Source organism: Bidens hawaiensis, unplaced genomic scaffold (assembly GCF_021521415.1).
Source record: "Bidens hawaiensis isolate Kalapana, Puna unplaced genomic scaffold, B.hawaiensis_p1.1 tig00048137_1, whole genome shotgun sequence".
NCBI classification, from domain to species: Eukaryota; Viridiplantae; Streptophyta; class Magnoliopsida; order Asterales; family Asteraceae; genus Bidens; species Bidens hawaiensis.
Window position 1 is genome coordinate 23,066 of NW_027498610.1, and position 72,089 is coordinate 95,154.

The window sequence follows — 72,089 nt, forward strand, 5'->3', positions numbered from 1 at the left end:
GACCCATTTCCGATCGGAAATTGATAAGGGGTGGGGTGGGACCCACTTCTTCATTCTTGGCCACTCATTTGGATTCTCGAAATCCGGATAATGTTTTGGATAATCTGGTTCAGTTCGTTTTTCGGTTAAATGTTTAATTCGGCTTAAAACGAGGCTAAAACGGTCGTTTTCGGCTTAAAAAATGAAATTTATATAAAACCGATTTAAAAACTTTAAAAACTTAAACCATGACATTTATTGACTTAAAACATCATATTATTAATTATTGCGCATCTTTTTCGGCTTGATCGATCGTCTCTTGCTCGGTTTGGTATTAAATGTTTCGTTTAACGTACCGACGTACATTAAATCGAAATTCTTTTTCTGTGCCGTACTTTACTTATCCCGAAGCATTAATGCTTCGTAAAATCACTAAATATTATAGATATCGTCTATAATTGAATCCTCGATTCGTTCGGGTTTCAATAACTATCGATCGATTAATCTCATATTCAATGCGATGAATTATATATTCACGTACAATCAATACAGTGAACCATGTATTCTCGTATAATTACTATGGTAATTCATGTACCCGACATTAAATACGACGTAACTATTGTCTACCGGTTAGGGTATACCGGGTTTCGTCGAATCGTTACAGTAAGCCTAACTTAGAATAATATAACTAGGCCTTGTTTGGGCATGAAATTATTTTACCATGGAATATATTGTTATACACGTTTGTATATATATTAGTAATCACATAGCATTTAATAAATACATATAATTTATAATAATAAAAAATACATATAATCAGTTCGGTTCGAGTTTTGACTGGTATAGAAACTTTGCGAACCATAACCGACTAATTGGTTTTTGGTGTGGTTTGGTTATATCGATCCGGTTTCATGGTTAATTTGATTACGAATCGGTTAATTCGGTTTTCTACACTATCCTTATACCCTTATACGTATATCCCTTAAAAAGAAATTCTACTATGTATACACTTGCCCCACCATCACATCATTTAGTCAATCAACTTTAGTGCATTGTATAGAAATTTAGACAACCGTATATACAAATGTATAAACGGGCTTTGCTGAGAAGCCTGTACACGGGCATATACATGTCCTTGACTGTTTATATGTTGACATATGCATGGTTTATAACTTATACTAGCGTATACCATCAAATTGATTGTCCACATATATACGATTATATAGCATTGGATTAATAAGGAATTAAGGATGTTGATTTGTAATTCAAGTGGGGTCTCTATAACCTTTCCTAAGTTAAAATATTAAATAGTTAGCAATAAATATAAGGTATAATTGGTATTTTAATTTATGTAGATACTGGTTTTTATCTCCCGTATTACGGGGGTTGTTTTATATTATTTGTTCTAACATTTATTTATTTTTGAATTTATATTTTTCTATTGTATGAAAGTTAATAATATATTTATGGTTTGATGATAAATTGTTTCACAAATAAATGAGATGTTATAACCTGGTTTAAAAGCTATATAGTGTTGATGAGACCCAATACCCGTTTATTTTTTTTACTTATCAAATTGGTTTTTTAATTTAAATAATATATATATATATTTTTTAAAACAAATAAGATATTAATTTTTATTATATCCTATTTTATAGGATTTTTATATTAATAATTTGGTGAGACTAATTTTTTATTTAATGAGATGTTATAACCCGTTTAATGAATATCTGGGTTTGGTAAGACCCATACCCATGAATTCGGGTCAAATGCATGAGAAGCCTCCATTTAAAAATCAAGCAAATCTGATGACTCCAAAAAAAGGGGGAGCGACCACATTGCGACACATAGATAAAGAAAATAAATGTTTCAAATGTCATAAAAATTAATAAGCGTTAAAAAACGTTTTTAGTTATTTACTACATGAGGTTTCATCCCATCACCAGACCTCTAATATTTAGTTTCATGAAAGGTTTAGATTCCTACCGAACATGTTAGAAAAAAACTGATGGCTTAATGATCATTACTTGCTTCCTTTATTGGTTGTTTAACAAGGGTTGCTACCTTAACCAAGTATCTAACATAAAGAACATCATCAATACATGTGCAAGATAGCAAACAGTAAATATGAATAAGTAACGGAACTAACTAATCAAGTTTCAATTCTTCTCACGGACATGAGGACTTGAATAACCTGCAAGTCTGCAAACAACTAATGTATATTAAAATATTAAACATAATAAGAATTCCCAGCAGAGCTATTTCTAAACACCAAATGAACACAACTTGAATATAACACCGGGAAGAACAGAAAATCAGAAAACCATCCGTTCATGATGATGATTCTTTATGTGACCCGTCTTTATGTATTATGTATTTTTTGGTATTATTAAAGATATGGTGTATATATGGAAAAACAAATAAATATATGGAATTTTGGTATTAAGAAAAATTTAAAGATTTTAATGTCCAACAAAGCTTTTGGAGGATATTAAAAGCTTGTCCATTTTACGGGTGATGAATAGTGAAGCATAATTGGTACTTTTTACGGGTGATGAATAGAGCGAAGCATAACTTGTTGGATTGGTCTTCATGGTGTAAATTTGTTTACGGACTCTAGCTTCTTATTACTACTGAGCTTTTATATTGAATAAAGTTTTGCCTTTTGATAACAAAAAAAAAACATACTATGTAGAGATCGATAAAGGATAATTGTACTAATTAATTTAATATTTATGCTGGCAATTCAATTTTGTAAAAGTAGGTTTATAAGACCGGGTACTCGCTACAAGGTATGTCGCCGAGACAAGTTTCTTTAACTCCGCCTAGTTACTAAGAATCGATCAAATATGGTCAACCTCAGCTAAAATCATATCTAATACAAGAATTTGGGTCGATTTTGACTTAAAAAATACAACATAATTCGTATTTGTATCATATTAAAGAACAAATATCATTTTTTTTAATTAATAATTAGCAATTTTTAGAATAATTTTATTTAACAATATTTTTCTCTTGTTTATATTAATATTCACATATTTTGTTATAAATATTAGTAAACTTATTATATTTGACATATAATATCCAAAATTTAATGTTCTTTATATATACCATGTCCGAGTATTCTCTAAATACTCTGAGTTCACCCAGCCCTAAACCTTGGCTGACATGTGAGTTATCAGTTATGTACAATGCCACGTAATAAAATGTAGCTAAGTCCTTTCAGGTGGTTTGCGCATCCTTATTGCCTTCGCCCTTTTATAAGTGCTAACTCTGCACGCACCAACCAGAAGCCCTCTTATTCTCTGTAGACACTATAACATATAATAGCACAACTAATACTGCTAAACATAGAGCTTCTTTTATTAGAAGCTCAAAGTGCTCATCCAAGTGTATACTTACTCTTCTACAAGTCATGATCTCCCTATGTGGAAGGAAGAAGGGGGGAACAGGTACACTTGGAGAGCGCAGTACAACGGAAGTAACGCCCTATATGAAGTATCAAGGTTTGGATCATGGAGATAAAGGCACGTTAAATACCCTATACGTACTATTGCTATAGTAACATTCCTCTCTAGTGGACTACTAGGGTATAGCTCGTGTTACACACGGGTGAAAAAACATGTCAACAAACATAATAAATTTAAACAACAAATTCATGCATAACTAAGTTATTTAATAAGTGTTACCTTAAATTTAATCTTCAGATTCCAAAGAGTTTAAAAGATCATCAAAATTTGACTCATAGTTCTCACACTCTAACAACCATTTTACATTCTCGTTAACTTCTATTCCAAATCCAAATGTGCCCTTTCTTTTACAACATTAGCAAGATTCAAGTGACTCAAATCTCTTAAAAGTAACATAGATTCTAATATTGATTTAGGATAGTGTCCGTGTTACACGCGGTGGAACATATTTAAAACATAATATATATGTAACATAAATAAATTTAATCGAATGCAAATGTTGTACTTATAAATAAATGATATATTTCAATATTGTTCTAAATGATAGTATTTGAACTAACAATATATTTAAAACCCGGGTAATATTTAAAACGAAAATACGAAATAGTTCGTAGTAGTTGTAGAGATTATAATATTGGATTTAAAATTGAAATAGATTGGAAGATAATTTTGAATTTCAATTTGTTAATATTAAAGTCTATAACTTATTTTTATAAAGTTCATATAAAGTTGAAAATTATAGTCAAATCATTATTCATTATCATTATTATAAAATAAAGTCTAAATCATATACCAAAGATGCATACAATTACCGGAAAGTTAATTTAAATTTGTAATTTATATATATACAATATTGTATATTGTATATATTGTATATGGTCCTTAAGTTATTAACCTTTATAAACACAATTATATTAAGTTGTTTAAATGTAACAATATAGTCAAAATTTAAATGTATATAAAATAATATATTTTATTCAAATCATTATTATTAATATGGACCATTAATTATAAATTAATGATTAATCATATACCAAAAATGTTTACAGTTATCATATTCAAAGCATTAACTTCCACTAACCTTAAATATGTAAGGTGAAATTTGAGTGTGTGATCAGTTTTATAACTATCCATTACATATACTTATTTATGTAAGATATAATATAAATGAAAACGATAATAAAATTTTGAAATTAGAATCTTAAAACTAACAATATATATCAAACCCGGGTAATATATAAAACGAAAGTACAAAATAATTCGTAGTAGTTGTAGAGATTATAATATTGGATTTAAAATTGAAATAGATTGGAAGATAATTTTGAATTTCGATTTGTTAATATTAAAGTTTATAACTTATTTTTGTAAAGTTCATATAAAGGTTGAAAATTATAGTCAAATCAATATCATTATTATAAAATAAAGTCTAAATTATATACCAAAGATGCATACAATTACCGGAAAGTTAATTTGAATTTGTAATTTATATATATACAATATTGTATATTGTATACAAGGGTTGAGTTATAATAAGAAGATTAGTTTTCCTAAGAAGGATAGAAATAATCTTGTCCATTCATTTTAAAATTGAATGGTTGATATTAGATAAGGGTAAGGGAATAATAGGGATAACATATTTATTGACTTTCTCTCTCCACATGCAAGACACATGTCAAATACCCCCATCATTTTAAAACGCCCATAACTTTTTCATACGACATTTTTTTTCAAAACAATTTCACCATAGTAACGAGTGTTTTTTTATCTTTTATATAAGTACCATATTGCTATATAAAAATAAATAAATAATTCGTGAGTTTTTTACAAAGTGTGTTTTACTAAAATTGTGTTATACAAGTGTGTTTTATTTTTTCATAGTGTTTTTTGCATTGTATTTTTTACATTGTGTAATTTAATTGTGTTTTTCATTTTGTTTTTGTCATTATGTTTTTATTTTCATAGTGTTTATTCCATTGTGTTTTTTACATTGTGTCTTTTTCATTGTGTTTTTCATAGTGTTTTATTTTTCGACGAAATTTCCGAATACTTTTCCAGCAAGGTGGTGGTGGTGGGCGGTGGTGGTTGTAGGAGATAAGTGAAAATTTAAGTGGGTTTTCAATATTAAGGTATTAGACAAAAATACCATCATTCCTAACCTTCTTAGGATAATCAAACTTCTTATTTGATATTTTCTCTTGTATACAATTACCAAAGATGTTTCTTATAGATATACAATATTGTATATTGTATATATTGTATATGGTCCTTAAGTTATTAACCTTTATAAACACAATTAAATTAAGTTGTTTAAACGTAACAATATAGTCAAAATTTAAATGTATATAAAAAAATATATTTTAGTCAAATCATTATTATTACTATGGACCATTAATTATAAATTAATGGTTAATCATATACCAAAAATGTTTAAAATTACCATATTCAAAGCATTAACCTCCACTAACCTTAAATATGTAAGGTGAAATTTGAGTGCGTAATCAATTTTATAACTATCCATTACATATACTTATTTATGTAAGATACAATATAAATAGAAACGATAATAAAATTTTGAAATTAGAATCTTAAAACTAACAATATATTTCAAACCCGGGTAATATTTAAAATGAAAGTACAAAATAATTCGTAGTAGTTGTAGAGATTATAATATTGGATTTAAAATTGAAATAGATTGGAAGATAATTTTGAATTTCGATTTGTTCATATTAAAGTCTATAACTTATTTTTGTAAAATTCATATAAAAGCTGAAAAGTATAGTCAAATCAATATCATTATTATAAAATAAAGTCTAAATTATATACCAAAGATGCATACAATTACCGGAAAGTTAATTTGAATTTGTAATTTATATATATACAATATTGTATATTGTATACAATTATCAAAGATATTTTTTATAGATATACAATATTGTATATTGTATATATTGTATATGGTCATGAAGTTATTAACTTTTATAAACACAATTAAATTAAGTTATTTAAACGTAACAATATAGTCAAAATTTAAATGTATATAAAAAATATATTTTAGTCAAATAATTATTATTAATATGGACCATTAATTATAAATTAATGGTTAATCATATACCAAAAATGTTTAGAATTACCATATTCAAAGCGTTAACCTCCACTGACCTTAAATATGTAAGGTAAAATTTGAGTGCGTGATCAATTTTATAACTATCCATTACATATACTTATTTATGTAAGATATAATATAAATAGAAACGATAATAAAATTCTAAAATTAGAATATAAATAGTAATCAGATAGTTTTATAAATTATCAAAATACGGTAATATAACTTATCTTTGAAAATTTTAGTCAACTTATTATTTAAATTATTGATCATTAATTCTAAAATTAAGTTGTTTAAAAGTAACAATATAGTCAAAATTTAAATGTATATAAAAAAATATATTTTAGTCAAATCATTATTATTATTATTGACCATTAATTATAAATTAATGGTTAATCATATACCAAAATTGTTTAGAATTACCATATTCAAAGCATTGACCTTAAATATGTAAGGTGAAATTTGAGTGCGTGATCAATTTTATAACGATAATAATTTTTTTAAAATAGAATATAAATAGAAATTAAATATTTTTGTAAATTATAAAAATACGGTAATATAATTTATGTTTTAAAATATAGTCAAAATTTAAATCTATATAAAATAATATATTGTAGTCAAATCATTATTGTTATTATGAACCATTGTTTATAAGGAAAGTCAATATTCAATATTGATGTTAATTAAAGTGTGATTGGGATAATTAAAGTATTTAAATTACCATATTCATGTTAATTCGGTTATTTAAACAAATAAGGAAAGTCAAACTAAATCAATTGTATTAATGGGATAATAAAATATGTACATGAATATACATGATTATTCAAAAAATAAATATACATCAATATAAAAAATACATCTTACAAAGTCATCCTCAATCATTGAAATTAGATAATATGAGTGGGACAATAACTTGAAATAATAAAATCAAATATTAATATTGATATTATGGATTATTTTAATTATAATTAATAACCGGAAAATTTTAAAGATGTTACTGGAAAAACGAAATTGTGAGAATGACCATGGTATCTCGGATTTTTTTCGTAGAATTTAAATTGAAATTAGATTGTATGACTCGTGACATTCACCTGAAATTATAAAGTAGAATATTAATGTTTATATTATGGAACATTTGATATTTAATTTATAACCGAAAAATTTAAATGTCTTACCGAAAAATAAGAAATAATGATAATAACCATGGCATCTCCGTTTTTTATTAAGAAACTAAAATCAAATTTTCCTTAAATCAATCGGGTAAATTACCTGAAATAATAAAGTTTTGTTATAACATTGATATTATGGAATATTAGAATTATAATTTATAACCGGATAATTTAAATGTGTTTTACCGGAAAAACAAAATAATGATACTGAATATGGATGAAGCTGATTTATATTTAGAACCTAGAAGAAAAACATATATAACAAAAAACCATGAAAAAAATTAAACTTCAAATAAATATAAAACACCCATTGTTATAGGTATAACACATAAACAGAAAACTTACTGGAAAAACTTACCGGAATAACGTAAATACGTAGAAATATTAGCTTCATTGTCGTTTTTGATTTAGAACCTAAACTGATTTTAAAAAAATCAGTTAACAATGAAAATAAAGATAAAAATGTTAGATTTACAATAACCGGAAGAAAATATGATGTTGCCGGAAAAAGATATAACCTTGCCGGAAAATCATATAATATTGTTAGCCATTAAAGTATAATATATAACTTTACCGGAAAACGATTAATCTCGATCTACATTACCGGAATATAGAAGATGGTGGATAGTAGAGCTAGTAATCCGAGAGAGAGAGAGAGAGAGAGAGAGATTAAAATGATTATGGTGAAAAATTGTAAGGTTTAAATAGTGTGTGATATGACACGTGGCAGAATATTAGAGCTCATGAGAATGAAAACATGCTGACTAGATTGCACATGTGGACAGCCTAAAAGAAGGCCGTGTGCATATTATATTGTTTTAATAGTATTTAAAGATGATATGACATTATAAAAATAATTGAAACCACAAAAATACTGCTAGACGTACTCCTAATTACCATATAAACATGCCACTAGAACAGTCTAAACGAATTAAATTTTAAATAATATAATGTATGTAAATATCATAGATTTATGTGAGTTAATTAACAAATGAATATTCTTGGGATGCTAGTGGTAAGCAGTTTAAAGAAAAGCGAAGTTAATTTTATTCAAAAGCAAATTTTAAAAGAATGACAGGGATTGTTCATTAGTATAATATATATACATAACTTTGCATTTGTAAGATGAAAAAAAAATCAATTATTTAACACTAAACGACCGGTTTAATATACCATATACTACTTTGTACTAATAAAATCTAATACATGTAAACACATCTGCCTTCAAAAAATATGTAACAATACTTAGTCACTAGAACATTTTGGTCGTCAGATAAAATAGAAGAGGGATAGCACAATAGCTATAGAATTAAATATGTATAGTTAAACAATAGATAATTTATAAGTTTTTTTAAGAACATGTTTAGTGGATGTTGCTTATATGAAGACGTTTTAAATGATATGACATCACGTTATCATAGGGGCGTTTTACAACAAAATTGTGTAGTAGATCGAGCTCATTTCATTCATTTCCTCATTAATATTATTTATGTTTTAAGTAAAAATAAAACAATTAAAGTCAACCCACCAATCAATGGCCAAGCTTCTTCCCCAGCCCAGCGCTACCTGGAGGGTAGCTGGAAGAGAGACAAGAGGGATAGCCGGATAGAGAGGGAAAAGAGAAGTGCGGGTTTGATGAGGTGGCTTTTCCGGCACCTCTCTAAACCTTTACTTAAGATAGAAATTCGTAATGCTAGAAAGGTTTCAGCACTCACATCTATAGTTTTAACACAATTACATCACCACCTTACAAACATCATCCCGAAAGTATAGTTCTCGATACTGTAAAACAACATCGCTTTTATCTGTCAAAACATTTATAAACTCATATAGTAACAGCCATAAATTTCTTCCTACACAACCAAATCTTTCCTACACAAGAATGTAAAACTTAGACCATGTGTAGTCATAAAGTTCCACATTCAGGGGTTATGCGACACGTGACGCCCAGTCAGAGTTATGGTTTTGTACAAAAACAGGCTGTAGTCATAACTCTCCACATCCAGGGGTTATGCGCCACGTGGCGCCCAGTCACTTTTACAGTTTTTTTTTTAATTTTTAATAAGAATAATCAAATAACAATAATATTTTATTAAATAAATATTACAAGAAAATAAAAAAAAACTATTCGTCGTCTTCGCCTTCTTCGTCATCGTCCTCGTCGTCGTTTTCATCGTCTTCGCCATCGTCATCGTTGTCTTCATCATCGTCTTCATTGTTACCCTCGTTTTGATCATCGTTTTCACCAGGCAGAGGCCGATACATCCAAAGATGTTGGACCAAATCCTCCTTTAGTGCGTTATGTATCTCTCTTGACCGCACGGAATCCGAGTTTTCGAGTCGTTGCTCCATACTTGCCGGAGTCCGTGGTGGATCCGGGTCCGGTATGAAAGTTGGACATACTGCTCTTCCCTCGTCCTCGATGATCATGTTATGCATTATGATACACGCATACATAGCACATCTCATTTTTTCTAAAGACCACAGACGACAAGGATTTTTAACATAATGCCATCGTTGTTGAAGAACACCAAAACACCTCTCGATATCCTTTCTCGCAGACTCTTGCACTTTCTTAAAATACTGTCTTTTTTCATCCATCGGGTCTCTGAATGTTTTAACAATTATCGCGAACTCTGGATATATTCCATCACCCAGATAGTACCCATGATCGTAGAAGTTATCGTTAGCCCAAAACGAAGCGACGGGAACGGTCCCAGATATGTAACTCTCCATCACAAGAGACTGCTCTAAGACGGTTATGTCATTGTTGGAACCGGGAACACCAAAGAATGCCGACCAAATCCAAAGGTCGTATGAAGCGATCGCTTGAAGGCTGACCGTTGGTCCCTTTTGGTCACCTCGTGTGAATTGACCTCGCCATGCAGTTGGACAATTAGCCCATTCCCAATGCATGCAATCTACAGTTCCTATCATGCCGGGGAAACCATGCACCCTTGTATGTGCCTCGTAAAAACGTTGTAGATCGTTAACGTTGGGCTCTCTCAGATAATGTGGTCCATATAGTTTAAATATTCCTATATTTTACAAAATTTTTATAAAATAAATGATCACAGTAAACAAGTGATAAACTATTTAAAAAAAAACAAAACGTACCGTAACAAAAATACTCCAAGGTGTCCCGGGTTGTTTTTTCGGCCATCTTTAAATAATCGTCGTTGATGTCAGTCGTGTTCCCGTAGGCGAGCACGCGCACGGCTGACGTAACCTTCTGAATAGCCGTGAATCCTAGCATCCCTCGAGCGCCAGGCTTTTGCTTAAAGTAATCAAACTCACGCTCCAAATCATTGGTGATGCGCATAAATAAATTTTTAGACATCCGAAAACGGCACCTAAAGGTCTTCGGGTTCTTGTATCTCGGCGTGTCGCAGAAGTAATCCGCCATCAACCGGTTGTTGGCTTCGGCACGATCTCGTTCGATATATGCTCTTGTTGAAACGGGGGGTGGAGAGCTAATCGCACCCGTAACGGAACTCATATACTGTGTCGCGAGCATAATCGCACTCGTAACCGCCTGTTCCTCCTCCACGTCCTCGGCTTGTTGGTCGGGCCCGAAAAACTGTTTATATATAGATGGAGGATCCATATATAGTGAATTTGGTGTAAAGGAATTTTTATAGAGTTGAAAGAAAATTTTTATAAATTTGATAAGGTTTGATTGGGGATGAAATGGTTTAATATATAGGAAATAAAATTTTTTTTTTAATTATCCAACGGTCAAAAAAAACGGTCAAATTTTGATTAACATGCCATTCTCAGCGGTTTGTATACAACGCACACAAAATGGAAATCAACATAACGCAGGGGGGCGGTGTGCCCCCCGCGTTTTGCTTCATAACGCTACGGGCAAAGCTATCACTACGGGTGGTCTTATCAACTAACTCAAACCAAATTCGAGGTTCATCACCAGAACACATTCTATGCCTATCTGGAGACGATTATAAGTTATACTACCCAATATTTTTAATATTATCATCCATCATTCCAGAAATCTATCACCATATAATTTTTTCGTCCCGTCTTACACGGCCATGCCCCCATGAATATTCCAGAAAAGCAATATGTGAATATACGTCTAGTTGTATTGGCGATAATAACCCGGATATAAACCGTACTTTATGGAGCTGTAGCTATAGTGAATTTCAATCCAACGAAAATGCTCCATTGCAGTACCTACATGATATTAGAAAAACTAATCAACAAGATCTCAAGGATTATTGTCAACTTAAATCAACTGAGAGAAACAAGAGGTGCAAACGAACCGAGTCAAGCCCAAGCTCGACTCATTTAACCGAAGATGGCTCGGGCTTGTTTAAAGCTCTATATCTAAAGCTTCAGCTTGGCTCGTGAGCAATTTTTCAAACCACAACTCATTTGTTATTTATCAAAGACAAATGTTATTTTATTTAAATAAATAGTTTTATATATATGTTTATAACTTTAGCACAGTTATATATATAACATTATTTATTATGTAATTATATAATTATTATATTAAATACAACGTCTATAAATTATATGCTAGTTTAGGCTCGTGAGCCTAGCCAAGCCCAGTATATGAAGCTCGGGCTCGGGCTCGGGCTCGGGCTCGAGCTTGTTTATTTAATAAGCTCGAACTTAGGCTCGAGTTGGTTTAAGTTTGGCTTGATTCAAACTTTTAATGAGCTGATCTCATCACGAGTGGCTCGGCTCATTAACCGCATTAGATGAAACATATCAACATAAATGCATACTACTTGAAGTCAGGATCAATATTCAAATCCCAATTTTAAAATCTAAAACTAGTATTATGAACCCAACGATATTTGTCTTGGTAATGAGAGAATATGATATTAAAATAATAAAGAGTCTTGAATGAAAATAGTCAACCGTTTTACCTGTCACTAAACTTCTCAACGGCTTCTGAGGCATAAAGAAGAGTCTCATTGGCCTTTTCAAGAACTATATAAAGTTGTTTCCCTCTTGCAGCCCGAGCAATCACCCACGAATTGTTTTTCGCTCTAATGCATATTTCTAAATCCTCCCCTTTTGTTCGGCTTCTTTCCAAATCAACATCTTCCCGAACCTTATTTAATGCGAGTAACGATTCCTGAAAATGAATTAAATCAGGATGATATAAACTAATAAAGTAATAGAAATTGGATAAATTAGGTATGTATGAACAAAGTTACAACAAGGGAATAGATAAAAGACGATTTTGACCTTTGTTAGGGTAGTTACTTTTCCAGAAGGGGAAGCTCGGGATATGTTCCGGTCACCATCTACCAGTAAATAACGGTAACCTTTGACATGATAAGCATTTTCACCACCCCATCCCTTTGCAAGCTTCTCCTCCACTTTATGTATCTTTGAAGATGCCTGATTGAAAAAGAAAAACAGTAAAAAGAATATATAATTTATATCAATAATACGTGTTTGGCTTACTTGCAAACATGCATATCACACAAGTTTATCTCTCAAAGTCTATAATCATAACATACTCGGAATTAATTCGAGTGAATCTGACGATACACAAAACTAAAGTAGATACATGAAATTTGTTTGTGTAATGGGCATAAAGATAACGTGTTTAACATAATAACGTGTAAATAAGTTTAAAAACTTAACTATTTTCGTGACTTATTCAACAACTTATTATGTTTTAAACTATGTGATAAAAATCTAGAGATTTGACTAAAACAAATTATTCAAATGCAGAAACAAAATACCACAGTGAGAAGGAATAATCTCTGATTACAAAGATAACTAAGATAATTAACACATCGCCCGTGACCGTAACATCTACGATATTATTTACGAAAACATAGAAGATAAATAGCCGCCCGCACATTAACCTCCTCCACTAGAACCACTACATGTATCTGATGAAAGCATATGTGGGTATTTTAAACTACTCCAACGAGTCAGATGGGTTGACCCAAATTGACCCAACCAGGCCCAAACTGTCTGAAATAGTAAAACTTATATTTAACTATTAATCCATTTATCCCTTGTTTTAACTTAGGCTGAGAAGCTTTTACAGTCATTTCTCAAAACATCTCTTCTTTCTTCCATAAAGATGTCCTTTTTGGTCATTACACACACAGATCTATATGCCTATACCTAATAAATAACTATCCACTGCCACGTATCACAAATTCACAATTCTGTGAGCCCAACCAACCAGTTTCCGGTTTCTCTTATTTCACCCTTCACCCCTTCGTAATATATAAATTTACAACTTGCAAAACTAAAGAAAATTGAATTTAGTTTGAACAACAAATTGGATTTAAACAGAAATACTTTCCATATCACCGGCCCACTTTCAATCACATCTTTTCTCAAAAATTCGTTTTATAATTCTTAAATCTTTATTACTAACTATTCAATATTTCATTTATTCAACCCGTATAATACACGGGTCTCTAACCTATTGTACACACACACAAGTTACCTAACAATCACAATTTGTGAAGTATCAGCTATATATTGCAACTTTATAGAACAGAATATCTTCTACGACATTGATTAATATTTGATTTATCTTATTCTAACCGTTTAATATCACATACTCACTTTCAAAACACATCCAAATACGTGTGTATAGATCAAAGTTAAATAAACTTACATTTTCAAGAAGTTGTTGCTTCAACATGGTGATCCCTTCTTCCCCATTAAGCATCGATGTAACAGGTATAAGCATAATTATAGTCAAGCTTTTATACTGATAAGCACAAAGATACATTTTATGCTCTATTTCCTGAAGCCATATTGTCGGGGTGGTGGGGACCAAATTACCAACTTCTACACACCAAATATCAGTAACTAAAAACCCGTCTTTCCCTTTGGACCACTTGCCATGCTGTAATGGCCTTACTATTTGAAAATTATCACCTCTTGCAGAAGCACCATCCTGGTTGCCATGTAAGCGGTCCAATGCTGACTCAGCATGAGCAGAAGTGTTTCCTTTTCGCAAGTAAGACCAGGTACTTCCTCCCGATGATAGTATATGTGGGGTCAACCTTGAGATACCGTATGAAAATAAATTCACGGTGTCATCCTGAAATATGTCAAAAAGATTATTAACAAATGTATATATGTGTCATCCCTGCTTGCGGTGCGCGCATATAATGTATATGTGTGTGAACCCTCGGGTGGGCAAAAGTGAAATTGCACTAATTTTGACGTTATTTTACTAATCTCATGAAAATAACGTTAAAAATGGCGGAAGGTTAATCAGGCATCATGTAGTGGTGTTGATAGCCGAAAGACAAGGGTGCATGCACCAATGTATATGTGTGTGAACCCTCGGGTGGGCAAAAGTGAAATTGCACTAATTTTGACGTTATTTTACTAATCTCATGAAAATAACGTTAAAAATGGCGGAAGGTTAATCAGGCATCATGTAGTGGTGTTGATAGCCGAAAGACAAGGGTGCATGCACCAATCAACCGATGTCTTGATGATTGAGTGTTGTGTGCCTTATGTCCAAGGCTTGATGCAAAACTACTATCGAGCCGGGGGTATCACCGGAAGCAGCCTCTCTATCCCTATGGGGTAGAGGTAAGGCTGTCTACATCTTACCCTCCTCAGACCCTACCATAGCTTTGCTATTGGTGGGATATACTGAGTATGATGATAATGATGATGATGATTATTAACAAATTAACAAAAAAAAATTGTTCATTTAATTAACCAAATAAACATATTTCTCGCTCATTTACGCTCGTTTAGAATTTAAATAAAAGAACACGAACAAGTTCATTTTCTTAACAAACAAACATGAACAAGAAAATCTGTTTGCTTAACTGTTTGTGTTCATTTGTTGGGATAGAGTTAGATGAATAAGCATAAACACGCCCAGCTTGTGTTTGTTCAGTTCCCTTGCAGATCTAAGTATTTCACAGGGAAATTCGTTTATATAATACACGAACAAACATGAACAAAAAGATTTGTTCACTTAATCAAACGAATGGACATAAACATATGTCTCGTTCGTTCAATTACGTTTGTGAATGTTCATTCATTTAGATACGTTTATGTTCGTTCATTTACGTGTGTTTATCTTCTTTACATACTCAGTTAAATTTATTTAATAATTACCAGTAACATTAAATGGTCCATCATGCATCGACCCATCCCCACAATCAAATTTTAAAAACATATGTTTGTTCATTTGCGTTCGTTTATATTCGGCCATTTATGTTTGTTTATGAGCGTTCATTTAGAATATAAACGAAGACAAACACATTCATTTTCTTAACGAACGAACATGAACAAAAAAATCTGTTCGCTTAACTTTTCGTGTTCGTATAAAGTAAAACGAAAAAGCCTAGTTCGTGTTCGTTACAGGCCTATGTATTTCAGTCTCTTAGAGCGCATGTGTGAGTGAGAAAGGAGGGGGGCTTAGGAATAAAAGATACAACATACAGGGGTCAGAGTTGTCGACACCAGCAGGTCCTGAAACAAGATAACCGAGTAGCCTAAAGCGTTTCCCATGCATGAATCTAATGTTCCAACAAGAGACTGCACAAACAAAAAGTAGTTTAAATATCAAAAGATAGTTTTGAGAAATAATTCCTCCAAAAGAACAAACAAATTGCTCTTGCAGTCTATGAAAAAAACAGCATCTTTCATAGACACACGTGCTGACCTGTACTTCAATAGCAGCCTCTCGTCCAACTGTCAACATCTGTACAGTCCCACGTTCCTTCAATGAGTCACGAAAATTAGGTAACAAAATCTTGTTACCCGTGAGAAAATCTGCCACAAAAGAAAAAAGCATATATAAGAAATAGGTATGAAAAACAAATTATAAAATCAAAAAGAGAAAATTGTATTTATATATGGCTCATGTAATACATGATTCAGAATAGGGCTTACCACTAAGGTAATCCATGATGAAAGTATACAAATGACTACGGATTAGTCCTCCACCAGGTTCTTTATCAAGCAACATTCTTATAGAACCATGAAACATAACAAAAAGAGAGTGTATTTCCTTAAGAACACTGCGTAGCGCTTCAACTCTCCATATGGCTTCTGTCTCTTTGTTCTTTGCAATAACCTACAACAAATAGCTTGTGTTTAATTTGACATAAAACCATAGAACTTATTGTTAGGATTAAACGCACACACGAAACTGAACACGACACGAAAGCAATAAACGAACACGAGGATTTAACGTGGTTCGGTCTAAACTGACCTACGTCCACGGGTGGCAACTAGATATATCTTTATTGAGTGACCAATATTACAAGTACATAATGTTGTTTATATAGAGACTGAACTAGGGTTAGTAAATTATTATGCAAGAAATCTAAACCGGGCCGGGCTTGGGCCCGACCGCCCACACCCGTCTCCTCTTTTGACTTCATATAATAAACCGGGCCAACAAGGCCTACGAACCCAACAATCTCCCACTTGGAGGCCTTGAGTATTCTCGTCTGCACTCCTGATTGTACTTCTGTAATCTGAACATTAAACTTCTTTTAGTTGCCACCGCCTTCTCATCAATTAACCTGAAGGCCCGTTGAAGCTCCCCGGAGCTCCAACACGTCAGTCACGGCTAAAACTGCCCCTGACCCGTTCTCTGTCCCTACCGGCTCCCACTGAAACAAACTACCGGATCCCGAGATACTCTGAGAACAAACACTCTCCATATTCAGCAAGTAATTCACTGGAGAGACTTTTACAGCTGGAATACTGGTTTTCTTAATCCACTGTCGACCTGGAACTGTAACTGAAACACGACCTGTGCTCCCACTGTCACGATGTCCCCCAACTGATTTAACCTTCCTAGCTCGTTCATCCTGAATCTTCACTTTGGCTCTGGGTTTGTTACTTGCAAAACGAACCTTCTTCTGCCCACGAGATTCTGTGAACCGGATTTTGTCTTTCACCAAAACTGGATCCACTCCTTTCGATGACATGCCGACCATATACAATGAACCAATTTTCTTTCCACGAGCAACAACGAGATTCCCTTTGACTACTTTCCACTGCCCATTCCCGAACTTAACATCGTGCCCTTGGTCATCCAACTGCCCAACTGAAATCAAACGTTTCTTCAAACTTGGAATAACCCTCACGTCTTTCAAAGTCCAAGAAGTACCGGCTGAAGTTATCAAATCAACGTCTCCCATACCCGTAACCTCTAAAATATCATCATTCGCTAGTCGAACCTTTCCAAAATCCCCAAATTTAAGATTCTTCATCGTTTCACTACAGTGAGTGGCATGAAACGATGCACCAGAATCCATCACCCAAGCATCAACGCTACTCTCAACACTACAAACCAAAGCCTCATCACTACTGACCCCGTCATCTGTGTCGTCTTCTGTAACGTTCACCTCTTTCTTACCATTCGGACACTGATTCCTGAAGTGTCCTTTCTCTTTACAACCCCAACATTCAATATCCTTACGAGTCTTAGAGTGACTCCTCTTCCTGCTCCCACTGCCTCGCTGTTTTCCCCTACCTCTACCTTCTGTGACTAGCATATTGCCTGATGATTCACCTGAACTTCTGCGTCTTGAATCTTCTCCCAGAATCAGATCTCGAATCCCATCGAAAGTAATATTTGTAGACGAACTACAAACTGCAGTCACTGTTTGCGACCAACTGTCGGGCAAAGAGGATAATAACAAGAGGCCTTGAACTTCATCATCAAACTTAATGTCAACTGACACTAAGCGGGACAAGATCGAATTAAGATTATTGATATGAGTTGTAACTGACCCACCCTCTTTCATTCTTGTTGTCATACCACTTGTTAAGATTAAACGCACACACGAAACTGAACACGACACGAAAGCAGTAAACGAACACGAGGATTTAACGTGGTTCGGTCTAAACTGACCTACGTCCACGGGTGGCAACTAGATATATCTTTATTGAGTGACCAATATTACAAGTACATAATGTTGTTTATATAGAGACTGAACTAGGGTTAGTAAATTATTATGCAAGAAATCTAAACCGGGCCAGGCTTGGGCCCGACCGCCCACACCCGTCTCCTCTTTTGACTTCATATAATAAACCGGGCCAACAAGGCCTACGAACCCAACACTTATTTATATAACTTTTACAAAACTATTTTTGACAATGCCATTTTTACAATCACCTATGCAATGTTATAAAACATCATAAACATGATACTGGGTATGATTGCAATTTCATCAAGGAAGAATAAGATGATGGCACAGGCCGATATGTGACAAATAAAAAAGCTTGATGATAGGATTTAACACTTAAAAGGGTATATGAATATAGAAAATATCAAGGGATATTGAAACGAATACATCTTTTACCATTATGAGCAAGGTTATAATAAATGAGTACTTACAAAATGTGTGACCAGTGATGGAAGGTTATAACTTATGCATGGAAAAACATTATCCAGATATCTAAAATGTGACAAAAATGTAATTTTCCAAGGACAAGTTTAGGAATACAAGAAATATCAAGGGATGAAGAAATGAAGTCATATTTTACCATTATGAGTGAAGTCATAACAAATGAGTACTACCAAAATGTGTGACAAGTGTGCCTGTGATGGAAGGTTATAACAATATGTGATAAGAATGCAAATGCTTTCTAGGAACTTTCATAGAGTGTATGGTGAAGAGATATCAACAATGTTTGAATTATATTACGACAGATCTTATTCAATGAATAACAAACGATCACCCAAAGCGTGCAGACAATCTAATAGGTGTATCATTAAAATTTACATCATCAAAATAAATAACAAGAATTAATAATGCTTCTAAATGAAAAACACACTTACCATTACCATCCAAATATCAGGCTCGGCCTCAAAGAACACATGTGAATGCATTTCTGCTTCTATAACCTCACAAGCCGCTTCGGGAGAAAAGATTCTGCAAAAAACATCCAAATCAGATTTACAGGTTTTGTCAAAAATTCAAACTATTTTTAATTACAGATTTACAGGTTTCTTTCAAACCTTGTGAAAGTAATGAGTCCTTCACTGAGCCCAACAACCGAAAGTTGAGCCGGAAATGGCAAATCAGCTGGGAAGAAGAACAAGATCTTCTCCAGTTCTTCCCCTTCACGTTGTCCTCTTCTCAGATCAAATATGCAAAATTTCAGTGGTTCACTAGGAGGACTAGTAGCAGAAGCAGCAGATGATAAACCCATACTACAACTTCCTTATAATTCACCTTTGAATCAAACGAAAACAGATCAGTACAAGACCAGATATCTTGCGAAAAACGAATGCTTCAAAAACGAATTGGAAACCCTAAATTTAAACAATCAATGATTATTCTGTTTATATCGCCCTAAATTAGAAATTAAGGCTACAAACATTGGCAAAACTCATTCCAATTAGCCGAGTCCAACAGTTATGCATAGTAACGTTATGAACTCCAAGCATCCAAGATTAACCAATGTGGTTTATAAAAGACTTGGTTTCGCAATCCAAAAGAAGCTCGCCGATTGCGGCGCAGCTTGTTGCCCATTTGCCTTCTATTTCGATGTAAAATAATATATATTATTAAAATGCATCTTTTGAAATTAAAGACATTTAATTCAAGCAATTTACAGTCTATACAGTTAACAGTAAGTACACTAAATCGTATACACAATACACATATACTTTGAAACTGAATCGAAAACACTAATTTTAAATAATAAACGGTAATTCTGTTCGTATCAACCTCGATTTATACTATTTGGTTACAAACACTGACATGACTCATTGCAATTTGCAAATATCTTCAATTCAAACCATTTACAGGCAATACGGTACACAGAAAGTACACAAATCGTATATGCAATACACCTATACTTTGAAACTGAATCAGAAACCCTAACTTCAAACAATCAACGGTAATTCTGTTAATATCGACACTAATTAGATATTGAGGTTACAATCATTGACCTAACTCATTCCAATTTGCAAATACGTTTAATTTAAACAGAGTATAGTCAATACAGTTAACAGAGAGTAGACGGATCATATATGCAGTACACTTATAGTTTGAAACTGAAACGGAAACCCTAAGTTAGAACGATCAATGGTAATTCTGTTAATATCGAGAGTAATTAGAAATTGAGGTTACAAACATTGACCTAATTCATTGCAATTACTTTCAATTTGAAAAGTTTACAGTTGACGCAAAGTATACGAATGATGTGATGGTGAAGTGCGTTAATAAGTGGAGAATATTACCGGAAAATTGAATCGATCGGAACGCCGGAGAGTGGTGGTCGGTAGGTGCGTGGATGAATAGCCACGGTGGTCGCTGGTTACGACGAATGATGGTGCCAAATAAACCCAAAGTCAAAACAGGTGCTCAGTGCCACCAACACGAGTAGAGTTGTTAGGACACACGTAGTGGTAACTAAGCATAAGAGGGCGTTTTCTGACACGTCAAATGTGGTGTCGCGGATCAGAATGCCTAGTTTTGTAAAATGTAGCGTAGTAGTGAAATGACTAGTAACTCTCCTTCGATCAATACAACTATAATTTTTTTTTAATTTTTTAATATAAATTAAAAGACAATTGTGATTGGCCCGCACGACCTTGCCCCACCACCGTTGTCTATATGAAACGAGAGGGGGGCATGAAAAAGAAACGGAAAAAGAGGGGAAGCGGTGTTCACCGTTGTCTAAGTAAGCCACTACGTGTGGTCTTATAAATGACTCATGCTTTGTGATAGTAACTTTTTCGTTAAAAAAAGTATACAGTTAGCATAAATTGCATAATACGATATGCATTTATATATACTGGATTATATCGTATGCGATTTTATAAGCGTTATGTGTAACAGTAAAAGCAATAGATCTATATGTTTGTTCTACAATTGTTAATTTAAAATTAATTAGATTAAATATTAACTTATCTCTATAAGTGAAAATGAAAATAAAATTTGATTTGGTAAATGAGCTAGCTTATATTCAGGTTTAATTAAAAGATAGAAAAGATATATTAAATTTTGTAGGAGACCTGTAGGTTAAAAATATACATTTCATAAGAAGAGTAAACGCTTCATAATGACTTACATTTTTTAAACCACTAATATGAAACTCGCGCGATGCTGCGGCGACAAGAATTTACAATTTAATAATTGTTTATGTTAGTTTATCAATCCTCTCATGATATAATGTATAGTATTTATCCGTACGTATTCAAGTTATTTTACAAAAATGAGATAGCATTGAGAAAGATACAAAGGATTTGTGTATATAAATAAACCCTTAAAAATAATAAACATTAGAGAAAGAAAGAAAAAGAATAAAGAATATAATAAAAAAACTCATCACTCAAAATTTAAATAAAAGCAAAAAAAGTAAACAAGAAAAAACCAAAAATATTCCTCCTGTCTTCTTCATTCTAAAAAAATGTTGAAAAAAATATCATTGTGTTTTTTTATTTATTTTTGTCATTGATTGTGTCTCTTTTATTGATAGTGTCCTTTTTTTTAAAATATTGTTTTATGTTAATCAACATTGTGTTATATTTTTCTCGGCATTATGTTATATTAGGTTTTTTATAGTGTTTTATTTATATTTTAAGTTATTATTTTTTTAATATTTTCCTTGAAATTCTTTAGAGGTTTCTTTCGAAGTCACAAATACTTCTCACACTGTTTGTTTTTGTCTTCCTTTATAGATTAACAGTTTTCCTATACTAATAGTAGTTTTCTTAATCTTTAATGTTTTACAAAAGTTTATTACGTTACTTGTTGAATTGGTTCGGTTGATACATGTATGTTGGGTTGCCAATGAGCCGAGCCGAGCCAAGCTCGACTCGAATACATGTCGAGCTCCGCTCGAGCTCGAAACAACCAACATGATTAAAACAGCAAAAAGAAAAACATAAAGCAATATAAAATATTTATTATATTATTTTTATATAATTTTAATTATGTTATTTAATATCAATCAGTAATAACAAATTTAGTATAGTATTTTGTATAAAATTGTTCCATAGTTTTAATTATCTATTTGTTATCAGTGAAACCATAACATTTTTTTATCAGTGTCATTGAAAGTTTGAAAATTTGTTCTTGTCACTACATTGAATTACGATATTCCATATATTATTAACATAAGAATGATTTTGTAAACTTTAACAAAACAACATATAGTATTTATTTAGTTATTACTTTCACTCATAATAAAAACGAAAAAGACAACGTAGGCCCCAACAAGCCTTATTATTATACGTTAATAATAATAGTCTATAAATTCGATGGATTTCTTAATCGTTTAATGTTTTACAAAAGTTTTATTGATAGTGTCTTTTTTTAATGCCAAGTTTTAGCCTAGCCAAAATTCGGCCACATGTTCAAGCGATTTTTTTTTCAAGCATTGGGCGAGCCGCGGGGTTTTTGGACACCCATAAATGTATATTTCACCAAAAGAATTACAACTCATATCCAAAATAATATTAATTGGAGTTTATTTATTTCTTTTTATTTTGTAATTTGAGTTGTATAATTGGGAAGACAGGTTTTGTAAATTCTAATTTGATAAAGTCAAACAGGAGGCATCTTTATGAGATTAAACATTTTATAGGTTCATAATGCATATCTAAGTTTGTATTTTAATGCTTCATTAACTTGTAAATTATAATTTACACACTGGTGTTGAAATTTTTTTATATCTAAACATCGAAAAAAATATGCACGTCGTAATATAGGTTTGGTTCTTTTATAAACATAATATATTTAAAAATATTGAGGGAAAAAATAAATATATAAATTTGTCAAATTATTGGCTAAAGATGATGGGTAAAATATGCAACAATTTCTATATATTATAAAAGTCATATAAAGTTTAAGGGTAGTTATTGTAACTATAGTTAGAAAATGTAAATTTATTTATAGGTTTATAGTTGCATATCTAACTTGTACATTAATGCTTGATTAACTTGTACATTATAATCTACATATTGGTTTGGGAGATTTTTTATATTTAAACGTCGACAAAAATTAGCACATCGTAATGGTATGTTCAGTTTCTTTTAAAACATAATATAGTTAAAGATATAGACGGGAACAAAAACATAAATAAATTTGTCAAGTTTTTGGATAAAGATGAGGGTTAGATGTGTAACTATTCTTAGATATTACAAATGTTCAAGGGTAACTATTGTAACTATAGAAGGGTAATTGTTGTAATTATTAAATTAAATGAAAATCTACGGTTAGCGGATGTTGAGTAAAGACATAATTACCCTCAAATTTTGAAAAATATATGCATTTATAATTATACATATTGTATAATTGATTGAACCTCTTAAAATTTACGAGGTCATTCACTTACTCTTTATATATAGTAGAGATTTTACTTTGAGTTATTTTCTATTAAAGTAGCATGTGAGAAGTTTTCAAGTAAGCTAACATACTATATGAAATTATTTGATTTATGTAATACGTGATATGGTTATATATTTGGCTATATAACATCATGTTAATCATTTATTGCTGTTTGGTAATTACTAATTAACAATAGTTTTTAATTTTTTTTAGTCTGTTTTATATGCACATTCAAATGTGAGATTTTCATTCCCAAAGTCCAAAAAAGAAACTAAAAAATAAACCTTTATATTATATACAAACCAACTTCAACCATACACAAAACATTTATCACTACGAGAAGAGAAATAAAAGAGGATGATTTCGAGAAGGAAGACGACGACTTGAGCTTGTGTTATGGTATCAGCGACAAACCGGAAGACCATGATGCATGACAAAGATGGTACTATAGTTGTGTTAGAGAGTCTACGTTTTTTCATGTAAAAATAAAGTAAGGATATATATAAAACTTTAACTAGCTTAAGATTGTTTACAAGTCAGTCACACACAATCCCAATTGAACAAGATATATAGTAAATTTCCCAAAGAATTTTCATACAAAGAGATGTATATCTGTACGTTTAAATTGATATAGTATTAAACAAAAATATAATTAAATGATTACTCACATAAAATTCTAGTATAAACTAAAATGATAATTTTAAAAATTGTTACAAACATGTTATGAAGTGTCACCCTACACATTTGCCGTATGAAGGTGAAAACTGAAAACGGTTACGCCGAGTAGGTCCCACCACTACCCCTAACGTCCTTAACCGCTTTCACAGTTTCACTTCCTACTCATACACAAACTCATCATCTTCATCACTTCAATTCAATCAGACGCTCAGTAATACTATTCACTGTTCATAATGAAGAAGAAGTTCAGATCAAAGCTACCTCGCCGTAAACGCTCAAACTGCTCTCCAATTCTCAAACTCATTAATAATAATAATAATAATAATAATAATAATAATAATAATAATAATAATAATACTAACTCCTCTTCAAACCTAACTCTAGAACCTTCACTCGTTTCCTCCAGTAGACTCTCAACAAACAACAAATCATCTAACAAAAGAAGTTTTAATTCCAGTTTCATTACCGATGGAAACGACGTCGTTAGCGAGTTCCGAAGGATTACGAGATCGTACACCAAGCGAATGGAAGCTATTAAGTCAGCAGCAGCCGGACCGACGTCGTTGAAGAATATTATTAATAATATAAGTGAATTCGAGTGTTCGGAAGGTACGAATCGATCCGACGTCGTTTCGGTTACGTCTCGACGTCGATTCGCATCAATTAACGAAGCGGTTGAACTCGAAGCTAAAGCGAAGGATTCGAGCTCGAAGAATATTATTCGTAAAGGATTTGAGGTAAATGTAAGTGAAATCGAGAATTCGGAAGCTACGACGCGATCTGACGTCGTTTCGGTTACTTCTCGACGTAAATTCGCAGCGATTAACGAGTGTTCTAAACCTAAAAACTACGCAGAATCATTTGCTTCTGGTATAAAATCAGGTGAAATTATTAATTCAGTAACGAATGAGCTAGTAAATGATGATGAAGCGGAGAATTGTGGTGAATCGAAGCTGATTGCGGATGAATTTGACCTAACGTGTTCGGAACATTTATCCGGTAGATATGAAGAGTGTGAGTGCGAGTACTCGTCGGTTGAGTGTACAGATGTTAATATGGAGAGTTCTGAGGTTGATGTTGAGGTTGAAGTTTCATCGGAGTTTGATACGTCGTCGTGGTATGATTCTGGAAGTCAGTTTTCTGAACGGTCGTTTGGTGATGTGAATCCGTCGCCGACGTTTCAGTTGTTCGTGAACTACCTTCAACTGTTTTGTAAATCGGAGTTTGATGTAAAAGTTTCTGCACAATATGATGATAATCAGCCTTCTAACAGAGTTGTTGTAAGTGATTACGCCTCGGATTTAATTACATTGCCTAATTTTTGTATATGTTTGCTGCTCTTACTTGTTTAATATAGTGCTGCTTTAAGATGTTTGAGTTTTGATCTGCTTTGCTAGTTGTTTACTGGATTGCTTACTATAATAAGTTAATAATGATAGAACCGTATTACTTACTATAATAATGGTAGATATAATATAATGATGAACTTTATTATTGCATTATGGAAACTGGAAAGAGTAGTTTGCTGCTGCTAACTTGCTATATGCAGATTCATATCTGTTCAGAAGTAGTACTTTAATTATGTGTGAAACTTAATTTCATTTGTAATACTGTTGATTAACTTTTCTCATATATGTTTACATATTAGTAGTAGACATACAGTGTTCCTTTGAGTTGTTTGATGTGCTTTGTAGTCGTTTACTGGACTGCGTACAATAATAATGGTAGATAATTAGATATAATTTTGTTTACTTCACCATTGCTAGTTTCTCCTTTAATTATTGCAATAAGTTTGGAAAGAGTAGTTTGTTACTATATGCAGATTCATGTTCTGTTCAGGAACTGTACTCGTTAGTGATAAACTAATTTATTTGTAGAACTATTAATTAACTTTTGTCGCATATGATAACATATTAAGTATAGACATGTAGTGCTCCTTTGAGATGTTTGATGTCGCTTACTGGATCGCTTACTATAATAATAAATTGGTAGATAGTTAGAGAGTGCTTTTTATCAAATTGGAATGAGTTATGCCAATGTTTGAAACCTGAATTTATAATTTGAGGTCGATACGATCATACAGACATAATTATTGTAAGTGATTATGCCTTGGATTCAATTACACTGCCTATTTTTTGTATATCCATATTGCTAGTTTCTCCCATAATTATTGCATTAAGTTGGATATAGTAGTTCATTGCTATGTATCATATACCGTTTAGAAGTAGTACTCTTTTATGATAAACCTATTTATATATGTAATGCTGTTAATTAACTTTTTTTTATATATGTAAACATGTTAAGTAGACATATGGTGCTCTGTTGAGGTGTTTAATTTGTAAAATACTAATTAGCATTTCTTATACTTGTTAACATATCAAGTATAGACATATAGTGTTCCTTTGAGATGTTTGATGTGCTGTGCAGTTGTTTAGTGGATTTCCTACTACAATAATGGTAGATAATTAGATAGAATGCTGCTTACTACAACAGAATGGTTGTTGTTGTAATTAGATAGAATGTTGTTTACTTCACTGTGTTCAGAAATTGTTGAGACCTGAAGAAGAAGAACACGAAGAAAGCTACCAGATGCTGAAGAAAAGGGAGAGGAGGCAAGTGTATCTGCACAACTATGCTGAGGAATACAGAGTGATGAAGGAATATGGCGATCTGATTGTCCAGCAAAGGTCGAAAATGGTGCATTGGATAATGAAGGTCTGTTAGAATTGCTTTATAATGCAAATTATTTATCATAAAAATCTGTCTTCTCATGTAACTCATACTTTGTAAAAGCAGCAATCAGCTAGCAAGGAGTTACAGAAGGAAACCTTGTTCTTAGGTGTCAGCTTATTGGACCGGTTTCTGAGCAAAGGGTACTTCAGAAACAAAAGGGAGCTTGAAATTGCTGGCATTGCTTGTCTCACACTTGCAACAAGGATTGAAGAAAACCAGCCCTACAACAGGTCTGATCCATATTTCTTATTTTGCAAGCTTTTGGTTCACAGTTAACATGCGTGATAGCATTAATTTGCCATATTAATATTTCCTGATTGGAAAATTGTTGTGTATTAATCATATGCAGCATTAGGCAGAAGTTTTTTAATGTAGGAGGCAATGAATACAGAAGATCTGAAGTGGTCGCCATGGAATGGCTGGTCCAGGAAGTCCTCAATTTCCAGTGCTATTTACCAACCATCTACAACTTTTTATGGTAAACTATATTCTCAATCTTTCACAACTGTATCTGCACATGCCATTTTTAAATTAAGTTCAGGTGCATAACCATTTTGACTAAATATTAAGCCTGCCAAAACGATTGGCTAACAGGCTGAAACAGCTCTGCATCAAAATATGTCATTTAAAAAGTATCAACATGTTCTAGTCAAAACAGGTTCTTATCAAAACTTTTTTGGGTTGAATAGGTCGTTTTAGAAAAAAAGGTATCAAGTTATAACACTGACCTACTTTGACCGATTATATAATTCGAGTAGACAAAAGTTCCTAATTTTATAGTTTGAGTAAAACCAAATTGACTAATTATATAATCAATAACACTACTTTTGGGCCAATTAGACATTGGCACTCTCGTAAGTAGCGCAGAACTTGTCACAATATGAACCATTGGTGTGAAACTTGATACACGTGACTTGTTTTGGCTAGATGTAATTATTTGTAACGTTCGATTTGATAGTAAGCCAATGGATATTTAGATAATATGTTCACATTGTTTGTAATTGTCAAATTGGTAATTTCTTTTTAAAAAGTCAACGGCTATTTGGACAACATTTTCACACAAAATGGATTTTCCCTGTTTTTTCATCATTAGAGCATAGAATTCTTCATTTCTAATGCAAAATATCAATTAACAGAGATAATCAACTACTTGTTCTTATTCATTTCCATGTTAAATATATGAAAAGGTTCTATCTAAAAGCTGCACGAGCCGATCAACATGTTGCTAATACTTCAAAGTATCTTGCACTTCAAGCACTACTGGGCCATGAACAGCTGTGCTACTGGCCTTCAACTGTTGCAGCCAGTTTAGTGTGCTTAGCATGTCTAGCCGAAAACAAAAAATCATCTGTCCAGCATATCACACGGGTATAAAACTCAAACTTATGTTTATATATATAGTTATAAATATAACTTAAATCGCTTCATATGCAGCCAAAGTGTTCTCAATCTATTTATTAATCCAACTTTCTAGATCTTCTGTTTTCAGATTTGGAACGGGTCAAATGATAAGGATCTATCTGACTGCATAAAGGTAATTAACTATAAACGATTCAGACTCACGGTCCGGCTTGACTGGTTTTGACAAAAAAAAATACTAAACCGATATTAAACTTTAAACTAAAGTCATATTTGAATTAAAAACATCATATTAATTTCAAATATGTGAAATATTACAACAGCAAAGCTAAAAAAAGGTACACCTTGTTTACCGGACCGGTTCGAGTATATAGCTTACCTACACTGCATACAACTTCCTAATTTTGAACTCCTATGTTGACAGTCTATGGAGTGTTTGGCTCAATCCATATGCTGACACGGAACAGAATGAAATATGGGCGGTCTGTAAAGGTTAATACATTTTGTAACTAGCAAAACGACAATGGTTATCGAATAAGCAGAACAAGGCTCTAAAACATACTTATTTTTTTTCTATATTCTCGGTTTTAGTTTGACTCGGTTGTTTATAATAGCTAATAAAATGAACCTTCACTGATTTGGTGGAAGGTGGTTATTATCATTAGATGGTTTGGCAGGTGCCACAGAAGAGTCTTTATTCAAACCCTCCTCGGGTTTTTGAACCTTCTCTTTAGTCTTTGAACCTTGTTCCTCCTCAACATTGTGAACCTTCTCTGTAGTAATTGACGCCTCACCTTTTTGAACCTTCTCTTCAGTCGTTGATACCTCTTTTTCCGCCTCATCTTTTTGAGCCTTTTCTTCAGTCTTTGACCCATCATTCTCTGTAGTTTTGGACCTCTCTTTTTCCACCTCAGCTTTGGTAACCTTCTCTTTAGTCTTGGACCCCACACCTTCAGCCGCCTTTGCAACCGCAGCAAACGCACCCGCGACCCACACAGCTCCACTCGACACAAACTTATTACTCATGAGAGCCGAACCGGCAGTGTTGACCTTCTGCTCCGCCACAGCAATGACAGATTTGGATTTTTCCGACACTTGATACTTCTCATTAACTTCTTTCATTCGTTCATTCATGGCAGCGGTCCCCATACTAAGCTTCTGCGTCAAACCCATCCGGCGGTCAATGGATGCAACCTTAGCCGATGCATTAACCGTTAACCGGTGTTTTTCATCAAACGACTTAGCCTTTTGTACTGCATCTTTTCCCAAAACAAAACCCTTCGCGAGCATTGTGCTTACTACTTCCTCAGCCTTTTGTGCAACTTCGCGTGTCCTCTCTGAATTTGAACCTCTCTGGTTCAGAGTTCAAAGGGGTCAATGAATTATTATAAACTTGAAAAATAGTATTAGTGAAAAGGTTAGGGGGGGGGGGTTACCGGTGATAGAGGAGGAGCCCCTGCGGGCATCTGATAATTCTCAACATGGCTAACTGAAACCGGTAGATTCCCAATTATGGCTCCCTGTAAATTAGTTTTCAAAAAAGTATGTCAGTCTTTTAATAATATCTGTAAAAGAACCGTTACTTAGGTGTATATAGGGGTGACAATACCCGACATGAAACGAAAATGACAAGGTTTAAAATGAGGAAAACGTTTACTAAACGGGGCGTGTTCACATTACATGTTAAACTCTTTTAGTTAAACAGGTCGATCCGTCAATCCGTTTAAAATTAGGAAAAAAATACAAAAAAATGTATATTCATAAGGTTAACCTGTCAACTTGTTTATGATCCATTTAAGTTGCCAACCCCATTTAACACATTTTCAACTTTATTACAACTCGTTTATAACCCGCCAACTTGTTTGAGTTGTTTAGATAAATACTCAGCCTTCATGGTTTTAAGCGTGTTTGCGTTAGGGTTTATGTCTTTGACATGAAAAAAATATCACTATGGTACTCTTTCAGGTTATACGAACAGCAACTGAAAAAGAATTAACAGAAAAACATTAATAAAACTCGTTAAAAAGTTAACTTACTGTCAAAAGAACTGCTGTATTTGCTCCCTGTGCTTCCTTAAAGGTGACAAACGCGTGTTTCGTGGCTTCACTATCACTGCAGAGTTAAATTAACCATCTAAACTCATAAGGCTACGTAGACAGTTAAAAAGTGACGGACCCAAGATTTTTTACTGACATTACTTTTCGAAAATGTTCGATGAATTGGTACCACTCAACCATCGAATACGTAAATAATACATAAAAAACGTGTATCTCTCACAATTATAACATTAAAAAAAAAAGTTACCGTGCTTACTATGTGGGTCCGCCCCCAGCAGTTACATATCACAAAGAGACTACAAATGTTATTCAAACCTTTTCATTTCAATATAATGGATATTTCCTGAAAAGGAGAAGAATTCCCATATATCCTTCTCGGTGACAGTCATCACGATGTTACTTACTTCCACCGTTTTAATCTGTTAATTTGATATCACCAAATCATCATAACTTACAAATAGGAAATAAAAACAGTAACTTATCCAAATTAAAAATATGTTTTGATTCAAATTATTCATAATGAAAGCAAGAGAGCGAGTTAAGTTCTCACTTCAACATTGATTGGTGACTTGGGTGTAGTAGGAGAAGGAACATTTGTTTCGGTTCTTGCTTCGGTAGCAGCAGCCATGGGAACCTGCAATTTTCAAATGTTCAGTCGCGTGTATCAAAATCATTAATTAAAACGGATCACACTGGCAATAGCTACTCAAGTTGCTTTTGTAACATCCGACCCCTCATACCAACTGATACTGTTTGCTTTATTTTTGGTTACCGGGGAAACTTTTCAGGAGGTCAACCATCACAACCAATGAGTCCAAAAGGCGTCAATGATATTTAAGTGGGCCATTTCACTAGATGTAAATTTAAACCAACTACCAGTTTTTGGTTAAGTGGTATTAACTATTAAGCTAACTTGAAATCAGCTCATATAACTTTTGAGCTGAGCCGCTCTAGCTCGCATAGTTTCAAGTGGAGCTAACCTGGCTTGTTTTATTTTCGAGTTCAAATCCTAGCTCGACTTGTGAATAACCCAAACCACAAATTACCTAGCCTTTTGTTTGAGTTTCCAAATTCAAATATGATATGTTGATTCTTAGCTTATTCAAACCCTCTAAATTCCAAACATATACATTGATATAAATTCTTAATTATAGCTTATTCAAACCCTCTAAATTCCTAAAATCAATACACAACCCCATATTATTTGCCCAAATTATGGTAAAATGGGATTTCATAAATACCCATAAAATTAAATCCTTGCATGCAATTTGGACAAAAATGATCCCAAGACATAGGGCTTAAATCAAAACCAATAATTTTAAATAATAATATATACATTAAAAAAAACAAGGGATGGGTATGAAATTAACGTACCGATATTTGAAGATTTAAACGATCGGCAAAATGGTATTAATAATTTAATATTATTATTATTATTAGCAAATGTCGATCGTTGTGAAAAGAAAGAAAGAAAGACGGTGGCCGTTGGAGGCATGATAATTGATTAACAATGAAAAGTGGCTTTCGCGGGAACTTCGGATGACTCTTCAATATCATCCTCTCTCATTTTTGTGATGAAAATCTATGCAATCATATATGTATTTTTTTTTTAAAAAAAATAAGATATTAGTTATAGAAATTTTCAAATCCAATATTTGGTGACATTAAATTTTAATTTAATTAAATGTTATATCCTGTTTAAGGTTATTTGAGTTTGGTAAGACTAGTACCCGTGAATTCGAGTCAAATGCATGAGAAAACTTTATTCACAAATAAAACAATCTGATAGCTTGAAAAAAAGTAGGGAGCAACCAGAGAGCTTTTAAAGCTTTCGTTTATATATATTATAGATTTGTACTTTTTTTAACAAAATGATGTCATGTAGCTTTAAAATGATTAAAAAAAGGGAATATTCCTAAAATAAGCGTTTATGAAAACGTTTTTCAGGTTTTAAGTGTCATTTGCAAAAATTCTCAAAATAGATATTATGAAATAGTCGTGATGAGTTGTTTATGATTACACACGAGTAGTTTGTAGATACAGTTAAAACTTGTCACGTGCCCTTAAACTAACCGTAACGAGCATGTTCACTAATCATTTGCTCGTCACGACTAAATAAGTTTCATGCCTCGTAATCAACGTCCACGAGTAATTCATAAGTTATTTAGTCGCGACGACTAGTTTACATTGTTTACATTTCCCACACGAGTAGTTTATTAGTAGTTAACTCGCCGCGACTAATTTAACCTTACAATCTACTCGTCGCGACTAAAGAACTTATGAATTACTCGTGGGCGTTGATTAAAAGGCATAAAACTTATTTAGTTCTGACGAGCAAATGGTTAGTAAATCATTTCGTTACGGTTAGTTTAAAGACACGTGTCAAGTTTTAATTGGTTATACAAACTACTCGTCACGACTAGCTTATAATACCTATTTTGAGAATTTCTTGTAACACCTAAAACCTAAAAAACGTTGTCATAAACGCTTATTTTGAGAATTTTCTCTTAAAAAAAGGGTCATATGGAGAGTAGGAGAACTGAAATTTGAGTTCGAGTATGTTTGGCAAAACTAGCTTGTAGCTGTTAGCTGTAAGCTAGATACTGAAGGCTGGTAGCTGTTAGCTGTAGCTTTTTAAATATTTAGGTGTTTGACAGAGTAGCAGAAGCTTTTAATAAAACTAGCTGAAACATGTTCTGACTTGACTCATTTCGACTCAAAAGCGTACCGACACGAATCGAACTAATTTAACCCTTTTTGTATCAACTCGTTCTAACCCTAATTTGGTCTTACATATGACTCAAGTTCACCTGACTCGACTCCTAATTTGGTCTTACACATGACTCGACCGATCCTAACCGATAATCATGTAGTGTGTTAATTTTTTAAAGTTAAAGAAATATAACAATATCATACTCAAATTAAAGAGAATAAAATGCCCGTTTTTATGATGTAATTTGTTTAAAAAATTATTAACGAGTGAAAAAGTTATGGTTCCTAAAAACGTCGTGGGGTAGTTAGTTTTGAATAAGGGTTGAATGTGTAACTATTATATATATTAACAAAAGTTGATATAAGTTCAAGTACCAAACTTGTAAATTCAAATGTAAAAGCTTGTAGCTAGCTTTTTCTCAAACGCCACCTTCATGTGGTTTGTTGCGGGGTTGGGCACGTTCTTTCTTAAAAATTTAAACCGCTTGAGTCTCTTTGGTTTTCAGGCGGGATGAAATGCGTCCCTCCGTCTATTTTTCCATTTATAGGTCTTACGAACGAATCAAACAACTAGTTCTTTAGTCAGTTTTAACCACAAGCTAGCGGAAATTGTCACACCCCGAAAACCTTAATCTAGGCAAAGGAAGGCTTTGACTAAGTCGTTCGGGTTATGAAAAATGTCGATAGCCAATCATAATTAAGCAAAATATTATAATAACAAAGTTTGACTTTTATTTAAAAAAGTTAACTTTATTTTCAAAATAGAGCTTACACGTGTCATAGACACGGTTTTATTACATGCCTAGATTTACACATATTCAAACACAGCACCAACTATTTTCCCATTTCGTCTTGAAGCCATCACTTACCTGAAAAACATATTAAAAACGTTTGTCAACACGAATGTTGATAAGTTCTCTTTATATAACAAAATAGCTTTTATACACACACACACACACACACACACACACACATTTAATCCCAGGATATAAGGGTTCTCAACCATTACACCCCAACAATCAATTCATCATGAAAACATAACATTTTATCTTTTAAACAAATCGTACTGTTGTAGACGATCAATGAATACAACAAGCGTATGGCTATCAAAATTGAACTCGAAACATACCAAACTCAAAATATTTTCACTTTTAACCCAACGCGATTGGAAGTGGGGGGCGTCACCCCGATAGATCTACCAATATTTTTGTGCCCTTACTATTTCGGTTAACAGTTTTTTAACCGTATATGGAAACTCGATTAGTCTAACAAACAACCCGATGAACACTTTATTAATCTTCAAATACAAACTTCCAAGTTTAACCAAACACAATTGTTGAATCCAAACACTTTTAAGAACCCACGAATACCCTTTCTAAAACTCGAATGCTTTTAACAACTCTTCAACACACTTATTTCAAGCTTGTAGAAACAACAAGCCTGGAACCACTTCAAACAATTTAAAACAAGTCTCAAACACTCAAACAAGGCCAAAATTCAAGGTTGTAACCTAAGAACCACAACTAGCAGAGCCGAAAGCTCTGATACCAATTGTAGGTCCTACGAACGGATCAAACAACTAATTCTTGAATCACTCTCTAATTATAAGCTAGCTGAAATCACTTGTGGCCAACCGAGATCACAGATCTTGTTGGTGTTTTGTTATTGCCGAAAGAAGAAAGAAAGAAAGAGTAGGGAGAGAGTTGTTGGATGGATAAGGTTGTGTATTTGCGAAAGGTTGTCTCTAGCATGTGCATGCTTCATCTTATATAGGTGAAGGCATGCCATGCTAGGCTTTCATTATTTACGGCCCATTGGGCTTTGTTTACATAGCCTCGAGCCTAAACATACAACAAATGAAAGCAAAAGCTACTAAGATACATCGTAAATGAAACAAACATACACTAAAGACTAATATACAAAACGAGACCCTACACCATCCGAAAGGAAATTAAATTGCCACTATGCCTCTAATTATTAATAAGAATTAACCGTTGTCAATGACCACTATCACCCACCTCCCACAACTCATTTTCTTTGCACGACACCGTCAAAATATTATGCGAGCCAAGAATTTCCGGTTCACTTGACCAAAAACGGATGGAATTTTGACGGATGAACACATTTTATCCCACTCGAAAATCACAAAGACTCAACCAGTTAAAATTTTCTCAAGAGGGGCGCAACCGCCCCGTCCCAAACCACATGTACGCGAACTGAATTATCTTATAAAAACCCCATATTTTTTTTAGAAATTAGTTTTGTGGTGTGTAACATTATTCAACATCACCTTTTCTTTTATTGACCTAAACTGAAAGAAATAATAAAAACTTTAAACTTATTTTTTCTATTTACTAATGTAAGATGTCAATCTATGAATTTATTAGAAGATCGAGTTTATTAAACAATTTGTATCAAACATATAACAAGAAACCTAAAAATCAAAATAGATACATCAAATATGTTTCTCTCTTTTGTTATCACCTTCATTTTTCCCAAATTTACTCATCTCACACCAGAAACAATGCCATCATGACATCATCTCCATCAAACCAACCCTAATTAAATCACTCACCTCCATCTCATTCATTCAATCAACCCACTCCAGATCCAACCATCATATCCATCACACAAATAATGAAACCCCATGCACGTATCCAAACCCGACATCGATTTCTCACATTAATCCTCAACATATTCACTCTTTCAGTCATCAACGTTCACTCGCAGTGGAATCACAACGATTCCAACGTAATGCATGTCTTAAAATCCCATCTGGAACCCTCAAACGCCCTCGGCTGGACCGACCCGAACCCATGCAATTGGGATCACGTAACATGCTCCAAAGACAACCGCGTCACCGGAATCCAAGCCGGAAACCTAAACCTTAAAGGCTCTCTCCCACAAACCCTAAATAACCTCACTCAACTCCAAATCCTAGAGCTTCAATTTAATCAACTCACCGGTCCACTCCCGAGTCTCACAGGGTTAACTCAGCTACAAAATCTATTAATCAACAACAACAATTTTACTTCAATACCTTCGGATTTCTTCGACGGTATGTCCTCGTTACAAAAGGTTTATCTCGATTACAACTCGTTTAATTCGTGGCATACACCGTATAGTTTAAAAATGGCGTCGAATTTGCATACATTCTCCGCAACTTCCACTAATCTCACAGGCAAAATCCCTAATTTCTTCGGTCGTAACACGTTTACCGGATTAATAACTTTACGATTAGCGTTTAATTACCTCGAAGGCGGTCTACCCACCACGTTTTCGGGTTCGTTAATTCAAAGCTTATGGCTAAATGCACAAAAGAGTACATATAAATTAAATGGTAGCATTGCGGTTTTACAAAACATGACACAATTAACCGAAGTTTGGCTTCATGGGAACATGTTTTCGGGTCCGGTTCCACAAATATGGGGTTTGAATCAGTTACAAAGTTTGAGTTTAAGAGATAACATGTTAACAGGCCTTGTACCGCCTTCTATAACCGGTTCGCAATCTTTAAAAGTTGTGAATTTGACTAATAATATGTTTCAAGGGCCAATGCCAAAGTTTAGTGATACAGTTGCTGTTGATATGTTTGGGATTGATAGCTTTTGTTCACAAGTTCCGGCTTTCGAGTGCGATTCACGTGTGAATTTGTTGATTGCGGTGGTGGAATCGGTCGGGTACCCGCAGGTTTTTGCTGCGAGTTGGCTCGGGAATGACCCGTGTAACTCGTGGTTGGGGATAACGTGTTCGACTGACGGGGAGATCACGACGGTTAATTTTAGGAATATGAATTTAACGGGGACTATTTCGACGGATTTTTCGTCGATTTTGTCGTTGCAAAGGTTGGTTCTTGCGGATAATAATTTGACTGGGGTGATACCTAATGAGCTTAAGGATTTGCATAGTCTTGTGGAGATTGATGTGTCAAATAATCAACTTTATGGTGAAGTTCCAAGTTTTAGACAAAATGTTACTGTGGTAAGTTTCGGGAACCCGAAAATGGAGAAAAACGAGTCAGTTTTACCGCCCGTTTCATCTCCCATAGGTGGTGGTGAAAAAATCGGTGGTTATGATGGCGGTGATAGTGGTAGTGATAGTGATCAAACAACCAGTGGTGGTGTAGACGGTAATGGTGGTGGTGACGGTGGTAGTGGTAAAAAAACGGGGTTGATTATTGGGTGTTTTAGTGGGGGTGTAGGTGCGGTTTTGGTAATCGGGTTAATAGCGTATTGCGTTTATCGGTTGAAAAAAAGGCAACCCGGAAGTCCGGTCAACGAAAGTACACCTGTGATGGACCTGGGCCACTTGGGATCCGACGGTGATGGGGTTAAAATCACGATCCCCAGGTCGGATCCCGAGAACCGGTCCCACAAAAACAAAAATATATCGAGTGCTGGTCCCATTGACCACGAGATTGAGTTACACAATTTTGTCATTTCAATCCAGATTTTGAAAACCGTCACGAACAACTTCAGCCCGAGTAATATCCTCGGGCGGGGTGGGTTCGGGACGGTTTACAAAGGCGAATTACACGATGGGACGAAAATTGCGGTAAAAAGAATGGAGAGAATGGAAACAGTGGAATCTAGTTTCACAAATAAGAAAGCGTTAGACAAGTTTCAGTCCGAGGTTAATATTTTGACAAGGGTTCGACACAAACATCTAGTTGCACTTTTAGGATATTGTTTGGATGTAAACGAACGGTTACTTGTGTTCGAATATATGCCACAAGGGACTTTAAGTAGGTGTTTGTTTAATTGGGAGAGTGAGGATTTGAGGCCACTTGATTGGACAACAAGATTGTTGATTGCTCTAGATGTTTCTAGAGGTGTTGAGTATTTGCATGGGTTAGCACATCAAAGTTTTATTCATAGGGATTTAAAACCATCTAATATTTTATTGGGTGATGATATGCGGGCTAAAGTTGCGGATTTTGGGCTGGTTAAGCTTGCGCCGGATGGTAAAACTTCCGCGGCTACACAACTGGCGGGAACGTTCGGGTATCTTGCACCAGAATATGCAGGTAATGTTTTTTGAAAGGCAAATTTCTTTTTCTTTTTAGGACTCGAACACATAACTATTGGTTGGTTGTAGAAATAGAATTTAGAAAGTAGTATTAGATGTGTTTTATCTTTGATTATAGAAGTGGAAATTAGGTTAAAAGAAATGGTAAATATGTAATTTTGTTAAATAATTAAGGGGTGTTAAACGTGTCGGGTTGGTTAATATGTTGCGGGCTGGGGAGTTGATTGTTCACCCTGAATGCAATAGTATTTTTATTCATGTTAAAAACGTCAACCTAACATGCACAGAATTAAAATGGTGTAACCTGAAAACGATTTGTTTAACCGGTTTCTCTAAAAGCATTCACATCCCATCCTCCATTCCTAACCTCATTCTAAAATTAAGAGAAAGTGTAGGTGAATTTTTTAAGAGAAAAAGAATTATGAAAAGAAGAATAAATAAGTGTTATTTAATTGAATAGAGATAAATATGGTAAATGAGTTGTAAGAGCTTTTAAAGAGTGAGAAGCAAATTTACAAAAATATAATTTGTAGTTAATTTATAAGATTAGGATGGGATGTGAATGCTCTAAAAGTGTTAAAAGGATTGGTGATTGAGTTGGTTGGTTGTAAAAAATGGGTTAAACAGATTGTAAACAAGTTAGTAGGTAGACTTGTATAAGCAAACAAGTTGGCACGTCGATATGTTTAACTAAACTGGTCAAACAGGTCAACCCGAACACGACCCGTTTAATCCATTTATCAAAACTTGTTAAACGTGCTGGTGGGTATTAATTAAGGTGTAATCATGTTAATCGGGGTTGGTGGGTTGTAAAAAGTGGGTGAAACGCGTTAAACATGTCAGCCCAAACACGACCTGTTTAACCCATTTATCTAAACGTGGTAAATGGGTTGGTGTGTAAAATTAAAGATGTAAACGTGCAAATCAGGTTGGTGGCTTGTACAAAATAAGGTTAGGCTGTGTCGTCATTTGCCACACGAATATGAAACAAATTATTAAAATTTTAGATTTTATATTTTACTTTTATACTAATGTATATATTAACATTCATTCAGTAACGGGTCGAGTGACCACCAAGATCGACGTGTACAGTTTCGGGGTAATACTAATGGAGCTAATCACAGGCCGAAAAGCGATAGAAGAAACCCAACCCGAGGACAGTGTCCATTTGGTCCAATGGTTCAAAAAAATGCACATAAACAAAGAAACCTTTAGAAAAGCAATCGACCCATGTCTCGAACCGTTCCTAGACGAACCGACTTTAGCCAGTGTGACCATGGTGGCTGAGTTAGCTGGCCATTGTTGTACTCTTGAACCATACCAAAGACCCGACATGTACCATGCAGTTAGCGTGCTCTCGTATCTCAATGACTTTTGGAAACCGGCTGAATCAGATCATGATGATTTTTATGCAATTGACCTTAACCGGAGTTTGCCTCAGGCACTCCAAAGGTGGCAGGCCATGGATGGGATGACAGGGGCTGGCCAGTCGAGTTGCATGGAAAATGCTAGTTTGGATGGCGAAATTCGGTCTTAATTTGGTTTGGTTTGGTTTGTGTATTTTTATGATGCTTATTTATCTTCTCTCTTTTATTATTTGTTTAACAATTAGGAGATTTTTTTATGGTAGTATAACGCAATGCATAGATTTATTGTTGTTTGTGAAAATAGTGTGTTAAGTTACCTTGCGTTCATTTATTTTGCAATGCACAGATTTAAACAAGTGGGTTTATCGATCCAGACATTGTATTACCAAACCAAATGAGAGTCTTAACACACAATATGGATGGGCAAGAGGATTTTTGAACAATAATTTGGATGGACTGGACCGCCGGACTTAATACATATAATTTTTTATATATATTTTCAGAAAAATTACACTACTGAACGAAAAAAACCTGGGTGGGCCGCGACCCGCCTTGCACTGGCGAAGTTTAATTGAGGCCTGGAGTGGCCCCGGCCCCCTGTTTTTGTGCGCAGTAGTGTAAATTTACCCGTTTTCGGCCGAAAATTTTTATACGTAGTGTAAGTTTAGCCTTTTTCGGCCGAAAATTTGAGTCCGCCCCCCTCGTTTGTGAAAATTTGCACACATTTTGAGCTCGGCCCCCCTCCCCCAGATGCGTCAGTCCAAGCTTCGCCACTGCTGCCTTGACCCACGCTAAGATCTGCCAATGGTTGTATCCTTCATCCCTTCACTCCCCAGTTGCTACTCGAGCCTTACAATATCCACACTGGCATGGTTCAAGATCGATATAGAACATTTGTTAATTAATAATGGGACATGTATTTGCCTAGACTACCAGGTGCTCATGTAGTTTGATTGATGTGGTTGTATGAACACAAACTTCATGTTGATAGGAGTATTAGCCTATTAGGTATTTAGACTATGTGTTATAGGAGATAAAAAAAACCAATGTAAAAGGGTAAAATCTAGACACTATGAGGTGGCAAAAGTATTTTCATTACACAAGGGGCACAATAGTCATTAGCCAATTATTACTATTACTATTATTTGATACTTAATTTCTAAATTAAAACATTTAGTTTTACGGGGCGGTATTTCTATGAATTTCTTCTTTTTTTTTCTCCTCGTATATTCCCCGATCCGTCGTTTACATATGCTCGGTACGTTAGATACAAAAATGTTCATATCATACATCTCTTCTCTCAAGTTTGCGACTTTTCTTTAACTCCACGAGTTATGCCACCTTTCTCGTGGAGTTAAAGAAAAGTCGACGACTTTTCTTCAACACTTTCTTTGTATTTGGCCTTAACCGACGACGATCCATTTTCCGGTTGTTATATGTTTTTTGTTGCTATGGTTTATTTAGTTAATCCAGTATTGAACTATTAATTATGCTTATGAATTATCAACTGTAAGGCCTCTCAGACTTAGGGGCTTGCAAATGAAAATGAATTAAAGAAAACGAGTAAAATGAATTCGCAATTGCCAAATTATACAAAATCGTCCAACTGAAGTGATCATGATTAAAGGATACAATGGTTATGGCAGTTTTTGGCATGCGTTCCATTGTTTATATAATGTTACTTCATAGATGGTTAAGAAACCTAAGAACAAATTCAACAAAACATCATAATTTGTAACACCTTTATTATTTTTATAAATTTTCTGGCCCAAAAAAAACTTATAAATTAGTCGTTTATTTGAATCGAATCCATTAACATTTGTTTTAAGGGGCTATTTGCTTCTTAGAGGAAGAGCAACAACACGACCAACAACTATCCCAAATAGCAGTATCAACAATCCTATAAAGTTGACAACAAGTGCTTCTTGACCATGCTTCAACTTTTGGAAAATGAATTTCTCAATTAACCCCGTCTCCGCGCTCAATATCACCATGGCAAATATGACTAGACCGAAGAATATATGCCATGGAGCGATTCTAGCTCGTGTTGCTAACTCAGCGCCCGGGAACAAAAACACGATGAATCCCAATAGCAACTATAATATATAAAGTTGTGTTAGTACATATATGAACGCATTGGTAGATTACATATAACTTTTGGGATTAGAGTCAAGAAAGGTTACTTGAAGTCCGAATAAGCAAATGGTAGACAAACCGATCCAAGAATGTAAAGTGTACATATGTGGGATATCGAGTTCGTTATGATATTTGAAGACTGCGTAAGTGCCCAAGGCTCCGGTTGCAAGCGCGACCAAATGAAATAGTAGGTGAATTAGCTTAAGTGCGTGTCTCGTTCCAGGGATCGCTTTGTATGTGATTAATGCTGATTCAATATAGTGGTACGCATTAGCGTGTATGTTGTCATGGCATAGTATTGCAAAAAACCCGGTTCCAGCCCCGACCCGAAATTGGTATGCCTGACCCACGTGTACAAACCAGGTTCAGTTTCTCAGAGAAGCCGTACTCGGACCTACCTCTACCCGGTTAAAACCTGGACCCGACCAGGCCAAAACCCGTTAAAAACTAGCAAATCCGGTAAAAAACCCAACCATACCCAGAACCAGTTCCTACCCAACCCGATTCTTGACTTTTGTTAACCAAACCAAAAACCAATTCTTACCTTCTGAAAAAATCTCAATTTTAATTTAAGTTGTAACTTATTTCTTACCTTCTCCAGAAAAGATAACAATCCAAGTATCATTAGAAGTGGATGCAACTACAATCAAGCAACAAAAAACAACTTAAACAAGGATTATATCTTTAAACTCATACCATTTTTTTTTAATATACGTTCTATTAAATACATATATTTATTTAAAACTTACATTAAAAATTTTGAATTTCACATGTGACGTGAAAGCGAATCATTCTCTGAAGTTTACAAGCCAATACAACACCAAGAGAGTAATCGACACCCCTAACAAATGAGTGAATATGGTAGCGAGTAATATTGTCACCCGATGGCTTGACCGATCACGTGCCATGATACAAATGGCACCTAAGAGATTTCTGAAGTACAGAAGTGTTATGTTGCCATGGAGAACAAAAGTCTATGAGAAATGGAGTTTTAGGAAAACTTGCGAAGACGGCTAACCTTAAAGATTTGGTGCATGCTATGAAGTTGGAAATTTTGTTTTGTTGGGATTGTGTTTTTAAGTAGCAAGGTAACGGTCCTTGGAAGGAACAATGCAAGATGAAATTTTGTAAAATTTGGAAATAAATAGTTTTAGTAAATTGTTTGGTTAAAACAATATCGCCCTATGATAAACAATGTATTTATGAAAAAGGAAAGTTATTTTGTATATAAAAAACCATTGTTAAATGATAATTTTACAACTAAAAACAGATTTAAAAAAAATAAAGAAAGGAAAAAAAGAGTGTTTGTGATGTAAAGATAAAATTCTCAAAACGAAATTCGTTATGGTGTCTTATGATTACTTTTCAACTTTTATTGTATATAAATCAACTAAAATAAATAAAATTGATATTGATGGAAAATATGAAACTACAGTTGTTGCTGTTGTTTGTTGTTGTTGTTGTTAGGGATCTCCCTAGAAGCAGTCTCGCTTTTCACGGAAAATATAAGGTTTGCTTACATCTCGTCCTCCCAAACCCTTCCACTAGCTTTTGTTATGGTTGTTGTGGTGTATTATTATATCTATAGATAAATATGCATGGGATGGTGCTGCAAATTGTTATAAACACTTGTGAATGCGAGTATCTGAGACGATAATGCCACAATAATGGTTTATTTTGCTGAACATGAAAAGCAATTGGTCGTTATTTGGAATGTAGCTTGTAGATCTTGTGTTTAGCTTGTCCCCGAAGGATAGAGGGTGGGATTAACAATCCTTGATAACAATATTAAGAGAAAAAATGGATTAGTTTGTTGTTACCAAGACATAAACGTGAGTTGATATAACATTACGAGAGATAGATGGAACACATAAAACATTGTGTTAGACAAAAGATGTAGTGTCTAATTAAAATGAAGCGTTAAAGAAACAACATGAGTAATATTAAGGGACTGTCACCGATGACGAGTTCTTGGGTGGTATCATATGGAACATGGAGAGATAGTGCATTGAAGTCGTTGGTAATGTGGTGAGAAGCACCATTGTCAAAAGCCGAGGCCGGTTGTTGTCAGTTTTAGCATTTGCCACATTCGTCGTATTTACTGTGGATGGTTGCTTTATGTTCCCGTGAGTTAAGTTAGCAACACATGCTAGATTCGCTCCACGGCGTTATTTCTTTCATCTAGTTATATTTGCCATGGTGATATGAGCGTGGAGACCAGGTTAATCGAGAATTGAACGTGCGTGAAAGGGAGGGGCTAACTTAAGAGGTGAAATAAGTATGCTATAACCGCTAAGCCAATACTCGGTGTTTGTTAATATCCCAGCCATACGATTATTTTATGTACTTCTGCGTATTTAATGATGAAGCACAGTTCATGGAGCTTTTAAAAGGCGATAATGAATCATTAATAATCTTTTTGGTATTTCAAGAGTTCTATCTGGTCGTTAGAAGACTTCCTAAGTCGCCATGGATTTTCAAAACAAGGATGTGACCGTGAGTGAGGCGCGCTAAAAAAAGGACTCTTTTGCGCAGTTATTTCCAATACTCTTGAATGTGTTTTAGCCTCATGAAATCTACTAAAAGCTTCCCTAATGGTGGGTTTTTGGGATTGTCTTTGTCAAAAAAAGTGAAGGTTAGGAATGATATTGATCATATTGTCAATCTGGATTATTATCGGCCAAGGGATAAAGTTTGGAATATTAAAATTCTCACACATGTTGAAGTAAAAATATCTAAAAATGTGACACCATACTGATATATTATTATACTAACTAACGATCGAGTAATTTAACATGCTTGTTTTAGATGAACTTTTTGGAAACAATAAGTTAACATTAAGTGGGATGATAGATGGATGGAAGATTAATTTGCTGCAATTCCCCTGTGACAAAAGGATGCTGCAATAGAAAATGCTAAAAACATTGACATAAATAAGCTGAGCAAAAAAGAAACATAAAAAAAATGAATAAATATAAATCACCTGCAGCAAATCAGAAGCAGAAGGCCTCAATTCAGGTTCCCTGAAATATAACAAATATACTTTTAACTAGAAACAATTTAACATAATGTGCATACAACATCATAAATTATAAAGCTGAAGTACACTGACAGTGTTCGCTTCATCCTTAAAAAACTGAAATGTCCGTCATAAAAAATGATTAAATGTATGCACATGTGTAAGCATTTGAGCAGTAAATCCTGTGCCTCGGAAGAAAGCTGGTCAGGAATGGAAGGATGAGAATTTCCCGTTGCCATCTCAATAATCGTACACCCAACACTCCATATGTCATGAGCCACCCAATATGGCGTTTCCTTCATCGACCAAAACATAGTTACAAATCAAATATCCTACTTGACTATCATAATAAAACTCCATATGGGCTTACCAACTCGACAACTTGCTTCAAGGCACCAAAATCTGCTAGTTTGATACAACCTTTATTGTCAACCAGAAGGTTTGCCCCCTATCACCGAATGAACCAATAAATCAAAAACACTAACAGGATTGGATAAAAAATGATTACATGTGTTTATATATCCTAACCAGTCGTACTTAGGTTCAAAGTCCTTATTAGATACAATACAAACATGAATTTGAAATAAACTTGAATACTAATTCCCAAATTACCCTTAATTCACCAAACTTGTGAACTAAGGAATCACTATTAGAAAAAGATATGTTTTTCTACAACTGAATTCGTAGGAAATTTTTTGGAATATCAAGTTTTTAACAGTTTTCCAACAAAAAGTTACGTTGGAAAAACACATGCTTGAAAATCGTTTTCAACCGTTTTCCAACAACTTTTCATACAAGATTGCTACAAAAACATATGATTACAAACTTCCTACAACTTTCCTACAAAAACTATTTTGGCTTAACATAATATTTATTAGATAATATTGCAGCAAAGTTGGAGCTTATTTTTTTTTTGTTGCAAATCTACTGGAAATACTTTTCGTAAGAAATTTGTAGGAAATTCTTGTAGAAAAATGACTTGTTTTCTAGTAGTGAATTAGCTCAACCCAATTACCAAACTTGTAATGGGTCGGGAATTAGCAACCCGCTAACACCCTAAACATGAAAGAACATTACCATGATTGCACTATGATGAAGTTATGTAAACAAGACAGAAAATGCACCTTAATATCTCTGTGCATAATGCCATTATTGTGCAAGTAATCAAGACCCAATAACAGTTGTTTTGTGTACATTTTTGTGACCTGCTTGAAAAATAAAAAAGAAAACAGATAACCTATCACATAAGAAAGTAACTGAAACAACAAAGAATGAAATTTACATACCGCTTCAGGAAATGGTCCAAATTTTTCTAAAAGAGATGAAATTGATCCTCCGGGAACAAACTCCAGAAAAATATTTAAAGTTTCCTCTTCTCATACTGTTCCAAGATACCTCTAAAGTGCCAAAAATTAACAAACTAACAATGTCAGTTAATTAGTATAGAGATTAACCTCAATCCTAAGCAGATAGGTGAGATTGTGCTTACAACAATGTTTGGATGAGAAAGATCCTTCAGAAGCGTTACTTTTTCTTCAAATTCCCGTATGTCAACCTAGTTGTAGAATTCAATGAGATTAGTCCGTACGTACCAAAACTATATTCTAATAACCAGTGTTGTAGAACTCGCAAGGGAAAACCAAGGTTTGATTGCCTTTCAAAAAAAAAGAGGAGGGGGGGGGGGTTGATTTGGGCCAATTTATGACCAATTTGACCGACTACTAGGTGAAATCACATCGGTAAAGTACTGGTTACTGATTAAACCAGACTTCTACACAGAAACCAAGAGCAGAAGAAAGCGATCATCACTTGCATTCTGCCCATTCAAGTTTATATGATGTTTTCTTTTGTATCGATTTTATGAAAAGGAATTAACTACCAACTGCGTGACTGATCACACAGAAACCAAGAAGCAGACTAACATCGAACACTAATGATAATCAGATAAGTAAATAGCTTTTGCCTACATAATAATAAGCTATCCAGGGCTGTCTCCGAGATTTCGGGTCCCTAGACAACTAGACAAGTACTAAAAAAGACCCTTATATATAAATATTTTTTTTCAAAGATCGATGATAACTGAGATAACAATAAACAAAAACACAGTTAGTGTAGAAGAGTTAAGAACCCATATCAGTTATGAGCTAGCTTAAGTGTTTAACACTATAACTAGACTAATTCTAACTAGGCCTATTGTGAGATTAATTAAGTGCTTATAAAAGGGTCTATTATATAGGGCTGAATTACTCATCTCTCAATGTAGAAAACATTTATATAAACATTTTTAAAACCTTCGGGCCCTTAACTATGGCTGAGGCCCGACTAGCCTTGGAGACGACCTGAACCGATTCATCTAAAAGTTAAAGACTAAGCATCATTACAGTTGTTTGGTTAATAGAACTTCAAGTAACTAAATATTCACATGCTTCTAATTAATATAATATGATTGAAAGCTTGCCTAAAATCAACAATAAGTTTGATCAGATAAAAAGCATTTTTATGCATAGAATCCAAGAAAGCATAAGTTATCAAACCTGAGTCTTCTCTTTCAAAGCACTGTTTGATACCTGAAAACAAAGTAAACAAAATCAATACATTAATAGAAGTAAAAAATACCAAAAGAAACAATAAAAAATATACAATTTAAACCTGTTTAACAGAAAGAAGTTCTCCAGAATCAAGATTCATGCCCATATGCACTTGACCAAACGTCCCGCGCCCGATTAGTTCACCTCTTCGCCACCGAATAACAGAAACTTGCTCATCATTCATTTCTAATAGTATTGTAGGGGATTGTAATATGCAGTTAGAGTTAATTTATAGATTAAAACATAGAGTATTGGAGTGGGAGGGAAAGGCAATACCATTTCCTTTTAAAAAGAAAATAATAATAAAACAAGAAACTTTGCTGACTAAATTCATCCATTTTATATTGTGACTTTTTGAAAATAGGTGACTCTGGTGTGTGATAGCCGAGATTTGTGGATCATGCATTCATGCCCATTGAAAATATATTTTGGTTGAGACTAAACGTACCCCCCTCCCTTGCTATCCAATACACCCCCGAACTTTCATTTCCTCTTAACATTTGTAATTGACATGTTAGTCCCTATTATTTTATTTTATAATTCTTTTAAAATATCAAATAAAAAACTATTAACTTTTTATTTTGTTTTACAGTTTTTATATATTTTTGTTATTGATTTTATTATTTTATTTCTTTAAGATCTTATCAAAAGTTTGTTTATTTTTTTTACATGTATTAAAAAGTATTGTATGTTTTCTTTAGCTAGTTTTTATTTATTTTTATTTTTTTATTTTTTTTTATAAAATGCATTCAAAACAGTTTGATTTTATTTATTAGGTTTGGATACATGTGATTAATATTACCTGAGAAAATAGTCAATTTTTTATCAAGTTGTATGTTATTTAACATTTTTATTTATAAAATATAATATTATTTTTTATAAGAAATGTAATATATCTCTTAATTTAAAAAAAAACGCCCTCCAAAAATATTTAAACAAGTATACAAAAAAAAATATTTTTTTAAAACAAGAAAAACAACGTTTTTCATATAAGAAAAAAATATTTTTCTAAGTAAGAAAAAATATGTTTTTTATTAAAGGCTCTTGGATATACATAAAAGGGTAAATAGAAAAAAAACTGTTAAATAAAAATAGAAAAAAAATGTTTTTATAAAAATAATAACGATAATAAAAGATAACAAAATGACAAAAGAAACAACAAAAAGGTCTAAATTGTATTAATGTAAAACTTGAAGTAAAGAGTATGTTTAGTAAAAATGGATGGGAGGGGGTGCATTTAGCAGCACTCATAAATTTTCTTTATATTTTCTATGTGTTAATTTGATGAATGCGTGGTTTGGTTAATCGCAATAACCGAAAAATTCGATTATTAAAAAAGAGCAAATATCATAAAAACTCAACATACTTTTTTATATTTTCTCGTTAAAGCCTTCAACAATTTTTTGTATGCTAAAGTTCCTATTCAGGTTAAATTTAAACATTAATTTGACCTAACTTATAAAAACATTATGAAACATTTTTTTGCTAATGTATTTATTTAATTTTGCGTTATGTGACATAGATTTCATTAACTAGTGTTTATCTTTTTCAAATCCATCATCCACACAATATATCATGAACATGTTTCAATTATCCAGCAAGTGAACAAAAATGGAAAAACTCATTGCTGCCATTTTTTATGTTAGTTCTTATGATGATTTAGAAGGTTCAATTTGGGATCTATTTTATGAAAAGTTTGCTGCTGCAATTTGGGATTTTTTTTATGAAAAAAAAATATAGTTTTAATTAGAAGGTTCAAATTTTGATATGAAAAGAATGGATATGCTAAAACTATATATTCATTTGAGAAATGGAAAAGTAGGAGGCGAAATAGTGGAAGCTTGAAAAACAACTTGGAGATAAAGTAACCACAAAGGCGATAAAATAAAAAAAAATGATGGAGGAAAAAAAATAAAAAATATTGATGTTTGGAGAGAAAATTGGAAAATTAAGAGTTTTATTATTTTTAATCAAATCCATGTAGTTTTGATATATGGAACCATTCAGATGTAAACATCTGATTCATTCAGACTTTAGACTGTTTGGTTGGGAACATAAAAACATCTGAATGGCTAAAATTAGGTCTGAATCATTCAGACTTGTTGTTGCTGCTGAACGGACAGAGGTTCATTCAGACCTTTATCGTTTAAATCTGAATGAACCAGACAGCCAAATTATAGGTGGGGTTGACTTTAAGCATCAATTCCTAATATAACTATTAATGGGACAGTTGGTTGCGAACATAACAACACTATATTCAGGTTTTATATATGCCACGCAAGAAAAAAAAACATATTAGCAAAAAAAAAAAAAAAAGTTTCCTATTATAAACACTTAGGTTATACACGTTAGCGCGAAATAAACATAGATTTACTGATGAACTCAGTTTTAAAGGTGAAGAATTAACTTTCAAACCCACTGCCATAAATGCAATATATACTGTCATTCTAAACGAATTAATATATACTACTAATGGAATAGAATACCTGTAGGCCCTCTAATAACCGGATCTAACATCGAAGGATTTGTTCTTGATAAGGGATCGAGATGGGTGCGGTATCATCAAACGATCGAACAAATAATATAAAGATAATATGAAAGAGTGAACGATTTCGTAATCGGTTTAAAAGATTCATGATATTAAAGAACCGACCCCACTAAGGTGAGCTCTCCTTAGGTGGTTGATTACACCAATAAAAACACACACATACATATGACCACAAGTCTCTATTTATACCTAAACAATACAAATAATCTAGACGTTCTCTCTGTTGAAGTTAAGCGCGTGCACTGAAGATCTCATCTCAGATCCAAAATTCTTGCCGACATCACCAATTTGATTAACCAATATATATATATATAACGAATTTTGTCATATTGATATCACAAGTCGCATTTTTGGCCTTACAATCACCCCCTTGGCTTGTGATATCAAAACTTTGTCAAGCCGTATCTCGCATTCTCACAAATCACCCGATAACCCGAAGTCAATTCGTTTCAAATCACTCCCTTAAGGTATGACCCACCTATATTTAATCTTGAAGTAGTTTTAGCTTCTTTATCCACTCTCTCGGATCTTAAGTTGTATATAGGCATGAGATGAGCTCGAATATCCACAAATCGATCTCGAATGACCGGTTTCATCGATCAAATGACAAAACTTATTAATTCCTCTTTAATAAATCCAAATCCATATCCAATTTGTTTAAAGTTCACCTCACCGATCTAACTTCTCGAACGCCTTGAAAATAATATAGAAATAACAAGCTTTGAACATGGTTAAACAATGAAAAACCCAATTAATTTTTTTTACTTTCTTCAGTTTTTGTTAATCCAACAAATAGTTATTTCGCCCCTCCCAAAAATATCTTTGTTGAATCGGGCCCAAGATAAACTTAAAACTGTCAGCTAAAGAAATAAATGAGCAACCCAACTCAACCCATCTTTTCTTTTAATCAAGCCCAACACAACAAACTAGGCCCAACATGTGAGTTCCCCTTATCCAACAAACCCTAGTGGACATCTCATTCCCAAACTTCGGCCATGTCACACCCCGAAAACCCTTAACTTAAACAGCGGAAGACTTAGCTTAACATGTTCGGGTTGAGACAGTTGTTGCTAGCCAATAATAGTGAAATAAACATATATATTTGCTAAAAGTGGAATTAAAAATCAGAGTTTTACAAGTGTGATGACACACAAAATATTACTCACTCCGTCCCATTATAAGTGTCCATGTTTAAAACACAAAGTTTAAGGTGGATTGAATGATTACTTTTTTTTCTTAAAAATGACAATAATGCCCTTGAAAAGTGGGTCCATCAATATTGTTTATTAATGTTAGTTGTGTGTGTTTAAGGGTAAACTTGGAAATTGGCTAATAATTTTTAAAAGTGTACACTTGTAACGGGACAAATAAAAAAGAAAATATGGACACTTGTAATGGGACGAAGTGAGTATTTAAATAACAAAAGTCCATCATGTTTGTTTATTTAAACTTCAAACTCGACATCCCCATCCTTTCCAATCTTCACGAAGCTTCCAACCATCATTTACCTAAAAGGCATATTAAAAACGTTTGTCAACACGAATGTTGGTGAGTTCTCAAGTAAACTTATATTTATATAAAAAAAATTTCAGGGTACAATGGTTTAGTGACCGTTATACTCCAATTTGTTACCATAAGAAACGGTAGTAGTTATTCCTCACAGTTCTTTAACAATGGTAATTAAAAACCTTTAAAATTTTACATATTATTTCTTAAACAAATTGTACTAATTGTAAACTAGATAAGCTTACAATGCGTGCATGACTATCAAATCTATAACTCGAAACATACCAAACTCAAAATACTCCCACTTTAATCCAACGCGAATGGAAGTGGGGGGGGGGGGGGGCGTCACCCCAATAGATCTATCAATATTTATGTGCCTTTATTTATTCCCGTTAACAGTTATTTAACAAAATTAACTCATTCTACTATAATACAGTTTGTAAAATAACATGCATTTAAATACAATATGTCTTTCCCCGCAAAAACAATATTTAAAATATTTAAAAACAAGGGGCTTTAGGAGAAACTAATGGTTTGACGATCGATTCCAAATAGACTTGTATCCCATAATAACATATTTATGTTTTATAAGTTCGGGTTTGAATGACTCGTTTACTACTTTTATTTTTGTTTATTTCCTAATTCTAAGTTATCACACAAGCATACATACATACAAAAATTTATAACTTATATTCTTATTTATCTAACAATTTAGTAAATAACAAATAGTATTTAACATATGATTAAATATTATATTATTTAATTATTATTCATTAATAAAATAAAATAAATAAATAAATATTTTTAGTTGCTGGAATAAATAAATAATAAGAAAAATAATATAAGTTTAAACATTGTTATCAATATAAAGTCGTTTTAGTCGGTTTTACCGGTTTCACGTTTAACGGTGAATCGGTTAACTATTTAGTGATAATTTAATGTTTTAAATTTTAAAAACGCTTTTTGTATAAGTTTAGTCAAGTTTCATTAGTTATTCTAATAAAATAATTTAGTTTTTATTTTGGTTATTATTTTCTCAAAAACGACTGTTTTTAAATGTTTTCATGTCGGTTTTCGCGACACGAACTGTTTAGGATCAAGTTTTGATATTCAATCTTTTTCTTGTACATTAAATTATGTTTTGTACAAGAACTTTATGACTTTAGGGGCTGATCTAATAAAATTTACAAATCTCGCGCCGGTTCACCTTAAAAGTCGAACTTTTCGACCGTTAAAGTTACCGACAAACCCTTTAAGTCATATTCTTTAAAATGAACTCTTTTTATCCATAAATTATGCATCAAATAGCAAAACATACATCATATCTTCATCATCATCAAATACAATCACATTTTAACCACTTTAACAATAAAGTTTTCATAAATAGTAACTTTTTTATATTCATGTTTTTCATATAAATCAAGTTTTCAACTATTATTGTTTATAAATCATGTTTAACACATTCAGCTAGTTGAACAAAAGCATTCAAATGACTAACATGTAATTTGATTTTAGATTTTTCATTAGTTAACTAACAAAGTTTCTATTATTAAATATTGACAATATTGTTTAATTTTCCTTAACAACTTAACAAATTTTCACATTTATGTTTATCCGTTTGCATAAATGCTTGGATCTTTTGATGATCAAGCTGGAGACTAGATCTCCAAAATGACTGAACCCGATTAACCCCGAACTAACCCGAACCCAAAAATGCAAATTAGGGTCGGGTTAAATAAGGTCAAAAAGTGTTAATCGGGTTATTTGGGTTAACTCGATTAACCCGTAATGTTATTAGGTTGGTTTCAAGTTGTTTTTGAACAAAAGTCGGGTTTTAGGTTAACCCAAATAACCCGATTAATAGTTAAATTAAGAATTGATGTCTAAAGCCAACCACATCTATAATTTACAAATCACAATTCAGAGAGTGTAAGAGGTTGTACTAGTACATTCATGGATACCCTTAATAGGGTAAGGATTGAGAGAACGATAAGAGAAGAACCAAGTTTGAAACGATGTTATTCACATATATATTAACTAGGTTAGGAACCCGTGTATTACACGGGTTGGACAATGAAAACGGTATAATTGATAAATCTTTAAATACATTATATGATTAAAATTACGTATTACATATAATATTGAAAAATGAAAAGCTCATAAATCTCTAAATTACAAATAAGTTGCAAGTTTTATATATACAAATAAATTGCTACAGTTTTACCGAAACATTAACAAACCATACGTTATATAGCAACAAAGCATATATAGATCATATACATTTTTTTGAACTAATTGCTAGTTTCCCTAACCATCGAAGAGGTCATCTGATGTCCAATTATTGCTTCTACTATTACCCGCAATTCACAACAAAAAATAACCAAAACAACCATGATTTAATGCCCAACACTTGTCTCATTCATTCAGTTTGATTTGTTCATTCATAATCAGTCAATAGATCGAAAGAGAGAAAAAAAAGGAAAGAAAGGTTGGCTAAATTCATTTCAGCTCGATTTCAAAATAATGAGGCTTTTGTATTCATATGTGACACCCATATTGCTAATCAAAATACTGGACAAGGAGTGTTCCGATTCCAGCCGATCCATACGAAATTAGTCACTTTGATCTTCTACCCAACCCGTTATGTTTTTTATCTTGTAAATGAGGTTTTTTGTTCAAAATAACCTAGAATAATCTGATCAATTGGTTTCTACCCAACTCACTAATGTTTTTAATCATGTTTTTATAATGGTAACATCCAAATTTGTCATTTACAAAGGGGATCTATTGCATGCAACTTGGAACAAAATATAAACCAAGAGCAATATACTTTAGTTTGTGAGAAGAGTAATAAGTTATTTGGGCAATCATAATCAATAAAAGGGGTTGTGCAATAAACATGACTTTATAACATGAATCAAACTTCTTTAGTTGTAATATACGATAAGGCTAGATAAGGAATGGATGAGATAATGATAAGGCTAAATAAGAAATATTTTAAATCTTAATTAAATTTTAGTTCTAAATTAATAAATTTAATTAGAAAATTATAGGTTAATACATGAGAGTGTCACTTGGCAAACTATTAGGCCAATTAAGGAGTTTGTGGTCCAACCAACATTTTTATTTATTATAATAGTATATAAAACCAATTACTTAAATAGTAAACATTGCATGGACCCATGGAGTGCTCGAGAGATCACATAAACGAAACAATGTTCTTCACTTATATATTAATAAAAAACAACTACTTAAATAGTAAACATAGCATGGAGTTGTAAACGTGCAAGCAAGAATTGGAAATAAACATGGCCACAGCTTTCCTAGATGCAATTAATAAGGAAAAATGCAACTACCACTAACGTGCAGCAACTACTCTTTGATTGAGTCATGGGTCGTCACGTTTTTAACGAGGTCTTGGGCCTTGTTGCCTTGCGGATTCTGCCAGTCGGACTCGGATTGCATCAAACTGTGATGGGTCAAGCTACAAACACACATGTTAATTTTATTCACTAGTTGATAAGTTGCATTTATAGTTCCCAAGCTAACATTAACTTTTCAATATTTGTTATTTGATTTAACCTCAAAATATAGTCACATGACTAACCCGATAAAACCGAACCTGACAAACCTGAACCTTCTTAGGGTAAGGTAGGTTAGTTTTTATTTAAAAATAAAATGATTAACAGCACCTGATTAACCCGAAAATCGATCGGGTTAACCCGTTTAACACCCCTACTAGAGACGCCACTTGCCTGATTTTATCTTTTCAAACCTCGTTTATAAACTCCAAGTTCTATTTACTGGTCTTAGACATAATTTCAAAAAAATAATAAATTTGGCTTCAGATGGACCGTATGATGGTTATGCGGTCCGTATAACCATTAGTTTGACTTTTTGACCCAAAAAAATGTTCATACGGGGTGTCCAAGTTTAGACGGTCCGTCTCATATTAGATGGGTCATGTGTCGGTTAAACGATATGTACGTATATGTTGGACGGGTTGTCTAACTATTCAATATACAGTCCGTCTAACCTTATGCATGGAACTGATTTAGTTAAAGATCGTTTTAAACACAAAACTATCCTAAGCATATATTGATAAGCATTAGACGAAATAACAAACCAAAAGCTTATGTATTTAATACGAATATATAATAATAATACCTTAAGTAACTCTGCTGCTAAAACAATCACAGAGGTAAAATTGTCTCCTAGAAGCTCCGCCAAATCAACAAGAACCTATATGTTAAGTTGCAAAAAAAAAAAGAAAAAAAAAAGCAAAGTAAAAGAAAAAGAATAAAAGATAATATTTGTTAGCACCGTGATTCGTGATGGTTAGCACCGTGAATCGAGCTGAGCTTAAACGAGCGTGAGGCTAAAAATATGTTTGTTAAAAAATGAGCCCGAACTTCACTTATCAAACTCTAACTGGTTCGTGAGCCTAAACGAGCCTATTAATCATATAACTTGTATTTAAAATGTATATATTTATATAATCATATATATATATATGACATATAACTACAAGTATAATTAAATTAAATATTATAGATTGATTACGTTATATATACAGTTTTTTATTATAAACTAGTTTTTTCGCACCGGGCAGGTTGGTAAAAGCCAATTGTTGCCGGTCTCAAACATTGAATCGGTACGTCGACGCTAATTTGGTCGATTTCGGTTACCTGCGTTATAAAACAACAAAAAATTATAAAAATTGAGATGAATTAATGAGGTGATGTCGGTTAGTAAAACTCGAGTACTGGTAAAACCGATCATTGTTGAGTTCAGACGTTGAGACGGTGAGTCTAGGCAAATTTTGTCGGTTTCCGTCACGTTCGTGAGGATAGTATAACTTAACAAAAATCGGCATCCAGTCGGGTTTCATTACGATATCGGAACAAAAACAAAGCGCGGCGAATCTATGCAATTTCGGTCGATTTCGATTACATTTGAGACGGTACGGAAACTAAAACAAAAATCTCGGTAAAACCCGGTCGTTGGTAACACCTGAACGTTGTCGGCTCCGGTCATTGCAACGACGAGTCAACATGAATAACCATTTAGTTGTCAAATTATAAAAAAAAAAGTTTGATCCAATCAAATGGCGCCACATGGACCAATCATGGCCATGCGGCGCCAAACCCATGCGGCGCCAAACTTTCCATTTATATATATAATATAATAATATGTACAAAAGTAAATAAAATTTAATATAAACAAATTAATAAATAACAAATTGGCCGAGCTTTACATATTGAGCTCGAGCTGGCTTGCGAACTTAAACGTGCCTTTATTTATACAACTATTAATTACATAATATATATTACACAAACTCAAAATAAAAATATTTAAATAATATATAGTACATGTTATATACAATCTTTTATTATAATTATCGATAATAAATAATTAACAACTAATATAGAGTAACTAATAAATAATAAACGAGCAGACTTGAGCCTAGTCAGGCTCGACTCGACTTGTTTACACCCGTGACTACACGGGCATCAAATATATCCCTTTAATGTGCCATTTAGCTCTCTCTAAAAAAGATTTCAACTCAATCCAGCAATCTGTCTTGCACCAGAATATGTTTCAAATATAAAATATAAATGATAAATGTTACCAAACAACCTTTATAATAATCACTTTGAAATTAAACTATGTATTTGCAGATTTACCACATAACAAAAATATAAAAATTAAAACCGTTGATTGGCATGTCATACGAGCAGGGCTATGCTAATTTTCTATGTATCGTTTCAATTTTATCGGAAGTCCCAGAAAAGACCATTGGATCTATTTGGTTCGCTCGATGAATGATCCAAATTAATACATTTTTATAAAACGCATACAAATTCGATCTAGATGTTATATAATAACAAATTATACCTTGTCGAGTCCAACATGATCGAGATTCTTGACAATATTCAAAACGTCAGATTGACAAGCGGTAACTGAACCAAAACATTCGAAATTATTACTCGGTTATCGTTGAAAATAGATCACTTAGCTGGTTTTATAAGCTGAAGGCTTACTGTTTTGAGTGCGAACATCTTGACCGGGTTGCCGATCACCGGGAATATCAACCGGAACTGTCATTTGTGTGTTGGATTGGTGAAGAAACTAACCTAACTCGGCTCGGTATATGATTGGCTCCTGGGAAAAAGCCTAGATCCAAGAATGACTAGTCAAACAGGAATGAGTGTATTATTATTTAGTATATATAAAATGAAAAAGTTACAACTCATGTATGAGAGTGTCTTATATACTTCTTAATCTTATTATGTTTTTGAAATCAAAACTAGTAGAAAATGTTAACATACAAATCTTGAATATACCAGATGTGTCTCTAATGCAGAACCTGACCCGTATTAACAACGAAGGATTCGTATTAAAGTAGATTGACCTAGAGCATTCACAACCGCTCATTCATATTTATGTGAGTGGATTCTCTATATTGTATTGAGTTGTTAAGTGGTTGTGAGTGAGGATAGAAAAAATTATTGTTCATGAGTAATTTTGAGAAACACTATTCATACTATCTAACTTTTTAATATTTTTTAAAAGTAGTTATGAGTGGAGCATAAAAGTTAATAATTAAAGTATAAAAAGTATTATTTAATTAAAAATAAGTGAGAAAAAATAGTGTAATTATAAGGATGAAGATAGAAAAACTATTGAGAATACTCTTAGCCAGTGAAATCTCAGACCTTCACCAAATTATGAATTGGGTGACTTTCATTTGTTTGCGTATTAAATATTCATGTACGAGTCTAACTTTCGTTTAATATAAGGGAAAATTACGAAATTGTCCATTTTCATAATTTATTTCCCAAAATTCCATATTTTACAGTCAGAACCATGTTTATATTTGTTACCAAACAAACATTTTCTTAACCAGTTAAATTATAACACCTAACATAATACGTCCATAAATTCCTCTTGATTTTTCCTCCATTGTCAACCTCCTTTACCTCCATGTCCTCATCTCTTTCTCTCTCATCTCATTCTCCTTTACCATATTTCCTAGTTAATAAACAAAAACAAAACAAGAAATCCGTACTCCTTAATAAACAAAAACAAAACAAGAAACACTTTTAAGTCGTGTTCGTCTTTCGACGACAAAGACCATCGACGTCACCACCAATGTACGACGACAGAGACACGGTCTTTAACCGTCGTCTCCGACGTGGACATATATATCTCAACACTGTTGCCTCCTTGCCTTTACTAAAACTTACTGTCAGGTCCACCATTGAAATCCACAGGTGTTGCTTGACTGTTAGCCGGAAAAACCGTCGGATGTCGGAAAATATGGTTGGGTCCGCCGGCATTCTTCATGGACAATTTGTAACATCCTAAATATTTTAATGTAGAATAAAGAAGTCGTGTTTAATTATCGTGTGTTAACATTTAATTAGTATTAAATAAAGAAAGAAAGATGGACTTAGATTAATTAAGATGGAGTAATGGGTGAGATGGGCCATAGGTCCATGGGCTTTATGGGATATAAATACTCCCTTAAACCACTCTAAAACTCTAAATCCTCATTTCTTTTCATCTTATTCTCTACACACTCAAAAACACACACATACACCTACACCATATATACGGCCGAGTGAGATTTGAGACCAAACGGACGTTAGTTTGCATTAGATCTTTTTTACACGAGTTATATACAAGATTTAGAGTTCATAAACAAGCTAACCAAGACCAAACGAACACGTAAAGGTATGTTCTTGATCTTAAAGTTTACGTTTTTATAAACGTTTAGTCTTGAAACTTGAATCTGGAATTGATCGGGTATAAACGAAACATAAAGTAGTAAACTTGATGTCAAAGACGAACTTAATGGACTCGTAACCATGAATGGCATGTTTAAAATGAACCCTAGATCTAGGATTGAACGTTTAAGCCTAAAGGTCCAAACTTTATGCTTTTCCGGGCCAAGTTTTACCCGAAAAAGACCATGGGAATGATCACGGGTTTGGTTAATATCATGTCCAAGAATGACACGTGAAACGAAGATGATTAGGGGGGTCAAGAGCGAACCGTGGCTGCTGCTGGGCAACTTCGCCCGCAGCTAAGTTCGCTGCAGCCAAGTTCGCGTGCAGCAAGCCCGCCAAGCTAAGTTCGCCGGACATTAAGTTCGCCGGATGCTAAGTTCGCTTGTATAGAATTTCGCTTGTATATAAATTCGCGCATATATATAATTCGTGTGTACATACGTGCGCTTACAACAAGTTCGCCTGATGTAAGTTCGCTTACATCTATGTACGCTTACGTATCCAAGATTTGATTACATCGAGGTCCGAATTACTTTGGATTACCTGGATGGGTCAAATGTAAGGGTACGACAGAAAGATTATCGAGGAAAGACAAATATTAAAATAAATGAAAACCATAAATCCAGACCTGCTAGGATTTAAGAATAAAATCTAAGTAAAAGTCATCTAGGACAAGTATTGATACGTGTAACTGACATACAATTAGCAGAGCTCAATTAAAGAAGGGATTAACAATTAACGGAGAAAGGAACAGAGTTCAGGTGAGTTTCTAGCCCCATTTCCGTGTTATGTTTTCGGGGCTGTGTGCATACTCGATGTCTTTGTTAATACATTTATCCTAAGTGATAAGTGTATGTCTTATGTGATTGTGTGAGGGTTAGGAATGATGGCTTGTCAATATGGTGAACGATCTTCGGATATTGCACGTGCTGACAAGTTTTAATGCTATGTTTAATGAAGGTAAAGTATGTATGCTTATATGTATGAATGTTATAAAGTTAATAAAAGGAGGTTAATGTATGGTGGTATGGTACGAAGAGGGAACCGGGCCCTAATAATACTCGAGGAAGGAGGGAATCGAATCCTACTAATATTCAAGAACTAGGGAACCGAACCCTACTAATATTCGAGGAAAGAGGGAACCGGACCCTAATAATACTCGAGGAAGGAGGGAACCGGGCCCTAATAATACCCGAGGAAAGAGGGAACCGGGCCCTAATAATACTCGAGGAAGTATGGCGTAATGCTCTTTATAACATAAGAAATGAGGATAAGTAAGAATAAGGTAAATGAATGAATGTATGAATGAAAATATGTAAGTGTCTATGTATTGTACGTTGTATGATTAACTAGAACTCACTCAACGTAGCTGACTTTTAGTATGCACGCAGGTGAGTAGGATGAGACAGCTCGCTTGCGAGGAACACGTGGCATTGAATAAGAGGCTGGCATCGGAAGACTCAAGACGTTTAAGTTTAATGTTTTGTTTATTTTGAAAGACGAGATGTTGTTTTAAGAAAAGATATGGTTTGCTATGAAATGTTTAATTAAAGTTTTTATATTCCGCGAAATGCTCTTATTAACTATGATATTTAGAACTGTGTTAATGAGTAAATCCAACGTCCAATGTAGAGCACCGGTAACGTGGCCCTACACAATTTGGGAATTTATTGGGGACATGGACAAATCTATAATGTGTTGAAGGAATATGGACAAAATGGGGATTATCCCTTAATATAAACTTGGTATTATATGGTGTACAGTATTATTTAAGAAATCACAATATCAGTATTAACGCTACTTTTTTCTTCATTTCATCCGTATAAGGTTGAGGATAGTGGGGCGCGAACGATGTGGCAGCCGCGCACACCACTACCCCATTTGCGTGAACGTGGGCGCGGACGGTCGGGTCAAGCCGGTCCGCGGGGCTCAAAAGAGCTGTTGGGCATGGGGTGGATCAAAAACTTGGGGGTGGATCAATCAAGCCCCACTACACCCTATGGGGCTTAATCCAGGGGCTTGATCATGTGTCACATCAACGCCTACGTGTCGTAAATATATTGGATCACTTGGGGCTTGATCAAGCCCCACTATCCTTAGCCTTGATCAAAATACATTATTAATAACTTGTTGGAGCTTTCATAATGAGTTTTATATCCGTATCCATATAACTTAACTAAAATCTATCTTTAATGTGTATCTCAATTTTTTTTTCATCTTCTTAAAACTTCTCATATTTCATTTTCTATATTTACTTCTTAAAGACGCATAAAGATATACCATTTATCGCGTCAAAGAGTATCATATTAAAAGATATTTCTAGAAACAGTTAGTTAGAAAACACATGTGTCGGCTGACATTAGGGATCGGCAATTTTCTACCGTCGGTACCGAAATCGATACCGATTTGGTATCGTCAGTACCGAATCGGTACCAAAGTTTTGATTTTCGGTGCGAGTACCGGACCGGTACCTGCACGGAACCAATATTTCCCGAATTTTTACCTCCAATCTCGGTCTCGTACCGGTAACGAATCGAATATTTTGGTACCGGTACCAAGAATTCGTGATTTTTCGGGACCGGGACCGGTCAGTATTGGTACGTTCCTAATCTCATCCCTAGCTGACATGGCATGAGGCAAAAGGAATGAGAAGAAGCCATCACTAATAGAAGAAGAGAAGCCGATATCAAGCCGTTAAGAAAGGTCCCTGATGGTCGGGTATTTTGTATATATATTAGTGTGTTAATTGTGTGGTTTTATTGAGTCTATTGTTAGAACTTTGGTACTTCATACGTGCTTTTGTATTTCAGATAATTGATCGTTAAAAATGCTAAATTGGAGACTTGTACGAGCATGGAATGATATATCCGGAAGACCGGAGCATAAATTGAAGTCTTAGAAAGTGTTAGAAGGATTCGGGAAGAGTCTGGATGAGAAACCTAAAGTCGATGCTAAAACTGAACAAGATGGGTTGACAAAAAGCGATCAAGAAGTAAAACGAGCATATCCGGGGCTAGAAAATGAGTTACGGGACCCATAATATATGAAATTTGGGTTTCTCGATGAGAGGAATCCAAAAATGAGGTTTATCTTTGGTCGTGTATCGCGACTAGATGGGTATATAGCTATCGCGATACGTGATCGACATAAAAAACGTGAAAAATCGAGTTTTGACATATATCTTCTATTTTACGAACCCTATTAAATTATTACAACTTCCATAGCTGTTAGGATATTTTGGGTGAATTCCAGGGCTACCAATCATCTCTTGATCAATCATAATGGTCTTTCTCATCATAATTGAATATCTATCGATGACGATGCACGTCTAGTCTTCACGTATCATACCCGAGATGTAGAGTATTGTGTTTTGTTGTTTTTCTCTTGTGTTAAGAACAAACTAATTATAATTGTATTTGATTTATATGAGTATTGATGTTTGGCATTATTGTGTATTCAGTCGGTTTAAGTTTATTTCGATAAGGACGATTAGTTTGCATATTGTTGGGATAATTGCTTATATGATTGTTTTGACTATAGTTTGAATATGATGAAACATACAATTTCCCTTAGTTGAATCACACTGGCAAGGACCATTTGATAACCAGTGTCGTGTGTTAACGATTGTTGATGCCTACAGTTTAACTAATTAGTCAGTATGATTTGATCATTAACAATTAATATGTTAAGTTAACATAGATTAATGTTTCGATAAAAACTTGAAGCGTTGCTTAATTTGTTTGCTTAATATTAAAACCAACTCTTTGCTAGTGTGATCAGCACTCTTGTTAGCCACTTCATAATTTTAGGAATTGATTGCACGTTACATTGATCATATACTCTTGATGGATACGATACCTGACTTACCCTAGCTACTTAGGTTAAATAAGTTTTTGCATGACTTGAACGACGGCCTTACCAAAAATGTCTTCTTCCATGTACTATAAATATCTTGATTTTTAGTTAATTAGAATTAAGCAAATAGTGAGAGAATATTTTGTACTTGAGATGTTTGTATTCTCATATGTTATGTACAAACACATACCATATAACTCTTCACTTCTATTTAATAAAATAAATTTTCTTTTATATATATTTTCATAAATTTTTTCTTACACTATTTATAAAGGTATAAAGAAGAAATAGTGAGTTTTAGAGATTCACTATTGTCATCCAAGGAAACCCTACAATATTAGCTTTTCCTTGTCAATACATGTGTTATTTGATCTTATTTCCAATAATGACAAATACACCTTCTGAATCTAGCAAAATCGAATATTGGTAGTGAATCTGTGTACCGACTATCACTACGCATCCCACACTGATGTTTTACTCAATGGTACCAAAACGAAGGTAAAGTGACTCTGTTGTTTATATTGGGTTATTTAGCTACAAAATTCGAGTTAGGTAGTTATTATGAAAGGTTTTCACGAACGTTTGTTTGACTTCCCGGTGGACCAGTAAAAAGGCACACCTTGAAACTAAACAAGTAAAGCAATTGTTTATTTACTTTCACCAAAAACCAAACCGGATTTAGAAAAGCTCAAACTCAAATAACTAGAATAACAAAATATGTTAGGAAAGGTTATTCGGTTTTAGTAAATAATAAAAAAGTAAATTTGCTAGATCAATTCAAACATTTTAACTAGATAATGTTTCTTTGTTTCAATTTTCAACCTTGAAGGGATACATGATAAACATTTTCTTTAAATTATTGAAAGGTTTGTGTATTGTTTTCATTTAACTCATTTGGAATTACCAAATTACAAAGTATTTAAACGGAAAACCTAGTTTGGTGATCAAGTTAAAATAAAATAGGAAACCAAATCATGTTAGAAAATTAAATATTCATTTACTCCCCCCCCCCCCCCCCCCCCTTCACCTAGTTTCTCTCTCTCAAGTTGGAGCGTGTAGATCTCAAACGCCCAACTTGACAAGTAAACTCCTTAAAGGTTGTGATCCAAGAGGCTTTGTTTGTAGGTCCGCTATTTGCAGTTTTGAGTTAATTTTCATTGGTAAAATTTCCTTGGAATCAACTCAATTTCCCCGAACAAAATAACAATCTCTTTCAACGTGCTTGCTTCGTTCATGAAACACAGGATTAGTGGCTATCACTCTAGCTGCCTGGTTGTCACATAACAATTGTGTTGGTCCTGCTGGAGGCATTCCAAGTTCTGCATGGAACTCTTTCATATTATTTGAGACAAATTCACCTCCATTGTCAGACCTTTTTGTTAAAATTATTTTCCAAATTACGTTTTGACCATCATGTGCAAATGCATTATACAAGTGCTTGCCCATATTAATGTTTCGTAAAGAAAACCCATGCTCCCCTACTATAATCATCCACGATGTTTAAAAAATAGTTTGCCTTGGACAGAGAATGTGTTCCGTGTTTCCCCCATATATCACAATGGATTAAATCAAAACAGACACTCATTTTTATTGAACTAAGGGGAAACGTTTTTCTGGCGTGTGCAGGGTCGGCTCTGAGAAAGCAAAAACAAAAAAAACAGGGCCGAAGGCAAAAATTTTTTGGACCTTAAATAAAAAGAGTATTTTATTGGGTTTAAACAATTTAATTTTTATATGAGTTTACTTGATTATAATTGGGTTGTGTAAATTTTTTTTGTATAAAAATAGAATAAATCATGTCTCAAATGAGAGGAAAACCCGTAACCTTTAGGTTGGGAGTAATACCCATTTGCCACTAGACCGAACTAGTAGTTATATAATTAAGTTTAAACACTAAATATACATATTATTTTAATAAAAATACATATAATTTAAATATAAATAAATAAATCCGGATCTAGCGGGGTGTCGGACCTTATGGTCGGCCCTACCCTTATGTAGGAATCACATATCTTGTCTTTTGATTAAAAAAATATATTTTTAAGAAGCTTACATGAGAAAGTTTACTGTCTAAAACGTGACCTAATCTCTTATGTCACGTGTCAATGTTTGTCTTCATAGCCTTCATTTCTTTCTTTATGCCTCACATTCGGTAAAGGCCACCATCACATTGTTTTACTCCAATCATGTTTCTTGATTCCAAGTCCCTCAAGACAAAGAAGTCAGGAAAAACATCATAGAACAACGATTGTTATTTGCTATCGGTTAACCGACAATAAATTAAACTTAAAATTCGAAACGTGTAAAACTCCCATGTCTTGATCCTCATGCTAAGGTAAACTTTCCTTTTTCCATAACCGGAACAGAGTCCCCATTAGGTATGACTACAGGTAACCCATGAGAATTTGTTGTTACTTTTTCAAGCACCCGCCTTGATGAGTTATATGATCGGTTGCACCCCGAGTCAACAATCCAATAGCGACTCATGTGAGATATTCCTCCTACGCTGGCGGTTGGTGTCATTTCATTGTTGATGTTGCCAATATGTTTTAGAAACATCTTATACTGATCTTCTGTAAATCCCAGAATAGGGCTGGAACGATCGACACCGCCATGGCTCTTTAGGATTCTCAGCGGCGACTTCTAATTACATGGTAACATAAATATTTTCAATCAAAACCTCATACTGAACCCTTGTTAGGTAATGTGTTTTGTTTCACTTACTAATGAAGGACCGTCGTCAAGCAAGATTGATGCATCAGAACCCTGCAATTAATAATATTAATAATACAAATGTTTCAAGAAAGTTACGATTTGCAAGACTAGAAAAAAAATAACCTTTTTGTAATTACTAATTTAGATCACTCAGAATGGTGTCTCCATCTACATACCTGAAGAGGTAGGTCCCAGCAGAGCCCAGTTGGTCCCGCAAGACTCACCTTGAACAGGGACGTCTGCGCAAAGGCCATCTGCTCCCGCAGGACCCACCATGCTCAGAGAACCTTACGCGCAGTACGCAAGCTGTACACGCAGGGAAAGCCTCCCAATGGTGAAGTACCCCGCCTGTTCCCGCAGTTGCGGATACAAGCCATCAGGGAAGGCTACCCGCAAACAGCAGGGCTACACGCACAAGACAATAGATACTTCAGTAGTCACATGAAGGAATGAGCAAGGCGGGAACAATCCCGCCAAAATGAGCCAGTCCGTATGATTCTGAAAGATCTTTTGTACTATACCTACCAAGGTATGGATAGGACAGACAATCTGACCAGAACAGCCCATGAGCCAATCACAGGGTGACAGCTCACCGACAACAGTACGAGGAGGAGCACCCTCTAGTACTGTTTGTCACTATTAGCCGCTGCCTACTCACCAACCCTTACTGTGGGGCATGCGCAGCCTACAGTTGGTGGAATAGTGTTACTGTTGGCCGTAACCTATTCACCAACCAGCATGGCCTGCGAACAATCCACAGTAGGTGGGACGTGCATAATCTACAGTTGGTGGAATAGTGCAGCCGACTTTGTTACTGTTGGCCGTAACCTACCCACCAACCAGTATGGCCTGTGCATAGTCAACTGTTGGTAGAACAGGAATACTATTCAGCCGGCTGTACCTTCTAGGAAACCTACCTTCGGCTATAAATACTCCAACATCTTGGAATGGTAAGATCATCTGCTATCCTGTTATCTAGTAATCTCTTAATATACACTTATATTCAGAGCAATCTAGTCTGATTCTCACGCCGGAGGGTGGTCACAAGGAGGAACCCCCCCCCCTTCTCAGTGACGAGCTTACGGTGTTTGTTTTGCAGGTCCCCTGAAGAACAACCGTCTCTGTTGGACCTCATTCCCGTGGGAAACATTACTTAACCCCCAGATTATCTATAATCTGCACCGGGTCACTTAGTGTTTCTTCATTGGCGCTATCCGTGCATAAAAGCTAGAACTAATTTAGTTTTTTCAAATTTTCTGAAGAAATGGTTAACGTTACTCCGGTCCAAAGGCCAGTAACCGACCAAGAAACCCCGGTAACAACCCCAGCAACTGGGGGGAACACCGGCGGTTATACAATCCTTACGAACACTACCCCGACTACCCAAGCCGGGGCAAGTGCAGTAAATATTCCACTGGGGTTCACCGATACCCAGCTGGAAAAACGAACGAGGGTCCCTCGCCAAACACTAGATCAAGTGAAGGCGTGGGCCGAAGCACGTCAGAAAGAGTTCCAAGCTGAATTGGACGAACGCTTGCGTTCAGTTCAACAGGCTGACGAATTCGGCAGTACTCGCCAACACCTCATTATGAACAGCGAGGGCGAGTACTCAGATGACGAGAGGGAGGAGTCCGATACCGACGCAAACCCTCGCCATAAGGCGAAAGGGAAGCGTAAGGAAACGGACTCCCAGCCAAAAAGGAATTTTGGGGAAGCCTTTAAACCAACAAATGCGGAGAGAAACCCGCGTGACTTCTCCAAAACCTTTAGACCAACTGCTACGAATGCAGGAAAGTCAAAATTTGCAAGGGATATTGCGGAAGCAATCGCCCCGAGAAGTGCCAAACAAATGTCCAACATTGGCACTTATGATGGTCTATCCGACCCAGACGACCATTTGAACAGGTTCATTGCGGGGGCTACCGTCAGTAACTGGACGGAACCCACGTGGTGTTACATGTTCCAGATGACTCTGGTCGGAGCAGCCAGGGCATGGTTCAATCGTTTACCGGTCCACCACATATATGACTGGGCGGACTTTCAGAACAAGTTCAGCCAACACTTCAGCCAGCAGAGAAAGTATACTGAAGAGCAGTGGACGATCCTCAACTGCGTTAGAGAGGAGGATGAATCTTTACTAGACTTCATCACCCGCTTCAACTCCAAGAAGCTGAGTCTGGGCAACATAAGTGAAGATCTTGTTCGCGCCGCTTTCATCCAGGGCGCCGAGTACCCAGAGCTTATCCGCACATTGACGGGTAAGGACGGCATGCCATCCACATGGGATGCCATCATGACGGCAGCCAAGCGCTTTGCCGAGACGGAGAAGCAGCTGGGAAGAGATCTTCCCCAGAGTACACACCTCTACACGCAGAGGACAAGGGAGAACAACGTTAGGATCGCCCGGCAGAACAAAAAGAGGCGGCTAGGTATTTGGCAGTCAAGGGTAAACTTTGACACCTCATCCAGCTCTCGCCCTCTTGTTGGCGGAAAGGACAACACACACCCTTCAAACCGAAAACACCGGTGGACGCCACTCACCAAGAGCGTCACGGAGATATTTGCCACGGAAAAATTGCCATGGCCAAAAGCCCCATTGATCCGGCAGAAACCTAATGCGGATCAAAGCAAATCCTGTGATTTCCACGGGACAAAGGGTCATGGTACTGAAGAGTGCACATCCCTGAAGGATATTGTTGAGACATTTGTCAAGGATGGAAGACTTGCACATCTCGTGGCATCAATCAAGAAGGGAGGAAGGAATGACAACCGGTACAGAGGTAACGGACGAAAGCCCGTCGACATCAGCATCAACATGGTTCATGGCAAGGTCAGAGGAAGAAAAAGACGAGTGACAGAACCATGCGCGTGGAAGGAAGCTGAGGTGCGCTTCCCGCGAGTGCCAGGAGGCCCCAGCAAAGAAGGCCCCATCGTCATCAAAAGCCAGCTGGGGCATTACATCACTTCCCGCACTCTTGCTGACAACGGCGCTTCGTCGACAGTGATGTACAGGCAATTCTTTGACAAGCTGGATGATGAAGACAAAGAACGCTTGGAAACGGTCTACGCTTCAATGGAAGGGTTTGACGGCAGTACAGAAACCCCCCTGGGTATCCTATCTTTCCCCGTTACTCTTACCGATGGGAATCATTCACGCACAGAAGACGTGGATTTTGTCGTGATGAGAAAGCCACACCACACGTACGACATCCTATTCGGAAGAGACGGGATGGCAAGATTCAACGCCGTGGTATCTTCAGTCCACGGCATGATGGGATGGCCAACAGCTGAGGGTGTAGCGATGATCACTGGCATTCCCCAGGTATGCATCGCATCTGTCTCATCTAAACCCAAACCGAAAATGGCTAAACCAACCATCACCGAACCGGAAAAATGGGCCTTCAATGGCAAATACCCCGACCAGGCCGTTACCATTGGACCAACAATCGTTGATCCCACCCGCACCTTACTCAAACGCTTACTGCAGAAAAACGCCGACATCTTTGCGTGGGCACCAGCTGACATGACTAGTGTACCCCGAAGTAAGGCGGAGCATAAGCTCAAGTGCGATCCGGCTGTTACGCCAGTCGTACAAAAGCGCAGAGTAATGGGGCCTGAACAAACTAACGCGTGTAGAACCCAAGTCAAGAAACTCCTTGACGCAGGCATCGTACGCGTTAGTAGATATCAAACATGGGTTGCAAATCCCGTAATGGTACCGAAGAATGACAAACAATGGCGCATGTGCATAGATTTCAAAGATTTGAACAAAGCATGCCCCAAAGATTGTTATCCGTTACCAGAAATTGATCTTAAGGTGGATTCGTTGGCACCATTTCGCCTTAAATGCTTCTTGGATGCGTATAAGGGGTACCACCAAATCCACATGGCCGTAGATGACCAGGACAAAACGGCATTTCGGACGCCCGATGGTACATTTTGTTATAAAATGATGCCATTCGGACTTAAGAATGCAGGGTCCACGTACCAACGACTGATGGACAAAGAGTTTCATGCCCAAATCGGGAGAAACTTGGAAGTCTATATGGATGATTTGGTCATCAAAAGCCCCGAGCCAGATGCGATGTTGAAAGACATTGAAGAAACTTTCAACACGCTCCGAAAGATAAACATGAAGCTCAACCCGAGCAAGTGTTCATTTGGGATGGAAGAAGGGAAGTTCTTGGGAGTCATTGTTACTAAAGATGGCTTCAGAGCGAACCCTGAAAAGGTCGAAGCCATTGTTAAAATGGAATCACCTACCACCATCAAACAGGCTCAGACATTGAATGGACGACTAGTCGCACTTAATCGCTTTTTGGCAAACCATGCGGATAAGTCGTTTCCTTTCGTGTCAACATTGAGAAACTGCTTAAAGAAAACGCACTTCCGCTGGACACCAGAAGCGGAAGCAGCTTTTCAGGAGATTCGGTCACGCCTGATCGAACTCCCAACACTTACAGCACCACAAGCGGGAGAGGAGTTAATCCTATACCTTTCCGCAACAGATAGAGCAACCGGGGCAGTTCTGCTAGTAAAACGAAAAGGCATCCAGATGCCAATCTATTATGTTAGCCGTGTACTAACAGACGTAGAAACCCGGTACTCTACCCTCGAAAAATTAGTCTTAGCACTTATACACGCTTCACGCAGGTTAAGACGATATTTCCAGGGCCACCCAATCACCATTCTCACCAACTTCAAACTCTCAAACGTTCTAAGCAAACCCGAATTATCGGGACGTCTAGCCAAATGGGCAATTGAATTGGGAGAATATGCAATTAAGTACAAGCCAAGACCAGCCATAAAAGGCCAGGTCCTGGCCGATTTTATTGCAGAAGTCCCCGCTTCGCGGGAGAAAGAGTGCCAGGAGGAGGCTCAACCCTCCCCAGCACAGGACATCAATGATGTCTGGCGACTCTACACTGATGGAGCAGCCAGTAGCGAGGGTTCAGGCGCAGGGTTAAAATTATCCAACCCAGCAGGCCAATAATATACTTACGCTATTCGGTTGGATTTTCCAAGTACGAATAACGAAGCCGAATATGAAGCATTCTTGGCCGGATTGAGAATTGCGCGTAAGATGGGAGTGAAAAACTTGGAAGCCCACGTGGATTCCATGCTGGTGGCCAACCAAATAAATGGGACGTACACGGCTGTGAACGACACAATGGCCCTGTACCTCGCCCAGGCAAAAACCCTTATGCGTGATTTTAATGATTGTAAAGTCATACACGTCAAGCGCAGCGAAAAGAAATCTGCGGATGCGTTAAGCAAGCTTGCATCACTAGCATTCACCCACTTGGGAAAGGACATCCGCATTGAACTCCTCGAAGCACCATCAGTCCCGCACAAGGAAATTTGTGTCATCCAAACCAGTACAGAAACGTGGATGACACCAATAATAAATTACTTTGCAGCAGGAACACTACCAGAGTCAAAAACACAGGCAAGAAAACTACGCTGTAAAGCACTGAATTATCAACTCATCAATGACACCCTTTACAGACGTAACTTTCTTGGCCCACTCTTAAGATGCGTGGACAACCAAGATGTTGACTACCTCCTAAGGGAAGTACACGAAGGCATCTGTGGAGTTCACGCAGGTCCCCGCGCTGTTGTGGCTAAGCTGAACAATGCGGGATACTTTTGGCCGGGGATGCATATGGATGCACTGGCATACACCAGAAAATGCAGGTCTTGCCAGCTTTACGCACCCAACACGCATCGCCCGAAGAATGAACTTGTTCCAGTCACTTCTTCGTGGCCATTTCAGAAGTGGGCCATCGATGTGACAGGCCCATTTCCCACAGCAGCAGGAAATGTTCAGTTCCTAGTGGTAGCCATCGACTACTTCACCAAGTGGATAGAAGCAAAACCTTTAGCCCAAACAACCGCAAAACATATCAAAAAATTTATTTGGGAATTTATTATTTGTCGTTTTGGACTTCCACAGAATTTGGTGAGCGATAATGG

General features: G+C 34.9%; 5 protein-coding genes, 1 non-coding gene and 1 pseudogene across 8 annotated transcripts; 2 read left to right on the forward strand and 5 right to left on the reverse strand.

Annotated features, from left to right (window-relative positions):
- Window positions 1-9,412: 9,412 nt before the first annotated feature.
- LOC143597342 (vacuolar fusion protein CCZ1 homolog B-like) lies at window positions 9,413-21,038 on the reverse strand. 2 transcript variants are annotated; one of them, XR_013146885.1, is made up of 11 exons: window positions 20,923-21,038; window positions 19,693-19,909; window positions 19,513-19,606; window positions 16,605-16,788; window positions 16,375-16,484; window positions 16,152-16,247; window positions 14,350-14,781; window positions 12,945-13,100; window positions 12,620-12,831; window positions 11,658-11,915; window positions 9,413-9,593 (listed from the first exon to the last, which is right to left on the reverse strand). XR_013146885.1 is itself a non-coding variant. In XM_077075864.1 (10 exons), the coding sequence occupies exons 2-10, from the start codon at window positions 19,884-19,886 to the stop codon at window positions 11,885-11,887; spliced, it is 1,509 nt and encodes a 502-aa protein (XP_076931979.1). In that variant the 5' UTR covers window positions 19,887-19,909; window positions 20,923-21,038; the 3' UTR covers window positions 11,618-11,884. The 2 variants fall into 2 exon arrangements, 1 of the variants encoding a protein (XP_076931979.1); XM_077075864.1 differs by lacking the exon at window positions 9,413-9,593 and having other exon boundaries at window positions 11,618-11,915.
- A 4,180-nt stretch (window positions 21,039-25,218) lies between these two features.
- Window positions 25,219-29,002, forward strand: LOC143597344 (cyclin-SDS-like). The gene is made up of 5 exons (XM_077075866.1): window positions 25,219-25,974; window positions 27,209-27,409; window positions 27,491-27,657; window positions 27,777-27,905; window positions 28,615-29,002. Exons 1-5 carry the CDS (start codon window positions 25,219-25,221, stop codon window positions 28,799-28,801), a joined length of 1,440 nt encoding a protein of 479 aa, XP_076931981.1. The 3' UTR covers window positions 28,802-29,002.
- A 71-nt stretch (window positions 29,003-29,073) lies between these two features.
- LOC143597343 (binding partner of ACD11 1-like) lies at window positions 29,074-31,564 on the reverse strand. The gene is made up of 5 exons (XM_077075865.1): window positions 31,394-31,564; window positions 31,159-31,262; window positions 30,823-30,898; window positions 30,223-30,306; window positions 29,074-30,139 (listed from the first exon to the last, which is right to left on the reverse strand). Exons 1-5 carry the CDS (start codon window positions 31,469-31,471, stop codon window positions 29,417-29,419), a joined length of 1,065 nt encoding a protein of 354 aa, XP_076931980.1. The 5' UTR covers window positions 31,472-31,564; the 3' UTR covers window positions 29,074-29,416.
- Window positions 31,565-35,944: 4,380 nt separating this feature from the next.
- Window positions 35,945-40,133, forward strand: LOC143597340 (receptor protein kinase TMK1-like). The gene is made up of 2 exons (XM_077075863.1): window positions 35,945-38,581; window positions 39,639-40,133. The coding sequence occupies exons 1-2, from the start codon at window positions 36,193-36,195 to the stop codon at window positions 40,118-40,120; spliced, it is 2,871 nt and encodes a 956-aa protein (XP_076931978.1). The 5' UTR covers window positions 35,945-36,192; the 3' UTR covers window positions 40,121-40,133.
- Window positions 40,134-41,646: 1,513 nt separating this feature from the next.
- LOC143597341 (putative ascorbate-specific transmembrane electron transporter 1) lies at window positions 41,647-43,069 on the reverse strand (annotated as a pseudogene). Its single transcript, XR_013146883.1, has 4 exons — window positions 42,836-43,069; window positions 42,679-42,726; window positions 42,134-42,333; window positions 41,647-42,046 (listed from the first exon to the last, which is right to left on the reverse strand). The product of XR_013146883.1 is annotated as a putative ascorbate-specific transmembrane electron transporter 1 (transcript).
- A 1,854-nt stretch (window positions 43,070-44,923) lies between these two features.
- Window positions 44,924-47,877, reverse strand: LOC143597336 (mitogen-activated protein kinase kinase kinase 3-like). The gene is made up of 7 exons (XM_077075861.1): window positions 47,755-47,877; window positions 47,640-47,672; window positions 46,230-46,310; window positions 45,476-45,553; window positions 45,262-45,401; window positions 45,070-45,109; window positions 44,924-44,986 (listed from the first exon to the last, which is right to left on the reverse strand). The coding sequence occupies exons 1-7, from the start codon at window positions 47,875-47,877 to the stop codon at window positions 44,924-44,926; spliced, it is 558 nt and encodes a 185-aa protein (XP_076931976.1).
- Window positions 47,878-57,442: 9,565 nt separating this feature from the next.
- On the reverse strand, window positions 57,443-57,544 carry LOC143597345 (U6 spliceosomal RNA). The gene has a single exon (XR_013146886.1). It is a non-coding gene; the product is annotated as a U6 spliceosomal RNA (small nuclear RNA).
- Window positions 57,545-72,089: the final 14,545 nt, after the last annotated feature.

Coding starts and splice junctions, on each gene's coding strand:
- LOC143597344 (XM_077075866.1), top strand. CDS start 25,219: ATGGAAGCTATTAAGTCAGCAGCAGCCGGACCGACGTCGTTGAAGAAT. Junction 27,410..27,490: donor TGGTGCATTGGATAATGAAG/GTCTGTTAGAAT, acceptor TTGTAAAAGCAG/CAATCAGCTAGCAAGGAGTT. Junction 27,906..28,614: donor ACCATCTACAACTTTTTATG/GTAAACTATATT, acceptor ATATATGAAAAG/GTTCTATCTAAAAGCTGCAC.
- LOC143597343 (XM_077075865.1), bottom strand. CDS start 31,471: ATGGCTGCTGCTACCGAAGCAAGAACCGAAACAAATGTTCCTTCTCCT. Junction 31,263..31,393: donor AGTCACCAATCAATGTTGAA/GTGAGAACTTAA, acceptor TCAAATTAACAG/ATTAAAACGGTGGAAGTAAG. Junction 30,899..31,158: donor CATTATATTGAAATGAAAAG/GTTTGAATAACA, acceptor TTAACTCTGCAG/TGATAGTGAAGCCACGAAAC.
- LOC143597342 (XM_077075864.1), bottom strand. CDS start 19,886: ATGGGTTTATCATCTGCTGCTTCTGCTACTAGTCCTCCTAGTGAACCA. Junction 16,485..16,604: donor CATCATGGATTACCTTAGTG/GTAAGCCCTATT, acceptor CTTTTGTGGCAG/ATTTTCTCACGGGTAACAAG. Junction 11,916..12,619: donor GTTGAGAAGTTTAGTGACAG/GTAAAACGGTTG, acceptor AATATCATGTAG/GTACTGCAATGGAGCATTTT.
- LOC143597336 (XM_077075861.1), bottom strand. CDS start 47,877: ATGAATGATGAGCAAGTTTCTGTTATTCGGTGGCGAAGAGGTGAACTA. Junction 47,673..47,754: donor AACTTCTTTCTGTTAAACAG/GTTTAAATTGTA, acceptor CTTTGTTTTCAG/GTATCAAACAGTGCTTTGAA. Junction 45,110..45,261: donor CTGCTCAAATGCTTACACAT/GTGCATACATTT, acceptor GTTATATTTCAG/GGAACCTGAATTGAGGCCTT.
- LOC143597340 (XM_077075863.1), top strand. CDS start 36,193: ATGAAACCCCATGCACGTATCCAAACCCGACATCGATTTCTCACATTA. Junction 38,582..39,638: donor TCTTGCACCAGAATATGCAG/GTAATGTTTTTT, acceptor ACATTCATTCAG/TAACGGGTCGAGTGACCACC.